The sequence below is a fragment of the Scomber scombrus genome, chromosome 6 (genome assembly GCF_963691925.1).
Source record: "Scomber scombrus chromosome 6, fScoSco1.1, whole genome shotgun sequence".
In the NCBI taxonomy this organism is placed as follows: domain Eukaryota; kingdom Metazoa; phylum Chordata; class Actinopteri; order Scombriformes; family Scombridae; genus Scomber; species Scomber scombrus.
Window position 1 is genome coordinate 23971098 of NC_084975.1, and position 60948 is coordinate 24032045.

The 60948-nt window shown below is 39.3% G+C and overlaps 4 protein-coding genes across 5 annotated transcripts in view; 2 read left to right on the plus strand and 2 right to left on the minus strand.

The window, feature by feature from the left end:
• ano3 (anoctamin 3) overlaps nucleotides 1-7109 on the minus strand; it is an 18072-nt gene extending 10963 nt beyond the window's left edge. Inside the window, exons 1-7 of the mRNA XM_062421549.1 lie at nucleotides 6905-7109; nucleotides 4937-5067; nucleotides 4622-4777; nucleotides 4371-4471; nucleotides 4202-4246; nucleotides 1425-1556; nucleotides 716-822 (exon numbers count right to left, since the gene is read on the minus strand). Coding sequence (XP_062277533.1) covers nucleotides 716-822; nucleotides 1425-1556; nucleotides 4202-4246; nucleotides 4371-4471; nucleotides 4622-4777; nucleotides 4937-5067; nucleotides 6905-7109 — 877 coding nt within the window. The remainder of the gene's footprint in view (nucleotides 1-715; nucleotides 823-1424; nucleotides 1557-4201; nucleotides 4247-4370; nucleotides 4472-4621; nucleotides 4778-4936; nucleotides 5068-6904) is intronic.
• Nucleotides 7110-28972: 21863 nt separating this feature from the next.
• On the plus strand, nucleotides 28973-32659 carry svip (small VCP interacting protein). Its single transcript, XM_062421216.1, has 4 exons — nucleotides 28973-29451; nucleotides 30362-30412; nucleotides 31397-31513; nucleotides 32083-32659. The coding sequence occupies exons 1-4, from the start codon at nucleotides 29389-29391 to the stop codon at nucleotides 32095-32097; spliced, it is 246 nt and encodes an 81-aa protein (XP_062277200.1). The 5' UTR covers nucleotides 28973-29388; the 3' UTR covers nucleotides 32098-32659.
• Nucleotides 32660-33534: 875 nt separating this feature from the next.
• On the minus strand, nucleotides 33535-51127 carry LOC133982241 (growth arrest-specific protein 2). Of its 2 annotated transcripts, none has more exons than XM_062421208.1 (8): nucleotides 50893-51127; nucleotides 46924-47084; nucleotides 44333-44463; nucleotides 41214-41355; nucleotides 39618-39681; nucleotides 39269-39479; nucleotides 39067-39174; nucleotides 33535-35095 (listed from the first exon to the last, which is right to left on the minus strand). In XM_062421208.1, exons 2-8 carry the CDS (start codon nucleotides 47066-47068, stop codon nucleotides 34886-34888), a joined length of 1011 nt encoding a protein of 336 aa, XP_062277192.1. In that variant the 5' UTR covers nucleotides 47069-47084; nucleotides 50893-51127; the 3' UTR covers nucleotides 33535-34885. The 2 variants fall into 2 exon arrangements, with proteins under 2 accessions (XP_062277192.1, XP_062277193.1); XM_062421209.1 differs by lacking the exon at nucleotides 50893-51127 and adding an exon at nucleotides 49652-50370.
• Nucleotides 51128-56760: 5633 nt separating this feature from the next.
• On the plus strand, nucleotides 56761-58167 carry fancf (FA complementation group F). The gene is made up of 2 exons (XM_062421550.1): nucleotides 56761-56810; nucleotides 57057-58167. The coding sequence occupies exon 2, from the start codon at nucleotides 57115-57117 to the stop codon at nucleotides 58165-58167; it is 1053 nt and encodes a 350-aa protein (XP_062277534.1). The 5' UTR covers nucleotides 56761-56810; nucleotides 57057-57114.
• Nucleotides 58168-60948: the final 2781 nt, after the last annotated feature.

Below are 60948 nucleotides of genomic sequence, written 5' to 3' on the forward strand. Positions count from 1 at the left end.
TTGGAAAGCAGAATGGTCAACAGTATTAAAATATTAATGCGAAATCCATCCAAGCCCTTCAAGACGAACCTTTAATCAGCAAAACATGTCAGCAGCAGACAGACAAGATAGCAGAGTGGGAGAGGACAGACATTTTTTTAGCTGCTGACACAAAAAAACCCCAAAAAGAAAACAGAACAGACAGAAGGAGACTAGAGGAGAGATCAGCCACAAGTTGGATAATACGGACAGCTCGGCAGCAGCCCACATTTTAATCATCCCACTGCAAAACAACAGACATAATACCCCCCTCTACCCTGCTATCAGATTCTGACGTCAAAATAACAGCTCTAAATCTAAAATGTCTCTTCACTACTGCCCCTAATGGTTCCAGTAGTGACATAATGAACACAACTAATAGGCAGAAAAATACAAAGACAGAATTACTATGTTTTATTGAAATGACTGCATGTCCTTTGGTCATCTGCTACTAATCGGTATTTATTATTTAGGGCTGACTCTGTAAAGTTTAATACTAAAATTGCAGCTATTTATGCCAATATCTAAAATATGTAGATTATGTCGTCTCTATGAATAAATTGTCCTAAAGTGGTTATTATAGTGTACTGTATATATCTACATTATTAGATATAAATGAACGTGGGATTCCCCTGCTAGACACATTGTTTAGTATGTGAGGAGCACAGAGGGGAAGAAGGGAATTATGGTGCCTTACCCATCTTTGATTTTCCGTCCTCATACTTAGTGCGCTGCAGGACATGATGGACTATTCTGCTTCTGGTGGAATTGGAGAAGAAGCTCTCTCTGTTGTTGATAGTGAAGCTGAGAGGAAAATATTAGCACACTCCTTTAGTCATCTATCATGTAACAGTATATCAACATCATCCAGTCAAGACCCTTTAATGGAAGATGGGCCACTAACAATGTTAATTCATTCAAATTCAATTCATGCAGTGAAGTTTGTGTTCGCTCCAGGGTCATTATTTACAAAAATGAAACAAAAAAAAACAATCATAGCTGACAAGTGAGGGAAAAGTGGAAATGATTCACAGACAGTTGAGATTAGATGTTAGCGTTCATCACAGAGAAGCTTTGATAATGAAAACAGGAAGGAATTGGGAGGAAATCTAATCACTTCATGGACATCTGCTGCTGTGTTTCGATATCTTATTCATGATAAACTTATCCTTGCTGTTCTGAGTTCTGGCTCAAAGTTATAAAATATACAAGACTTCATAGTGCAAATTTCATCACCAGGTTTCTAAATTCAACATCCAGAGTTCAGAACATGAGTGGATGTGCGGGATGAGATGGAAACTGGGGATACACAATGGGGTAAAACACGGCCGATACAGATACTGCCATTATGTGACGCTTGTGAGTGTATGTGGTGGCCTGCATGTTTGTATGGTTGTCCCCCTTACTGATGCATGCGTGCTCTGCTGAAGGGGGCCGTGTAGCAGTCGGTTTCCTCAAGGTCAGGCAAGGCCTCTTTGTCCAGCTTCATGGGATTTCTGGGCAGCCAGCTTTTTATCTGACGACATCTCAGATGAAACCTGCTGCGCGAACACACAGTGAAACAGGATTAACGACACAGATTAACATGCAGATTGTTTTCTTTGGTAGACTACAGTGTAACCTCCCCCCCCTAAAGCAACACTGCACCAACCCAGCTCACGTTTACACACACATGCTCAGGTACACAGCCATGGATTTTAGGCTTCACCCTGCTGACTATCATTTTTCATTTTTACTTTCACTGTTTATGACTCAGGAGCCTGGGAGTCACTGATCCAGGACAACATAAAAACAACTCGCTAAATCCAACTTGAAGGTTGTTTTTTTTTTTCAAATTACAGTCATGATTTAAGGACCAAGTCTGGTACTGTCCTTCCTATTCAGAGCTTTGCAAATAAGCTAAATTATATACTTGTTATATAGAAAAAAGATTAAGAGTCTGTACAGCTATGCTTACAGTCCTGTGATGCTGTATATGGGCACAGCAGGTGCTTTGAGATAAATGCTAATGTCTGCATGCTAACATGCTCACAGTGATAATGCTAACATGTTGATGTTGAGCATGTAATGTTCACTTTACTCACCATCTTAGTTTAGCATGTTAACATGCAGGCTAAAGGGAATATTATCAGTTGGCATATATTTGGTCATAAACCAAAGAGTATTGAACAAATTAAATCTTTAACCTGCACCTGACGGCACTAAACAAAATGTTCACCAAAGAGTCACCAAAGTAATCACAAATCATCCTGAGGAGATGATAATCCATCCAATAGTTTTTGAGATATTTCACAAAAAAAAAAAAAGTGAACGTCATGGTGGCGGCATAGGAAAAGTCATGCTTTGGGAACCATGAACATCTCTACCAAATTTCATGGCAATCAATCTAACATTTGTTGAGATATTTCTGTCTGGACCAAAGCGGCGGACCGACGGACAGACAGATGGACAGACATCCCTTAAGCTGCCCCACAAGCATGGCTACAAATCAGCTGGCGTGGTTCAATTTGCACATTGGTCCAACAGATTTGCTGGAAGGGTCTTTGACTAATATGAGATGCTGCTGCTCTGATATGGATTGAATGAATATAAATGGGAACTCTGGGGCAAAATGCATTGTTGCCAGAGAACAGCTTATGAATGTTGTTGGGAACAGGCACTGACAGAAAGAAATTATATCAAACCAGCGTTCTGTCACCACAAGGCCCATTTGTTCAGTATTACAGGGAAGTGAGTCGGTGACAGACCATTAGTAAACATATAAATACTACTACTACTAAGGTAGATTCTTCTCTTAAGGACAGCAGCTTAGTGAAAGCCTGCAGGAGCTGTGAGGGACACATAATGGTCTATTCTTCACACTGACTAAGATCAGTTTCACTTGAAATCTAAAAGTGCTTTATTCTCAGTTAGTGATTCTCATTAGTGTGATTTTTGTCAGCTCTTTGTGTGTTTTTGAATATCTCCCATTAAAACAGACATGGTATGAAAATATGAAATAACAACATGAGCCTTTAATATATATAATATTTCCCATATTTTCAAATACTGCATGAATTGTAATATATTCTATTGACAACTTCAGTCCATGATGTACAGTATTTGTGATTAATGGATCACTGATACAGTTTATCAGTCTGCATACTTTATTGTATTATAACACATTAAAAAGGCACATTTACTGTGAATGGAGACACACTCTACATTCAAAGGCCACTGAGTGTGTGTGTTGATCAGTTTGTGAGGTTGTACCTATCCAGAATGACAACTATAATAAGGTCTCTTCAAGTCTGTTATCTTTCCATCGTTACCTCTCATCACTGCACTGGATGAAAAAAAGCTGAAAGTTATACATTTTAGTTTCATATTAATACAAATTTGCAGGCTTTTCAGAATGTTACACAAAAATGTTACTCTTCAAAACAAAAAAGCTCGTCTTTCAACAATTTCTTATAGACTGCTGCTATGTGTGAGTAACAGGAAATGTGAAGTCCTGCGCAGAGCTCAAACAACACTTGAACATCTCATCACAGCGCGAATGCATCTCTCTAAAAATAGTATGCACATAAGCCTCTGCAGCATGTATGTGACTGAAAGATTACAAGTATTTTATAGAAAAGCACTGTCAGTGTGGGTGAGTTACAGTATTATGGTCTTAACAATGTGTGCTAGACTTTGCAGTTTTTGAAAAGGTTGAAAAGTTAAATTTTTTGATTAAAGTAACATAATAATGCCTGTTTTTTTTAAATCCTGGAAAAACTTAAATAAAGCACTTGGTCTATTATTTTTTTATTTGACTTTCAAAAGTCTTCCATTTCAATTATTTCCGTTATTGCTGCTCATCCGTATTCCAAACAAGACATGATTTCTCCAATTTAAAAACTAATCCCAGACTTTGTAAATACAGAATGTAATTTACACACAGTCCTCACAGAGACTGAATTTATCCTGAGCTCATAAATACTCAGTAAACGCATTACAAAGGATAATGAAGGTTTGACTCAAACTTTCTCTGTCTGTGTTCTTCACTTTGGTGATTGATAACTTCAGTCCACAGCTCACATTACGGTTGAAGCCTGGCAGCTGTGCCTCTCATGAATTTCATTAAAGACGCTGAAGAATCCAGCTTCCCGCCCCCAGAGAGCAACAGAGAAAGATAATCTGTCACCTTAAATCTACTTACCTGCCCAAGGTTTTGCTTTTCCAGTCTGTGAAGTAGCATTTTTTCCTAAATGAAAAAGAAAAAAAAGGAGAAGTTAGAGAAACTGGGTGAAGTTGCCAGCAACTGAAAAACACTGAGGCTCCAGTTAAAGGTTCATTATTTTTCATTATTTTTTTGTAACAGCTGTTACCTGAAAGGCATTCGGATGTTCATCTGCTCTGCATATTTGCAAAGTGTATCCCAGGGAGCATGGACCTTCACAAACATGATGTCGTTGTTCGTCAAAGAGGGCTTTTAAAAAAAATTAAAAAAATACAGGATTATAATGCAGGGGTTTAATAAGTTGAGTAATTAAGTCTGCCTCAAAAAGGAAGCCAAAAGCTCAAAATACACAATGAGGTTTGTTTTTTCTCCACTGTCTGGTTTTTCCAGGATTATCACCTCCTTTTCCAGCATAAGTCCCTCAGCACGCAGATTCTTCTCAAAGGTGCACCTCTTCTCCACCTGTGGACTGGACTTCTTGTAAACCAGGATGTAGTCAATTCGCTTTTTCCCATCTCGGAAAAAGAGCCCAGATGAATAAGCTGGCGTCTTTCCCTGCAGCAGATATGTTTCACCTCTGAATAAGATGCTAAACACATGACTAGAAATGCTAAACGTTTCTCAGAGACTCAGTGTCAAAATTACTGCAGTGTAACATCAGTAGAGATTTGTACCATTTGTGACAGTGAATGTGGATTACTGGGAGTGTGGTACCTGAAGTGAATCTGTGCGGGCCGTTAATTTAGCCCGAGTGACAGGCTTCTGTAGCAGAAACGACTCATCTGCCCTCGTTTCACACGAAGTCGCTTCTGACTCCTCCACGTAATGATCCTTGCCATTCTCTGCTGCACACAGACAAAGCTTGATCAATGAGAAAGCTATTGAACCACACCGAGTATCTAATCTGCATTAAGTGTTTTTCTGTTTCTCAAGTCAATATTGTCCTGAATCCACCTACCTGTATTGAAATGAGATCTGAGCTAATCCAAGTTATTTAAATGTGAGCACCAGTTTGGGAGCAACACCTTAATGCAATTTAATAGATCCATGCACTGATGTTGAAAGAGTGCCTATAGTGTTTCCTTCCTTCCTTAATCTTTACGCATCCCAGTCATTACAGACCATTTAGTTTCAGGTATAAAAGTGTCAGATGTGCTGAAAAATGAGTTTGAGCGACACAAGATGCTAAAAAGGCTCCAAAAGCAGCCTGAAAAACACTTGATCATGCTGTGTTTTCACACAGACATACAGGCGCAAATTACAAAAGCATAGGAAAGAAAAAAATGTGTGAAATAAATAAATGTATCAATATAACCTAGTTAAAAATTGAGGTTTTAATACTTGGATTCTGAAAAGTTAACAAAAGCTTGCTATGTCATGTAAAGTCAAATATGGCTGTAAAACTGTGTGTTGAGTTACTTTTTGGGTTTAATCTCCAACCGCAGTGCTTCCAGCTTCATCCCATCATTGCACACACATGGCAGTGTTTGCAGGTGAGAAGTTGGCAAATCGTTCAGTCATGCCATGCTGATTGTTCTGTCTAGACTGTCTCCTTCCCTCTACACTTTTCACAGGCTGACAAAACACAGACTTGATCCTCAGAAGTCTATTCTCGGCATAACGTCAAAAAGCCGGCTCCAACAAGAATAGCATCACTTTGCCTTTTTTGCACCATGCACACTGCAGAAATATCAATGGGTCAGGCAAAGGAGCATCTCAAGATCAGAGTTATATTAACTAGTCTTTGCACTGGCACAGAAATAGAGCCCTCACTGTCAATGGCTTCTAAATATTGTTGAAGAGGTTAATACGACTGAATAACACTCTCTCTCCAACAGGCATTTCCATTTTTACCAGTCTATACAGCGAAATGCATTTTATCATACTATCTCACTCCATCTGAAAGTGAACTAGACATCTGTAACTTACACAATGTTTTCTAAAAAAAACACTGTCTGATCAGTAAGCATTATGCACATGCCAAACCTGTCATCACTATTATGAAAATATGTGAAGTAACCAACTCTGCTCCTGCTGAGTGTAAAATTCATTACAATCACCGCGTGGAGCTGAAACACAACCAACCGACCAAGATGGCTGTAACGAGTAACAATATACCAGATATACAATAAAAACTTTAATTTGAATAGAAAAGCCCTTTATCACAGACGTGATGTGGATTTGCTGCCGTAGGTTTCATTGTCTATGCAGAGCAGAAAAAAATACTTCAGGTTTGAAAGGACCACTTGACTGGTGCTTACAAAGCTGGGTCATTTCAAGTTCGAAACTATTTACTACAATTTTCCAGCTGTAGGACACCAAATAGGCCAATTTATCTGTGCCAAAATGGAAGTTGCATCAACAAAAACCCACACAAAATAATTTCACCTGTCAAGGACAAAAGTCTAAAAAAATCTGGATAAACTGTAGTATTTGCATCATCAAAGAGTAAGCAAACAGTATAGAGGTGATGGAAGTTCTGCAGACTTGCAACATAATATGACCAACCTCTTACACAGTATTTACTATGGTAAATTATTTCAAACATTTATTTTTCATTGACTGTTACTTTTGACTGTAGATAGCCACAACATAGCCTTTCAAATTCACACACATCAATGATCAAACTGTTGATGTAACTCATCTAATGGGTTTAGGAAGATTTGCTCTCAGCCGACTGACCTGTCTGCGGAGGGAGGAGGCTGCAGGAAGTGCTGATGCTCTGACTCAGACCCTCAACCTCTGGTTTGGGCTCCGGGCTCAGAGGCACAGACAGGAAGTGGTTGAGGTTGATTGGATGAGTCTGACTCTGGGCTAAGCAGGGCAGGCTGCGGCGAGACGGCTTCAGGCTTTTCTCCTTCAGGATCTCGCTGATGCTGGTGTGCATGCCTGAAGACGAGAGGAGCAGAAGAAGAGTGAGAAGGTCATTTCACTGGACACATTAAAAAAACAATATTAAAAAAGAACAACATATTCATATTACATATTCATAACATATGTGTTTAAATGTATGCATATTTGAACAGATAAATATCTGCAGCTCTTACAGATTTGAACACAGAGGATGCTGCATTAGATGGCTAATCCCCCTTAATTAACATACATGAACATTTAATCTTAGTTAAATCAAGATTATCGGAAAAGCAAAGCACATAAGGAGCACGATGGAGTGGTGACGTAAGCTGCAGAAGCAAATAACATTGAGGTATAAGTTGTTTGTAACTCCTGCTCCTATGGAGGTTGAGTGCCTCTATTTTAAGTAATTTTGGATGCAGAGGAAGTTAAATTGATGTGATTTACTGTGATGGTGTCAGTGAGAAGTGTTGTTAAGGTCAACTTTTCAAATATGATCAAATATGACGAATCAGCTGGTGGCCAAGCAGCCGATGAAAGAGTCATTGATGGTGATGCATGAATGAAACACAATAATTTATAGTTACACATACATTATACAGTACTTTGCATATTTTGTAATGCATTTTCAGGCAGGGAATAAGTTAAAGGGCAATTTTCTATATTTGTCTCAGTGTCAACATGTGCAGAGCTAAGACAAGTGTTGAGTGTGTGCAAAGCCTGATATATCCTATTCCCCTTGGCCGTAGAACAACTCCAAAGACTAAGAATAAAAGAATAACCTTTTGACTTTATACAGAAGTTCTTTGAGAAATTTATGAAGTAGAACAAAGTCAAGAGGTTTTGATATGTAGCACAACAGGCTAATAAAGCTCTGTAAACAGAAACGTGTTCCCACACGTGTACAGTGGTGTCTGCTGTACAAGGAGTTTCTTGCTGTTAATTACACTTTGGAGCCATTACTGGACTACCGTGACTAAACTCTTTGTGGTGAAGGAACATGTCACCAAGTCAACAAACGCTCCAAATTAAACAACCACATAGCTCGTTTGTAGAATGCATCCCAGAACGACCCACTGGAGCATAACGGGAGCGTAATATGAAGTTTTCCCAAACCATTAAAAACCACTGATGAAAAAACACTTGTACTTTATGGTGTGGCAACACTGTGGTTAAGTTCTGGCTAGGGTTTGGCACAAAAATCCACTTTCTTAAGGCTAGGGAAAGATCATGGTTTGGGTTAATATGATCACTTGAAATGTGGTCAGTACTTCCTTGTACGTGCGGTAACCATTGTCGTCATGGCAACAGTAAACACCAAGATCATCATTGTTACTGTTTTTGAAAAAATGTCTCACAACCTAGAGAGACCATTTTTCTTCTGAGGACATGCTCCAGTGCCGTGGCTAGTTTACGTGTTTTTAATAGTTTTTGGACAATAACAGATGACTGTTGCACAGAGGAATACGATATATCAGTCTTTGGATACACATGCAATACTTGTAAGAACAATTGATTGGTTGTTGGTTTGGCTCTGCACAGGAGATTTGTTGATCAATGATCAATGAGGTTACTACAAATCCAAGTGTAGAGTTTATATTTATTTTGATGTTTTCATACTGCTTTATTGGCTATTTTTCATCTTATCATTTCTTTTACATTTTCTCATCTTCAAAAATATTACAACAAACAAAAGTCCCTTTGAAAAACTGTCCAATAACCAAAGGAAATTTGAAAAGAAGAAAGAAGAATTTGAAGTAAGAAACCCTGTTGACAGTACTTAATGGTCCCAGTGCACTGAGTGAAATCAGGGGAATGGATGGAAAAAAGGAAGGGATGCAGAAATCACTTCAGTCATAAGTGGGTCCATCCTTTTATGGGCTACAGTAATGGTGATAATGTTTGTTCTTCATAGAGGAGTGCATTAAAACCATCAGCACTCCCCTTCCATCAAATCACACAGCTCAATACTTCAAGACAACACAGCATGATGGTGCACCACAAAACCAAACCCCAGTACATACTGCAACCAATTCAACAAACACACATGTAATTACATAATTAACTTGTGCTGTTACATAATTTGTCTTACTCATTAGCATCTCATGGTTTCATTAATATCAGTGGAGGTCATTTTCAAGGTTATTTCAGCGATGAAAGCGGAATATGCAATAGTGGAGCTGGCAAGATTGTTTAATAGGTGATTGTGTGGCAACAATAATGGGAGCACGTCATTGCAACCGACCTTCACGTTAGACGTAGCTCAGCGGTGCAGCACTTGACACATTTATTCATGAAATGAAGGCACTCTCTTTCGAATGAGAGCATGACGTTCTTTCACCTCGAGGGAGGAATTCTCTGAGTGACCTTTCTGCAAATGTTGCACCGCACTAATAATTCACTCTCTGCATCCTGAGGGTTCACACCGCAAGCTGCGCAATAACTCACTCTCATGATATTGAAGGGATTTCCCAGTGCTGTTGGGTGAGAATGGAGCCAGTTTAAAGACGTGAGCTTGTGGGCCCAGGGGAACCACTAATCACACTGTTTATTTCCTGTGCAGCCCTACAGATATGACATGAATGAAGTTTATGAACTTCAGCTAAGAGGTACATGATGAATAATTGAGAGAGCGAAAATTGTAGAAATGTTGATGAGCATTAAAACTCAAGAGACGGATTTAAAAAAACAAAAAAAACAATTTTCCATAAAAGTCTTTTAAGAATAACTGATTAGTCAGCACCCAATACCTTAGGGTAAACTTTGAACAAATCTATTTGTAAAGCACATGCCACATGTTAATAACAGCACTTGATTTCCCAGTGCTTTAATTATTTCTACAGTGAACACACACACTTAGGTCCCCTTCGTTGCAATTCATATTTCAGTAAATTTCATAAAATCTAATATTTAGAATCAATACTGCGCTGCAGGTTGTTAAGCTATTATTCTATAAAGAGTCACAGTGTACTGATCACATCAGCAATGACATTTTAGAAAGCAGAATTTTTATGCTTCAGTGAGCAAGGGAGATTGTTTCTCTCAGCAAAAAAACCAACAACAGCATGCTAACAAGCCTAAAGTGCTATAATTTCACTATATGTGGCTTTTTCTGAAGAGTGGAAGCATTCCTATTAAATAAATCTTTTTAGTTAGATTGATAATTAGTTCTACTTTCTCTCCATTATGCTGATCAGTACATAGAGAATGTCTCCTGTGTATAGTAGCCCCAAACGTATTACCAAAAAGGTACGTTAACAGGACTCTGCAAGGCTCAACATGTCTGAGATGATACATCGGAGAGGAGTGAGCTAATGGGCCTGTAAGGGTGAGGTCCCAAAGGATTCTCAAAGTTTAAAATAGACCCACAAATTGGACGGGGGTTGGGTAGGAGTGAAATTGTCTCCATGAAAATTTCAGAGCTTGTGTAGATGGTCAAATCTCTCAGATTCTGTGGGTGTTGGGGATATAATAATGATTATCCGACTATCACTGCCCAGTTCCAAAGCTACGGTTTCATTTTCTCATGCAGGCCAACTCTATGAACTCTACCTCACAGTCAGAGCACTGGAGCATTACATTCGAGTCCATATAAATATATAAAGGACTCATCTGATGTGAAATCCTGTGTTTAATCTCACTGTGCACTGGCTAAAACTGGTTTATCAGGAAAAAGTTAATCCTGTGTGTGTGCATGGACTGTGTTTGTGCATGTGTGTGTGTTCCAGTTGCTAAGGAAGTGATGGCTAACACTGACTGTTGGAGTCTGGCAGCAGGAGGGGGAATGAAGTGAAAACCGATCAAGAGGCTCAGAGAGTGGACGCTCACTGTGAGGTGATGTGTGAAAAAATAACACCACCAAAAAGTCTCTGCATCAGCATGACACACAGCGTTGCCGACAAAATTGTGCGCGCTCTTACAAACACCCACTCAGGCTCATCTGGGGAGTTGGCCGAGCTTCAGGGAAGGTCGTGATCCGGGATTTGGATCTCTCCTATCCAGCTTGTTCATGACGGTTTTGTGAAGTGAGATTAAAAGGATTTTTTTTGTCTGTGCGTGTGTGTCGGGTTTGATAATTTGATATATTTGACAATGCGATTGTATATTTATCAACAAATTCAGGTTTTTGTTGCATAAAATCAAGAAAAAAGGTTATATTTCCCAGTTTATTATGCTCCTCTTGTATATTTCTGTCATAAAAAGTGAGCATATTTCTGGCAGATTCATAGCACTATTCCTCTATGTGTATTTCTCTATATGCATCTCTATCGACTCTGAGCCAGCTGGATACTGGAAGCAGGAGGAACTAACGTTTAATTTGAAAAATGTCAAGGATCTTATGATCAATTACAAGGTGCCCGTCAGCAGAAGAAGCAACACGATGCTGTGAAAATGTGGCACAACTGCCCGAGATGTGTAAAAGAATCATCGCTTTAGCATTGAGTCACGTTTGTCCACGATCACTGTGAGAGACCTGAGCAGAATCTGAAGCACCAAGACATTATCTGCTAGGATAAAGTAGCAAACAGAGAATTCAGGTCAGTGGGCTGTTTCTCATCATGCCTCTATGTTTTCTCATTCTATACCTTCAATTATTCATGCGTGTTCAGCCCATAGCACTTTGAGCGCTGCTTTCAACTGGGGAACATTCTTTATCTTTTTAAGCACAACACACATCATAACTGCCTTTTCTCTTAAAGAGTCCATTTCAGGGGGTCCGTGCTATAAAAGTGTGGGAAAAGATGTATAAATAACACAGACAGAGGAGCAGGTCCAAAACCCCACTGCAGTGTGTTAATAAAAATTATATCTTGGAGGCAGGACTGAGGCGAGGCCGACAGCCTCTCCTCCTGAAACGTTCTCTGAGCAATTAGACTGTGTTTTATCCTCCGCCTGGAACCATATCAGAGAATACATAGACGGAGCCGAGTTCACAGGGAGTATTTAGAACAGTATCATTAGGGAGTCTCTGAATATTCAGCTCATATCTATAGTCACGTGGTTGGTAAGCGAGGCAAGTCGGTAATTATTGCTGATTAGGTACAAAAGTGTAAATAGTAAATGATTAGTTTAGTTGAAAGTTCTGGTGTGGATTGCATGGGAGCTTCACTAGATACAGAAATTTTAATCCATGCAAGAAATGTGAAAATAAATCACAAAATTAATAATACATTTAAAGACTTGGGTTTAATTATTTTTATTATTATTTTATAAGCAAATAAATTGTAAAACTAGAACTGCAGCACTAATACTATGCATGTAATAATACTGCATGTTTGTGGCTTCAAATTTGAATACAGTGGGATTTCATAGAGAATATGAGATATGATCATATTTTCTGTTTAAGAGAAAGAAAAATCAACATGGCATTTCCTGAGATGCCCCATGACATGGTGTCACCAACACATTCATTTTTAAAGCCGCTATATATAGATTTTGAAATGTTTTGGTGTTGGTGGCCTCAGTGGTAATATCATAAAAGATACTGTGTCAGACACTGAGAATAAACCACCTCTCACCTGAATTGTCTATTTCTTTCTACATATATAGATCTATAGTGGCCTTAACATATCCATTTTCTCTGTCAACATTTGAGGATGTGTTGGAAAATAAACAGGAGTTCCTCCATGATTTGTAATTTCCAACAACACTGATGGATCAACTCAAATGCAAGTGAAATGTCTGCATGTTCATTCATACACTTAATAATGACAAACTGGTGAGCTACTCTAATCTAGTGTATTGTATGGATTATTGAATTAGCTAAACAAGATTAACTTTCAGTATGTGATTATAATGAGTATATTGTAGTTAGTGGGTGCACAGACGTTGGCCTTTTGACTTGACCTCAAATTAAATCATGGGTTATTAAAACGTGTGTATGTAATTACAGCGTAGAAGCTGATCATTTTTAACCACCAGTGGAAAGCAACATAGCGTCAGAATGTGCAGTGACTTTAAAAAGCACTTATGTTTCTAGTATTTGTTATATTTTAACAACATTGAATCACTGCAGATTATAATTTCTAGATTACAATCAACAGAAACAAAAAACTTGCAAAAACCATTTAGGGGCATATTATCACTGTCTAAGTTGATAAGGTGAACCTGTTATCAAATTATTTACATGTCCAGCAGTTACAGAGCAATAAAATCATTCATTTGGAGTTGTATGTCTGTCCACTGGTGAATATCAATCTCAGATAAGGGAAAATCAAATCTGGCTGATGACGATCGGTCTGGCAGCTGTGGCTCAAGAGGTAGAGCTGGTCGTCCATTACTCGGAAGATCTATGGTTTGATTCCTGGCTCTTCCAGTCTGTATGTCAATGTGTCCTTGGGCAAGATACTGAACCCCAAATTGCTCCTAAAGTCTGTGCCATAACTGTGTGTGTTAACGTCAGTGTGATTGATTAGATCCTCTTGATGAGCAGATTGGCACCTTCATCAGTGTGTGAATGTGACTTGTGGTGTAAAAGTGGTTGGAAGACTAAAATGGCGACACACAAATGCAGTCCATTTACCCGGTTACGATTTAGCCACTGGAGGAAATGGCCAATATTTCAGGGGTTCCACTGTAACAAGCTGATAACAGATACTCTATGCGCCAGTCGCTGTTTACAGGCTGATTAGCAACTTGAGAAGGTCCAGACCACATTGCGGCTAATCTCTATATACAGATATGCATAGGAAGGGAGATCAATTTAATTAAAAAAAATTTGTTTGAAGATTTAATCCACACAAACTGTTGAAAACAACCAAAAGCCCAGTCAAACGTGACTGGTCAACACTATTCGGACTATAAACAGACTACAAATGGAAACCAGTACGCTTCTGGTACCAAAATCTTGTCCCATTGCCTACAGATTCTGCATTCAAATGAAGATATCTGTTTACAGAGATTATGTGAATATTCACTCTCTTTTAGCTCTGTTTTTGGTCTCTACCCACTCCTTAGCGAAATATCTGGGTCTTTAGCTGCTAAATAATATACTATGTTTGACAGATTGCCCCTAACTGTGTCTATTTGCTGTTTGGTGCTGAGCAGGTAGTGTATGGTGGGTAACTGGAGATTTTTCACTGAGAACAGCTTCCTGCTGCGGTAGAAAACAACACTATGAGAGAAGTGAGAATGAACTAAAACAGTAAGGTTGAGAGCTCCCTATACATGGCCGTAAAGCTGAGGGGAGTTGCAGGGTTTGGGGAATAATTCAGTAGGTTCATCACTCACTTAGAGTGATGCATTTGACATTAAACTCTGTCATTTGATACATTATTAGTGTAAAAAATATTGAATAGCCGCTTTCATGTCAAAGTGAAAAACAATATGAAGTCTCCTATAATCTGCTTCACAGCCACCACCGGCTGATGTTGTCTGTCTGTCACGTTAAGCCTGACCGTGAACACACCTCTGAGCAAACGGGGCAGAATCCTATTATACAATCCTGGCACAACCTCTGGGTTGCATCATTTGAGCAGATTACACATCTTCCTTCTCTCTCAATCTCTACATTCACTCGTTCCTTTATCGTCACACTATCTTCTTATGCCCCCTGATTACTTGTGATTTTTTAATCAGACAGAGGATTTTCTCCAAAGCCTCAGCTGTGTCTACAAATACACACCTGCCTCTGCTCTACACTGTCCTCAGTAAATAATATAAAGTTCACAGGATAAGCGTTTTGTTTCATAATAACACCAAATCACTAAAATCTGTCAGTTTTGTAGATGTCATTAAACTGTGGAATAACTTTGGGCTCCAGCAGAACTTCTTCCTGTATTGTTCTTATAACCTAGCAACAAAACAAGCACCGACTATTTAAAGACTGAGAAAGTGTCAAAGCAGCCAGACTACACACACGCATAGAAGAACACCGCCTCTTTGTTTTGTCCTTTTGTAAAGTGTTTGTCTACCTGGCACACTGCAATTGGATAAAAGGAACATTTCAGACAATGTGGATCGACTTATCTTACATAAACATGACGTCCGCCTAATATTCAGTAGCTCAATTAGATCACAGATGAAAGTGTATGTGTGCTCACCCCAAATCTGTCCTCAAACTGATGTCTGTATATATAAAACCATCTGCCTGCTTGCATAAGAGGACAGGTGGCCTGGTTAGTACTGTGCAAAGTTTACACACAGTTACACACACACACACACACACACACACACACACACACACACACACACACACACACACACACACACACACACACAATACTATTACTACAAATGCACACCCACAAAATCAAAAATTGCACTGAACCAACCCACTGATAAATAGAAAGTTACTTTTTTTTTAGAGCAATACACACACATATATATTCAAGTCAAGCTCTAATACACTATTTTTAAAAATCTTTTAGAGAAAAGAAATGGTTTCTTTCATGCAATTATTTCCATGAGGACGAGCAGGATAATTGCTTAATATAATATTGACTCTCAGGACACTACAACAGAAGTTGGTTGTTAGTACTCGTAAACACCACAGTACTTACGAAAGTGCAGAATAATGCATGAAGCAAACACAAAGCTTTTAAGACTTTGATTGTAGAACAGATTAGTGGATTGCATCTAAGCCATGGTGCACTTCAAGTAAATATTGTCTAGCAGATATTTAGTGCTCTGATTGTCAGTTGTAACAGTGTTTGCTGATAATAAATGAGTTTATAATTAGTCACTCACATTCTAAATATATGGAAAGTATGATCAGATGGCTGTGATTTTTGTTTTAAAGTCCAAATATAGATAGATTCAAACAACTGAAAGATTCAAAAGCTAGGTCAGAAAGGCAGACATGTGTACAGTATACCGTCATCATATATTTAATCTTATTATAATCATCACTTTTGTAATCCTTATCTACAGCTCAGCAGGAACCTTTTAAGGGTAAACTGGAAAGATGATTTAACTCCCTTTAAACCACTTTATATCAGCTTCCAGATGATTTTAGAATCAATTTTTATGTTTGAATGATAATCTATAATGCAATAAGAGCTTGGCTCTAGTGACTTTAAGAAAGCCTTTCATCTCCTGTGTGTAGCAACACAAAGCACCATTGAGTTTGCAAAAAAAGTGAGCAAGCATTTTTAGCTCCAAGCCTTTTAAAGCTGTCATATGGTGTTGTTAATTGCGGTTAAGGAAGTGCAATATGCTTTCTGAATTTTGCTTAGCAGGAATTTGCGAGCCAAACTTCACCTCTTTCGCCATTGAAAGAGGTGCACTTAGCAGTCAAGAGCCAGATTTTTAATTTTTTACTTTTTACATAAACTGATCATCTTGTGCTACGGGGTTCCTGTAGGCTGGATTGAAGCCAGGAAGCGGTCCATTCTGTGACATATAATGTATGTGTGTGATGTGGGAGAGGTCGAAAATGAAATGCACTTTTTGTTCTATGGTCGAATATATCACAATTTTAAATATAAGCTTTTCCATAAATTGTCTGCACCATGTCCTGATTTGATTTCTCTGTCTGATGAATGCAGACCTTAGTGCCTGTTTACAAAGTGTCTCACCTCGCTCAATTTGTGATGAACGCTTACCAGCAGCATATAGGGTACAGTCTGTGCCTCAGATGCGCCTACGTTATGTCTTAAAGCTGTGTTATCTAAGGAGCAGGAGTGTATTCATATTTTGGTTTGACTTTGATTGACATGTATGGAGGTGTATTATATTTGTTCTATTACTCTCATCATGTTGCTTGTACTGTTTGTAGTGTCTTGTAATCCCAAGTGGGGCTGGGCAACTTTTGGTGCATCATACTACCTTTCATTGTTATTATATCACAGTTAGGATTTTACTCTGCAATAGAAATGTTAGAATAAATATTTCCTACATAGAACAAACACATGATAAACATAATTTAAAACATTATAATAATAATAAAAGTAATAAAAATCGCAAAAATTGCAAACAATCCCTGAACCCAAATTCATGTGGTACAGTCCATATTATGCATGTAGGACATGGTGGAAAATTCAGTGTGGAGAAGTTGAAAGTCGATCCTGCTTTTATGCTCACTTCTAGCTGTTTGTTTTCAGAGTAGCAGAGAAGCTAACCCACCCTTCAGCAGGGGCATCCCTCAGTCGTGAGATGTCTACTTGCTCTCATCTCTCACAGCTCAGCTCAGCAAAAAACAGGGTCACAGCTCCCTGATTATGAGCCTGTGTCAGCACGATAGCGGCAAGTTTCTTCACCGCATTTCTAAATTCATACAACCAGCACATGAATAATTAACATGTCGTGTTAAAAGCACTAATGTCCCCTAAAGAGCTGAAATCAATGACAGCCCAGAGATCCAGCTGGTCGAGAACACACTTGATAGAGATTTACACATTTGATTAAATTTGCTCCATATTGTGATGATGTATATATATGGAATAATTATTTTTCTCTTTCACAGCACAGTAAGTATGGTTCACGCCAGTCCATCAAGTCGTATGTCTCATAGTGCTTTTTCAATAACTTGCTGAGTGAAAATGTATTTTCCATTTGACAGCATGGCAGAAACTTTTACCAGCCTCTCCTCAAAAAACATTTTTTTTTATTACTGTCAAAAACCAAAAAAGCCTGAATACAGCAGCTACTCCTGACAAATACTACTTCACCTTCAGCACAAACTATTTTGCATGATGGTTGAGCAAGCAATTCAACAGTTTGACAGTGTGCACTTTTCCTCAAATAAAATACTGTTATCACTGCTTATTCTCACCTACTTTGCACTGCTCTGAATGTTTAAGCAGGTCAGTCAAAGCTGGACACGTCTATGAAATCACTGCTAGTTCAAACACAACTCAAACACAAATAACCTTTCCTGGATCTGCATTGCTTGAATTATGAAGAAAGGTCACGTCTTTTCTCTGGGTGCTCCAACCTTCAAGTGCATCACCAAAAAAAAAAAGGTGATTTTATGACAATTTTATGACTTAAGATGTCACTTAGAAATAACTGCAGTAATTGGATCTCTGTGCAGCTGTACAATTATACACAATAAATCAATATAGTCAGTGTAACATAAAGTAGAAAGACCTCCAACTCTGCGTCACACTTACAGCAAGTGGAGAGTCCGACACCTCTGCACACCACAAACTATTTAACAAGAGAAGAAAAAGTCACGGCACATCACACCCAGCTCAAACATTAAAAAAACAAACATTGTAACTGCACGCGAAAAATGGTCACATCTGCGACCAACCTTTCTGCTGCTTGAAGGACTGGATGGAGCCCGAGTGGTGCACCATTGCGACGTTCACTTGCTTCCCGGCGTTAATTAAATTCCGTATGTCGAAAAGCAAAATTGCTGAATACATGTGAAACTATGGTGGGGTTGCGTGGGTGTTCTCACAGCTCCCATCCTGCTGAGCGATCTCACGGCCGATGCGCAAACCCCCAGCAACACCTGTGTAAAGCTCCGCATGCTCCCTCCCTCCAACACACCTCCTCCTCCTCCACTCCTCCTCCTCTCCTCCATCCACCACCATCCATGGCTGTTGTCATGGTGACGGGCGGCAGGGGAGGTCCTGGGATGGACACGTCCCCCCTCCGTCCTGATTTACTGACACCAAATAAACTGCGGGAAATTACCAGGGGCAGCAGATCTCAAATGGACCGACAAGGACATGTATTGATTCGCACATCAGTCTTTCCCTTTTACCCACGCTGAAAGCTGCCTGTCCCCTATGGCATTGTAGTCTGATGAACTATTAGCTAAGAAACATACAGACTATTGAACAATTAGCCCACTGTGTCACGAAAATAATGGAACCTGTGCTGGTTAAAAGAAAAGAAAATTCAGAACATGATGTAATAGCTCAATAAGGATAATTTTATTTTTAATTTAACAGTCAAAATAACTTTTAGGCAACTATAAGCTTCTTTGGAATATTTCCCATCAGGCTATGATGAAGGATGGACTGAAACCTTTTATATGATTGAAATGTCAATCTTAAAAATTTGTAATTTTAGTCTGCAGTATTCCAGAAAATGTCCATCAGATCAAACCTCACTGGATACCGTGTATTTCTAACATAAAGCATGTCTAGAGTTGTTGACAGATGCCATCAGTTTGTTGGCTGAAAGTCAGTCAGGGTTAATTGTTAAAATACAGACCTAAACATTAATAAAGGGAATATGGACCATTTGACTCCCAACATTTTCTAGGCTGGACAATTTGATTTGGCGGGGGGATTACAGACTGAGGCTGTGAGAAAAACCTCAAAACAATCAATACTATAGCTTACTACTACAGGGCTCACAGCTCAGCTGTGCTGACACACTGCTGGCAGGAGGATCTCTGAGAGCAAATGTTATGAAAAGTCAGTCATGAAAACGAAAAGCAAGACCCCTCAGAGTAGGGTGTTTAAAAGGCTGCAGTAATGTTTAATAGCGTAATATTAAAATGGATGGCATATATGTCGTTCTGGCTTTAATTACACAAATGAGACTCGGCTAAAATGGCCAAAAAAATTGCATTTGATGTTATGATAAATATGGAGTTGTGGTAAGAATGCAGAAAATAGTATATTACATTTTATTAGATATTTCTCTACGATGCCTCTCTGCTTTGTCCCCTCGTTGCCATTTCTCTTTATAAATTCGTGATTTATTTCTTATTTTATTGATGTTGTTAACTTCAGTGCCTTACTACGCCTCTGTTATCACCATTTTACTGTTTTGACAACATTTAACATTCATATGTACTGTGGAAAAACTGGAATATGAGGCATATTTTTAATCATACAGTCAGTTTACATTATGTGATAGATAAACCCGCACCTTAGTAAGAATGCATAGACACATACAGACACATATGTAGAAACACATACTTATCCCTTTGCCTTAGGTCTTCAGTTGCACTGTATTAACTTAACAGATCTTATCCTGGTTAGTGTGCAAGGTCACACCAGTCAGGCTCTGAAACCAATGGGAGGGAAAGCTCTATGTTGCTCATGTTGTCTCAATGTAAGCGATACTGAAGTGGATGCTGTGATGTGGGCAGTTGTCGCTCGGTCACAATAACACCGTTTGCAGTGTGGTCTGTGGTCCTACTTTTGTGTATCAGTCTCTGTCTGTGCTGGTATTCTGGGGAGTAGTCTGGCATCTGCCGTGGATGCAAATACCATCTGCTTTCTTGCAGCTCAGCATGCCTCTCCTCCTCCCACTGTTATGATGTTTACTGAGGGCTTGTGGCAGGGCCGTGACTGCCAACTCTTACAATATAACCTGTCATTGAACTAGAAATGCATTTCTTCCTCTGGGCTGATGAATAAATAAGCAGGCCTTATAGGGTTAGCTCCATTAAAATTTGTATCTTGTCCATTCCTGCCTGTTAGAGGGATGTAGGTCAGATGACAGCGCTGCAGAGGGAGCTAGGTTTTAGAAAAATAGAAATACTGCCACCTTGTGGTTTTTATGGTGACTACCCGAGCTGTTAGAGTTATTCTACAAATAAGAACTACAAAAGCTTTATGCATTGATCACCTCAGACTATGTGTGTGAGTGTACAGTCAATAGCCTTGCAGTTTACAAACTAAACAGCTGTCACTTGTTATCTTTGCAGAAGAGGCAACACAATAAGTTTTACAGTAAAAATTATAAACTTCAAGAAGCATAACCCCCTAACCCTTTCTTTTAGCTGAGGGTGAAGCAGACAACATTATATTCCCTAAATCATATTTATCAGGTAAAGCTGCAATTAGATTAGATTAAAATAACACTAAAATTATCGATCAAATATTTCAGGGAAAGAAAAAGGAGACATTTTTAAGCACATATGGAAACAAACAAAGCCCTAAGCCTGCACAAAAAAGCCTCTGTGTTTGCACCTTGTTCCAAAAAAATCAAAGAACTCTTCACTTGCTCAAGAGACACCCAAATGACAAAGACATCTAATGTCAACACACACACACACGTCAACTAAATGACTACTGATGTGTTCCTCTAAGGCTTAGCAGCCATGGGATCTGCTGATGAAGTTTATTTCCAAAGTTTAAACAGTTCAACAGAAGGTCTAGAGTTTTCTTCCTCATACCGAGGTCAAATCATCTAATCATCAACTCTGCTGTTGAGTATATCTGATGCCCAGTGGCCGCAGCACAAACACTTGGCCAACACTACTGTTCTCAGCAGCCTCATAAACACTCACAATGGCTGAATCAGCAGGCATGTTGATTTAAGAGGCAACTTCAACTCTTAGTATTAACTTTGTATTTTATTACGTGACTCCTCACTAGAGCCTGACCGATATATCAGTGAGTAGATATTATCAGCCAATATCGGCATATCACAGATACAGTGGGGGAAATAAGTATTGAATGCATCAACATTTTGTTCAGTAAATATATGAAATTTTCACCAGACTTTGGTATTCACTCAAGAAATCCACACATATAAAGAGATGAAAACATTAAAGTCCATACATAAAGTTATGTGTAATAAAGTGGAATGACAGGAAAAAATTATTGAACACACTAAGAAAAAGTCATATAACGAGCCAAGGAAAGGCAAGGAACCAGCTGAAATCTATCAGTAGTTAGAAAGCAATTCTACCTCCTATCTGTGCAAGTTAATGTCAGCTGGATTAGTACATATTGATGGGCTATAAAAAGGTGTTGTTACCAAGGTGTCAGACAAAAGACATCTCATGATGGGTAAAAGCAAAGACTTTCTCAAGACCTTCGCAATCTGATTGTTGCAAAACATATAAATGGAACTGTTTACAGATGTATTTCATAATTTCTGAATCTTCCAGTAAGGACTGTTGGGGCCATTATCTGGAAGTGGGAGGAACATCACTCCACACTCAATCGGCCACGCACAAGATTTCTGACCAGGGAGTCAAAAGGACAGTCAGAAGAGTAGTTTACAGAGAGCCAAGAACCACTCGGAAAGAGCTCCAGAAAGACTTAGTGGCAGCAGGTACAACTGTTACAGAAGACAATGGGCAATGCACTCCAACGCCATGGCCTCTATGTAAGCTTACCCAGTGAGACTCCTTTACTGAAGAAAAGGCATGTTGAAGCTTATTTAAAGTAACATTTGGACAGGCCTATGAAATACTGGGAGAACGTAGTCTGGTCAGACAAGACCAAAATTTAACTTTTTGGCTGTCATACTACATACCATGCTTGGAGGAGAAATGGCACTCCACATCACTTCACAGCATCTTGAAGATGTCATTACAAACAAAGGATTCTGCACTAAATATTAAATAAATTTCAGTTAGTGTGTTCAATACTTTTTTCCTGTGTCATTCGACTTTATTATAAATAAATTTATATATGGACTTTAATGTTTTGATTTCTTTATATGTGTGGATTTCTTTAGTTAATAACAAAGTCTGGTGAAAATTTACTGAAAAAAATATTGACACATTAAATAATGATTTCCCCCACTGTATATGGGCATCGGTGTATATGTTATCCGATATGTGCCAATAAAGACTTTAAAAAAGTTATATAGGCAGCATTGATCATTTTTCTTAATACATATTTTTGTTCAGTTTTTTTAGATTTATTGTGATTTATAATTATTAAATTCCCAGTGAAGTTTACTGTTTCAGTCTGAGGTCATTTTATACAATAAAGTTTATTGTTAAGCTGTAAAATATCATGCCTCCATTACATATCTTTGTCACAAGTGTTTGATAACCATATCTGAGCTATCATTGCAAAAACAAAAGTGTGCTTACTGTATGTATATATATCTGTATATATGAGATTATCCGCTGCTATATCAATATCAGCGTTGGCATCAGCCCCAAAATTCCAATATTGGTCAAGCTCTACTCCTAACATTACCTGTTTAAGGGGGTGAAGTTTAAATGAACACTATGCATAAACAGATGGTGCTGCTGTAGTAAACTCACCTGAGTGTGGGTCGCTCTCGGTCTCTGTGGCTCCCGAGTGGAAACTGTTGGCAAGCGAGGAGCTCCAGGACACCGATTGGCTGAGGGTGGGATTGATAGAGACATGCCCGTCGGCTCCATAGGAACTGGAGGCCTGACTCTCCAGCAGGGGCAGGAACATACAGTTGTCCTGATGACATGATCCTGCAACACACAAACATCCAATATCAGACAAAGTTATACTGAGAAGTGTGAGGTCATATTCAAACCTTAACACTGGTTATGGAAGTTATCAGTGGGAGAATTCAGTAACTTGTACATTCAGATCAGTAAAATATGTAGGTGATCACAGCAGCCCGGCTCTCTACTTATCCCCTATCTCGTGTTACTGCACTCATTAATTTTTAACAACTCTTTAAAATTCCTTTTACCCTCTGATATCTGACACTAATGGGGAAGTATAAGGACTCTTCACTCTCTATAACTAACTATTTAACGCATCTGATCACGTTGAATTCAAACCATGAAAACCAGTTAAACAGAAATGTCAAATAATGTCAGAGTGAAGACGAGCAAAATGCATGATTGTAGTGAATTTGATTGTTTAGGAATACATTTTTTATGATTTGAGAAGATTCATTGAAAAAAAAAAAACAGTGAATGAAAACCAGCTCTTTGGCCAAGCAGTTTGGTTTTTCAGGTTAATAAATCTAAATGTTAATGATTAATAATAATAAAAATGGGCAAACAAAGCTCATCGACTGAACATGCATTTTTTGATTATGACAGCCTTAATGATTATGTAATGTTAGCTTTTAAAAGGTAATAAAAAGTTAAGAGTTCATTTCAATATATGACAGACTCTAAACCACACAGTATTGTATCCTTGTATATGTTTAAGTATCTCTGATAATGTGGCTGTTTGGATGGGGCATAAATAGCACAATAGGGAGAAAAATGTATTGCTAAACCCCCCCCCCCCTTTTTTTGTTTTGTTTTGTGTGTATAGCGCCATTGAACCATTATTTCATAGAAATTGCTTTATTACATAATGCAGAGACTGCCATTCTGGACCCTAAACAGGTCACTCCAGAGGTTAACCAAGTTAGCATACAATAAAGCATTTTAATTTGTTTACAATGAAAAAACCAACATCCACAGTCAGAGTTTTTCATTCAGTGTGTGCTGATGTGTGCCTCCCTCCCTCATGTATGCATTCGGCTTCATTAAGCCCGACAAGAGGAGCCGCGGGGCTGAACTCAGAGTCCAAACAACGTGACTCACCAATGTTCAGAGGTACTTTACATCTCAGAAATAATTCTTTACAGCACAGGCTCAACAGCGACATCCCCCATTCACCAACTCTTTTTGAACACATGGCTGCCAGACATGCTGGTGCGTACAGTATGTTATTTGACATGCTGAATTTTAAATGTGCACACTTTAGTTTATGATGACACAAATGCAATTACTCCCAGAGGGCTGTTAACCTGAGCCTGCAGGGATGAGAGTGGTGTAGCAAAGCTAAAAATACAGCAGTATGTTGGAGTGATTACAACCAATTCAGTGTATTTTCACAGAATATTTTTGAGAGCACAGATATAACACTGACTGCCACACTGCAGCTTGGTGACCTCTTGACAACCGATCAGAAGAAAATGCTTCGTCTAATATGTGCTTTTTCCATTACAGCTGTGCCGTCTAAGTGCAGTGATGGACTGTACTAAAGAGTTAAAAAGTATAGAGACATTAGATAGATCGATTGATGAGCAGGTAGGATACTTCCTGTGTGAACTTCCTGGCACATTGATTATTTATTTAAACAAATACATTTCAGAGCGCTGGGTCACTGTATTCCTCTCTTAAAGTAACCCTGAATCTATGATGAGATAATGAGGGAAGTGTAACTCCATTAACCAATTAAAAGTATGATTTATCCCTCAGCCACATTGTCTGACCAATACTATCACCATCACTATCTTTGAAACAAATGTAACAAACACATCTTGGGCTTTTTGATAATTGCATAATAAAATAATGTACCGGCACAGACACTTAACAACAAGGAAATGTCAGCAGCTTATAAAGAAAATATAATTCAGTTGGAGTGCAGTGGGCAGGTGGACATCTTTACCAGCAACTTGTTAATTGAATAAAAAGGGCATCAGTGTTTATCGCCTTAATACAAAAGGGGTATATATCCAGACTGAAGGGCATTTATAGTGCAGTGTTTCCATTACATGATGGCTACTTAGACCCAGTGTGTTTGTGTGTATAGCTTACGTCTCTTAAACACCTACATTAGTCATCCAAATAAACATGTACAGCACTCCTGCCTCCTCCTATGGATTAAATGTTGGGCTCCTTCTGATAAAAAGAAAGATAAGTTAGTGAGTGATGCCAAACTACATTAGGAAACAATGATTAACATCATTTTAGACAATTCCCCTGGTTGTAAAACAGCACGCAAACTGTGAAAATATTACGACTCTATAAGAGGAGTTTGACTTCCAGCAGATGCAGTTTCACTTGGAATTCCTAAAACCCCAAGAAAGACAGCTTTGACTTATTCAATACTCAAAAGTAGAAGAATAAAATACAGTTTCTCTCATCAAAAAACCCATTGTGCTCACAAGTTTCCTCCCAGCGGGCATCCTGCAGGCACACAGCTCCTGTCATTCCTGCAGGCTTGCACCTCTAAAAACAACAACTTTTGTAAAGCGTTCACACTGACCAAAAATATAGGGTGAGGGAGCACACGCCGCATAATCCTAACCAGCTTTAAAGGCTTGATGATTTATACTGTGGTAAACACTTCACCCAGCTTACAGCACATCAGCCACCGCCTCGGTGCAGAATTTGCCCCCATGTCCTTCTCAGAGTCTCTGCACACCACTAAACATTGTCCACATGGCTCAACATAGATAAAAACAATGTCCTATTAGCTATCAAGACATAACCACAGTTTTGCCATGTTCATCTTTGCCTCGGGGCAGTGATGATTTAGAAGAGCTAATAAAAGCCACAGCATTCATGCATTAGATAGCTCATTAAACTGAATGCTATGTTTGCTAGATTTCCCTAAAGAGTCACACTGTCCTTTCTCCAGTCTGTGGCTGACCACTGATATTTCAGCACAAGACACAAATGAGCTTTGCTGAGTGCTGTGCAGACGTGACAGTGATGTAACCAGAAAGACAAGTGCCCTACGCGATATTTATTCTGTTTCATGTACAGGTGTGACTGCTTAATTCTTCATATACAGGAAATAACATTACCAGTTATATGTGTTCTTAGAAAACTATAATTGGCTAATGTCGCTTTATTAACTTGTCAGTTCATTCATTCATTCAATATCTCTCTTCATGAATAAATCAATACTAAAGGATTAGTTTCCATCAAGTGGCTAACGACAGGGCTCTATGGCAACATCTCTGGGCCGATCAGTCCATCAATTATCGGATGGATTGGTATGAAATTTTGTACATTCATGGTTCACAGAGGATGAATCATGTTGCTGACACTGACTTTTTCCTTTTGCACCACAATGAGGTTTACATTTCTGGTTCAGAGTGAAATATCTTGACAACTATGGATGGACTGACATGATATATACTACATTTATATATAATCCACAGAGGATATATCCTAATGACTTTTGGGATCTTTTGTTAATAAATAAATCACTTCCTCTAGCACCACCAGCAAGTTGACGTTCTTATTAGTGATCAAAATAGCTCAACTATTAGATGGACTGTCAAGAAATTTGGTACAAACATTCACAGTCCCCAGACGATGAATTGTTATAACTTTGATCCCCTGATTTTTCAAGTGTCATCAGGTCAGATAAACAGCAGTAATTACTAAATATTTGCAAGAAAATATGCTTAACTAAGGCAATAAATTATACATAAACATTATAACTATCAGCATATTAACCTTGTCATTGGGAGCATGTAAGCAAGCATTTAGCTCAAAGCATTGCCTCGCTATAGTGCAGCCCCACAGAGCTCTTAATATGAACAACTCTGTAATGTGTTTACAGTGTTTCAGAGCACTTTAATAATATTAATAATATTAACGATAACAGATTAACCATTATAATGGGAAACTGCTCTAATCACAATGTACTTTTATTGTCAGAATAACTGTAGATGAGTACATGGATTTGCTTAAATTACCTTAATCCTCAAATAATCTAAAGTGAAAAAAGAAACAACATATAGAGCACTTGAATATTCCTCTGTGCTACAAGATGCAAACATGATTCACCGAACAGCTTGTTGTGGGTCAGTTAAATCCTTTGCACACAACCAGGTAAATAACATAAATAAAGTATTTAAAATGAACACAGCAGCTCAGTGTGCATCCTTTGAGAGTAGGTGATCCTACCTGAGGAGCTCCCAAGAGCCTGAGACACTTTGACTTCCATTGCTTGCAGGTTACTTGCACCGTCAGTACAAATCCCCCATCAATAAGTTTCTGAACGACAACTTGTACAGCCACAAAAGCTGTGCAGTCTCAGGAGCCTGCCATTCCCACAGTGCAGCACTTTGAGTTGTGAAACAGCTGTGAGCGCTGCGAAGATGGATGGGTGGAGTTTACAGTGTTGTCCGGTGAAGCGGGGTACAACATTAGATTCTCGGGCTATTGATTGAAGAATATTGATTGGACGGGATTCCTGTATGGAGCATCACTCACCTCACTTGCGACTTTCTCATTAGGCTGCATGACTGACAGCAAATCACAAAAGGGAAAATATCCAGTGTCTTAAAGGTAGGCATGACTTGAATTTGATGACTTATGTAGAGTAATTACATGGTGACATTTACACTATGAAATCAGTTATTTCATTTCATGTCTTGTAATGCTATTGTCCCAATAGTTTTTATTTGCATTTCAGAGTGTGATTTTCTGAACTTTGGGTGATGGAGTCATAACAGATTATAAAAGATCACACTGCATTTATTGTGCTGGCTAGGGTGAGTAATTGCAAAACAACAATCATCATGTAGTAGTCATGGATGCATTGCATTATGTTATTGTCATTATCGTGGTCGTGTCTACATGATAACCCTAGATTTATGAAACTCTCGCGAGATTTGTAAGAAAGTAGTAGTTACCCACTTTTAACCTCTACCACATTTCAAGTAATAATTTTATCTTTCCCTAAGTGTAACCAACCCTAACCAGACCTTAACCACAGCGTTGTCACATCATAAAACAGCAAGACAAAAATTATATTTTCGAGAGAGTTTCACAAATCTAGGGTTACCCTCTAGGTACTGCCCGTTACCATGGTGATTAGTACTAGTGTCAATTCTCGCCGCAGGGCGGAGCTGTTGGTCCAACTGTCAGAGGATGAGCTGCGTTCAAAAAACATTTTACAATTACTGTTCTGTACTGTATAAAAACACTGACGCTAACGTAGATTTCTTCTGAATAAGAAAACTAATCCGTTTTTTAAAACTATGACAAATAGTAATCGTCATGTTTTTATTTTTTGACAAGATATGGTTAGTTTAAGTGGAACATGCTTGCAGACACCGTAATAGATGTTAATTTACTAACTAAATAAGGCAGGTTTATTTATAGCACATTTCATACCTAGGGGCAATTCAATTTGCTTTACATAAAAACAAACATTTAACAGTAAGAATTGGAAACAAAAAACATAAAAACCAATAATAGCAAAAACAGGGAAACATTAAAACATACAATTAAAAACAAAACGCCCCACCACACACACACACACACACACACACACACACTTATAATAATAAAATTAAAACAAAGTACAGACAAATAGAAAGAGAGAAAAATAAAATAAAACCTAGACTAGAATAGAGCATATAAATATGTTTGCAGCATAAAATAATGACTTGCTTTAAAATCATCAAAGGGACATACAGTGCAAATGAAAGATTAAAATTTAAAGTGCTTATGAGAGCTCAATCATAAGCACATGAGAAGAAAAGTGTTTTTTAACCTGGATTTAAAGATGTTCAGTAACGCTGAATGTGTGATGCTATTGAACGCACCACGGCAGATTACGCAGCCAGTTGAACTCTGACCAAAACAAACTCACAAGGACAAAATATTTAGCTTTGACGTCTGACTTTAAAAACACCTACTTCCTCCCAAATGCCGAGGCGACTAAACAAGAGGTGTGAGGAGAATTAATTCATCTTTTGTCGGCTTGCTCGCAGCATTAACTGAACTCTAGTAGTAGTGGCTATTAGCTAGAAAATGCTAGCGTTACTTTAGCGAGCGACGCCACTTTAGTCACCGTGATGCCAAAAACGCCCCGACAGCAGCAGCCGCGGGGAGTAGAAGCTGCTGCTGCTTCTATCGCCTTAACTATCAGCTAGTTAGACTAATCTGAGACGCTGATAAACTCTATATTTTTTCTTCTACGTTGCCTTTTTTTTTTTTTTTACTGCCCTGGAAAAAAACCCACTTCAGTATGGGGATGTGCTTATCGTGCCTTGGTGGAGCAGGGGAGGACGGGGTTGTCACTCCAGATCCAGTACGTAGCTTTAAATCACCTTTAAAATCAACACCCTCTCTTTGTGTATAAGTCAGGATGTATTGCTTATAATTGCAGTATAAAATGTTAAAAGTTAATTTCACGTAGTTGACTCGAATTTGCCTTAATAATCACAGGGTCACGATGAGGCCCTACTAGGTAATGTTTAGGAGGCGTACAGTGTGTTTAGCTTTAGTAAATACTGGCATGTGAAGTATGTCAACCTACCAGGCCCCTGGTCTGTTAACTTAACGCCGTTCTACTTAATTTACTGTCTAAAAAAACTGCACTTTTTTTCAATCCGGGTTCCCACGGTCCTGGAAAAGGTATGAAATTAGAAAAACTGTTGAAATGGTTTGGAATTAGGTGAATGTTTTGGAAAAGTTTTGAATTAGGGCTGATCTGCTCTGATATCAAAGATAACGGATATATCCCCCCACCCTTTTTGTATATATTATTTGTTGTTATTATTTATGTATTTGTGTTTTGTGTTTATGTATGAGCTATTGGATACATGAATTCCCCCTATTGGGATGAATAAAGTATCTATCTATCTATCTATCTATCTATCTATCTATCTATCTATCTATCTATCTATCTATCTATCTATCTATCTATCTATTTTAGTTCAACTGTGCAATGTAAACCCCTAACCCTAACCTTCACTTTAAAACACTGCACTAACAATATTAGACTCAGGTATATTATCATTTCGACACTTTTATTACTATTGTACATAATGTTACTATTTTTTTTACTATATTTTTTTTTACTACTGTTTGTTTAACTTGTGTACTTACTTATTATTTATTGTTCTTTATACTTTCTATTGATGCTCTTTTATTTTTATGTTATCTTATCTTATCTTATCTTATCTTATTTTAACCAAACTTTTCTGTACTCTGATCAGGAGACAAGGAGACGACAATTAGCTGAGGCCGCTGAGAAAAGACAAAAAGAGGTAAGTTATGGGTTAATTTGGCAGTAAAACACTGGCAAGACATCTAAAACTAAATGCTAGTCCAGTACAACAGCCCTGCAATAAATCCTACCTTTAATGAGGGGTTATGATGTTAAGTTTATTTAAAACTGGTGTAGTTATGTGTCAACTGAGAGGTGAATTTAATATTTAGTCTGTTCTTATTAGTGTTACATTTCAGTATAAGATCATATAATTTAACAACAACAAACTACAGACTTAAAAGCTGAATTAACACCTTTCCAGTTCAAACAACCCTTATAACCTTTGGGAAGATAGAGTTTATTGCAGGGCTGTTTTATGAGACGGCATTTGTTTAAGGTAAGTGTAGCTGATAGAGTAGTAATTGAGCGTAGTTTACTATTATAGCCCTCTATTAAATATATAAAGTTAAAGGTTGACTTCACAATGTAGTGAGTAAGTTTTTTAATTGTACAGAAAAGCCACTTGCATACCCGTAAGAGCCATGCAAAAGTTGTATCAAGGTAAGTAAACAAGGATGAGAAAAAAAATCTTTCTGGCCAGGTGAATCTTTGGATTTGGCTCTTCATCTCAACTTACCACATCTTTCTGCTCTTCAGTCACCATTTTTTAAACTCATGACTGTAACACTGTATGTATGGAATGAAAATCGTTTCTCCTCAGCCTGACAATTCACACTTTTTTTACTGCCACAGATGAAACACACACTGGGCCCCTAACCCACAGTCACGTTTCAGCAAACAGCACAACACTATTGAAAGTAGCTACTCCATCCTTTAGCTGAATCGCTTTTTTTCAGTAGTTGTACGCCTTTTTTCGCTAGTTGTGAATGCATATAAACGATTTTCTTATTGAAAATATTTTATTGAAACACGCATGTTGTTAAGACTGATTTTGTATATACTTTTAATACGTGTACAATACAGAAACATGTTTTAAAATGAAATTGCTACCTGTTTTTTCATGTCCCACTTACTCTTTCAGACAGCATATAGGGGTGTCAAAAATCCCGAAGGCGTTGAGAGGAAAAGGAAAAAACAGGAGGAGATTGAGAAAACGGAGATGACCACCTCTGGGTCTGGTGGCGGTGGCGGATTGAAAGTTAGTTTTGTGTTTTATTCTCAAGTTTTGTGATCGTAAATGTCTCTCCTTTTAAGTCCAGTGCCAATAAATTAAGACTTTTCTCTATTGAGATGTCAGCCAGCCAGCATAACATTTTGAAGTACTGAACCATCTTTGTTGAGTCAGTCTCATGAATGCAGGCACAGGTTTGATATCTGATTTGATATTAGAAGTTTGAGTCTGTGTTGTCTGGTTTTAATGTTGCGACTGAGATTTGTATCATTTTAAAAGTGTCTTGACCAAAAAAATTAGTCATATTGCACACTTTAACTACAAATTACATCAATAGTTTCAAGCAAATAGCTTTTTTTATTGATATGACAGTATTTTACTGGTGTCTTCAGACGATGTTTACACATAAAAGATATAAGAGACTGTGACGTCCCTCTCTGGCTTTGTGGTGGAGTATTTTACTTTCTGAAAAATGTGTCATAATATAGCAAAAGATCAAATTATACATACATTAACAAAAACATTTTATTCTGTTGATGATATATGAAAGATTGAAGATTGTTCTGATATGTCTCACGTCTTTATTTGTTGTCCAGTGGCAGGTGGGCTGAAAATCCTGAAGGTAAACACCTGAAATCGTGACTCTGAAGTGCAAACCAACGAAAGTGAAGTACAAGATGACTTGAAAGGCGTTTGAACTGCTGTCCATTTATTAAATTGATGTTTTTTTTGCCTATTTTATGATGTTTTGAGACAAACGCCTGCATTATGCAAAACAATTTAACATGGTTACGGACAGAATAGCAGGACCTGCCCGCTTGTTGCCAAGTTCTACAAGCCAGTCGGACGAGTCAGGGATGACACACGAGGATGATAAAAAGTTCAGTAGTGTCTCTGATGACGTTTTTTGATATTAAGACACATTTCATCACTACGCTGTTGTCGCTTTTTCATATTCAAGGATCCATATTCACTGTATATCCGTTAATGGTCACATAACTTTTTGTGCGACTTTTTCCAGAAACCTTTTATTCAAATGAGACATTTCAAATATAACACAGTTTATGTTTACAAAGACGTTTGAGTGTGCTTAGAATTAGTTTAAAAATCACCCAGTTAGCATCATTTCACCTTGTTTGTGGCTCTAATTTCTTTTTTTGCAACGCAGAGACTAGTGCAACAAGAAGGCATTTTCCATTTTTTTTGTGCATCCCTGCAGCAGATAAAGAATACTGCTGAATAACAGGAAAAACGCACACACATTTGAACCATTTTAACCAGTAAAAATTTAAATAACAAGTGCACACGGATATTTTTTGCACTAGTCTTTGACACTGTCACTTGGAAATAGAGCCCTGAGTGTTATTTTATTATTTTCTGCACAATTTAAGTTTGTTAAATTGACTTCTAATGTAAAACTCTAATGTATTGCCTGCTTAATTTAAATAAGATATGAGATGTGTTTATGAATTGCCATATGACAAACACAAGTTTCTGTTTGACACATGAATTGGACATGAATTCTCATACTCGATGTCGGTAAGATATTCAAGTCAACCACAATGGAAACAGCAAGAGTGGAGACGAATACGAAGTGTGTAAATAATTGAGTATTTACTTTCACTTGCTTAACTGCGTGCATTTTCTTACAGCCTGATCCTTAAATGCTTCCGGTGCTCTCCACATTTTGTAGCACAGGAAATCTAGCCAATGTTATTTGCTACAATAAATCACATTTCTGCCACTCTTGTGTAGATTTTATGTGCCGTATTACATTTTAACAGGAAAATGATTCAAGTGCAGATACAATTTAGATTTGATTAAAGTGATTAATGATGATATTTTTAACATACTGTAGTTGAGATACATACTTGCTAATACATTTTACACTTGACTATAGCATTTGTATGTTGAACATGTCGAGTGTTTTTCAGTTTGAAGTGTATAAAAATGGTTTAAAACTCTAAAGCAGACTCCTCTTTAAGATTTGGTTATGAAACTTGCAAAGACATTATTTAAAGAAAAGTTCCGTATTTTGAGTTGGGAAGTTTTAAGTTTTTGAGAATTTATTGAAATTGTACATCTATAAACAGAAACTGGACGTATTAACTGCACATACAAGCCTGAGCTTTGCATAGCCACTGATCTCACACCAAACCCACATATGAATTATCCAGGGGAAAGGTTTTACAAATTAACACATTGAACGTTTTAAACATTTGCACTACCTCTAGAGGTCAGCAACATACAACAATTGGAGGGCCTCAAATGAGTAAATCCACTACCATCAATATTAAATCATTAAGATTCAATTTATATACATACTGCATCTTGTACAGGTGATTGTCTATGTCGTTAGAATGGAAAGCATGTAAAACAGAGTATAGTCTAATAATTAACAATTGATTAAAAATGATAATAGTACAAAAAGGCATTGCATAGAATAGTTATTTAACATGTAAACAATCTAAGCATTGCTCCTTTTTTGTTAACCTAATAAGAAATACAGTACAGAAAGCAAAGACCAAGAAGACATTTGGGAGATGATCATGTCAGGCTTTGGTTTAACACATTTCTTTTGGTAAATAGTTTTTCAGTTAATCTTCTACTGTAATGTCAGAGTTAAAAGTTCATAGTCCAATTGGCAGTCTTAATATGGCCATAGTTATGATCAACACAATCAAGCAAATGAAAAGAGGGAAAAACAATAAATTGTAAAAAAAAAAAAAAAAAAAGTTAATGTGATTTCCAATAACAGGCAAAATCATCTGAATCGCTGCTCACATCTCAGATATTCACATAAATGACGAATGAAGCGTAATAAAATGGCAAATCAGGCTTGATGACAAATGTTTTCATTTTCAGTAACATCATTTACTAAACTAATTTTGCTTTTTCTAATTAAAGATATCAAGGGATAGAAAGAAGCATGGTGCCTAAACCTTGAAAGCTGTAATTTTTTCCTAGATGAAGGCATGTGTGCTAAAAAAAACAACAACCATTTCACATATTTGCACGTGATATATCGGTTAAAATACAGTAAGTAATTGAAAAAAGAAACTCAAAGAAAATGTACAACTTCAACCAGTTAATTCATTATATTGTAATGAACACATGAACACAAAGCTGTTTACAGTCATGTAAAACCAAAACACAATATTCAGGGCCCACCTGTTTGAATCGAAGTTTAATATGATCACCAACACCCACTGACTAAAAAAAAGTATACCCTCTCACTTTCACATCACTTTCACACACGTCTGCTTTCATGGATGCTGTGGTGTTTGTAACTTTAATGTTTTATGAACAGGAATATGTCAAACAGCTGCGTCCACTGGCCTGCAAGTAAACAACATCCTCCTTATCCTTTCATTGATGACACTTTTAAGTCTCACGTCTTCACTTTTTGCTGCGGTAGTGGGCTGCCACCACCAGGTAGCTGTCGGGCGTCAGGTCCTTGATGTTGGGGGACTTGCTGCTGATGGGTGACATCTTGCCCTCCACCCGGGAGATTTGGAGCATGCGGCACGGGTCATGTTTCAGCAGGTAGCTCTCAAAGGTCTCCCAGCCTCCACCGACGCGTACCATCACGTGCTTGTTGTGCAGCATCTGCAGAGTGGAATAGGATTATAGTGTCACTTCTGATGTCGGCTTGTCAAAGAAGAGCTTTAAGTGGTTGTTGCTGAGCCCGTCTGTCTAGAGGACTAATGTCATTTCCCTGATTGAGGCTTTGGGTTGAAGCTGAATGAAAAGTTAAGCATGGCTTTGATGTCAGAGTTTGTGGATTGATGTGGACTGGTTTATGTCCCTGGAGGGAAGCCTTCTCCCTCTCCAACTGGCCTAACGCCATGTAGAGCAAGCTACTGACAAACACAAGACAGATTTCTAGGACACATAATAAAAAATATTCCACCAGTGGCCATTTCATCACTAAAAGGCACTAAATCTAAAAATGACATGCTCTGCTTGGCCAAGAAATGATGTTGTTGAAATGAAGTGTTTTTTATTTCTCTTCATCATCCAATCTGACACATTTGCTTCAAAATCATGCCACCTGCCACATCAGGGCACATTCTCAAGGTTGGGTACCATGGCAACATCGCCCATTATAATAAAGAGAAGAAGAAATAAAAGTCTCTGGCTTATTGGATGCTCCGACACTTACATTCCCTAGAGGCGCTGCACATAAAACATGTCCGCCTCACTACGGCGGCTTCTCAGCCCCCCTACCTCATTAACACGTCATTACACGTCTACTAAAACAAGCTTGTTAACAAATGCGTTAGTGAGAAGAAATGGTAAATAACCAGGTTATTATGAAGAGTATTAAGGTTCTTTATTTCATTTCTTTAAAACACAAACAATACCTAAAGAAATACCTAATGATTTGATAAACTACCTCATGAGATTGTCACCTCAGTCTGGCCCGATATGAGGCTTCCTGCCCTGCAGCAGCATAACATGCAACATTTATAAGCCTCTTAAAAGAATCTATCTAGGGGGCATTGGCGGGGCAGTGATCCAATCACCAGCACCAGGCCTTCAGGCTTTGTGACTGTGGATTTAATGGACCTGTGTGATGCTGAGGGGTTTCAATCATGCTGCTTTGGGACAAGACCCTTGATAGAGCAGCTACCTCGTCAGCAGAGCAGAGAAGGACAGAGGCCCCGGGCTGAGCTGTGGACAGCACTTCTCACTAACGCTGCGATGTTACTCTGCCCTCTTGTTGAAGCTACAACCACCTCATTTATTCCAGGAGCTGAAAAGGTCAGTCTCTCGGGTTGTACACATTATTGTGGAGTAGACTCTTATCCTGTATGTGCTGCGAGCCGCTGCTGTCCTTGCTCCACGGCTGCCTACATACCAGCCTTACTGTATTCATACCTTCTTAGTGGAAGCAGCTGCTGGGGAGTTAAACCATCTGAGGAATTTTAATTAAAGCATCTTCACCGTGAAGAGTGCTGGCTAAGCGACAGGAAAGAGGGATTAATGCTTTCTTTGGCCTGATCAAATCATGTGTCTCACAGTACTGACTAAATGATAATACATGTGTAATTTTCGTGTAATGTTATTATTGTTAATTCTATCTACTCGGTTAAGATAACATCTATGCCATGCGCTGTATATATTCCGTCATGGAAGAAGAATGCCTCTTATTGCTTTCACTGAGGTCTTTTAAAGGCCCCCACTTCTAAAGGGTTTCTGAATTTACAGCCAAAGGATAGAAGTAGGCATACAGATTGTGAAGCCTTTTGAGGCAAATCTGTGATTTTGGGCTGTATAAATACTATTTACTTTACTGCCCATGTAAGCTAGTGCAGACATCATTAAGCCACAGTGAGCTTCTCACCATTTGTCCTTGGTTGCTCAGCAACTCTACGAAGACTGAAGTGTTCAGTCATTGAAAAGGCATTAAATAATGAGAAATACTCAGGTTTACACATCACCCCATGTTGTTCCATCTGTGAACACATTTATCTTATAAATTGTATTGGGTTCATTTTAAATTTCAAAACAGCTTTGTTGATTCCAACCTCACAACGGCTGAGGTATGATTTGGTTGAATTTGACATCAGTAGCTGCAATATAATGTGCTGACAGCAGAGGACATCCAAGAGTAGATCCTCTTTTTTATGTCTGCACATCCTGAAGAGTGCGAGCATGAATCACATTCTTAGAGGTGTGAATCCTGGTTGAGGGTTGCCAAGTAACCAGGATCCCGAGGGGACCAAAGCTACTTCTCTAATCTGTGCTAGCCGGAGAATTTATCTTTCTCCAATATCCTTTCCTCCTCCACTCAGAGGAAGTGGAGAAACATTTCCTGGGCTGATAGATTCAGATATAATTAATGCAACAGCCAGAATCAGGTGATATAGCTTAGTCAAATATTTTCCTAGTAATAACCTGGTCATCAGATCGTATGGAAATGTGAGGTTATTATTTTCCCTTTATAGCCTGTGAGTCACATTTTGGTTGGCTGAGGAAAGACATTGTCGGAATACCATTACCAGTAAATGAGACCTCACAGCAAAGGCGGGCTCTCTGCACACAATGGATGACTTTCATCCCAAAGCCAGCCCCAAGTATCAACACACTGCCATATGCTGTGTGAAGAGGCATTGAATGAAGACGGGTTTGCACAGCAATGTGAAACCTTATTGTTATCGCCACCAAACTGATGAGAAAATTGATAGATTGGATCAAACTCGGTTAGCAAAATCTGATCTCATATTGACGTTTCTGAGAGGTTTTCTGTTCCAGTGTGATGTTGTAAAATCTGTTAAAAAATTCTTCAATTTAGATATTCCGGGACATTCTCTTATGGGCTTGATACTTTCACTCCACTATATTTTGGAGGGATATATTTATACATTTTCCTCAACTGCAATTATCCAGCATTTGCAGCCAATAATTACTTTCTTTTTTTATCATAATTTGGTTATGTGATGCATTGAGGGACTATAAACTAACAGTTAACCCTGATGGGTTTTGCAAAATTTTACTTCAGTAAACTCCATTTACTACTTAATTTTAAAATCTGGTCAAAGTGGAGCAAATGTTATCTGTTTTGATACTGTTGACTGCTTCATTTTGTTACAGAGCAACTGCCCCAGCACCCCAGACCTCCAGGGACACCAAAATCCCAGATACAGGTATTTAAAGATCCAAAAAATTAACTATGATATGTCCACCATCCTTCATTTGTTGTAAAGTTGTTATATAATCAAATTGCACACAGAAACCCAAAGCAAAAAGGACAGTAAAGGAGCACAGTGAGACTGCAACCAACAATTATTTTCATCACCAATAGGTCTGACATTCATATTCTTTGATAATAAATGCACTGTTCAGTGTATAAAATGTCAAACAAATTGTGAGAAATACATCGTCATTCCCTTAAGTTAAAATATTCAGATGACTTATGTAACCAACAGTCACAACAAACTCAAAGATCACGAAAAAGTGGATAAACTAGCAAATATTCATGTTTGAGGAGCTTGTGCCAGTGAAATCCTGGCTTTTTTTTTTTTTTGCTTTAAAAAATAGTCAAAACGTTATCAAGATGATTGCAGGGCTTGATTACTACCACACATATAGGTGTCAAAAAACAAACCTTTGCTCCGGGGACCAATAATAGGTAAATCTGTTCATAAATTCATATTTAACATCATCATATTTATTACGCTGTTGTGGTTTGTATATAAAATATTAACCTGTAAAGCTGTTAGTAACTGTGACTGCCAAATGAATGCAGTGGAGTAGAAAGTACAATATTTGCATATGAAAAGCAGTGAGGTAGAATAAAATGGAAGTACTGAGTAGTGAAGTAGAAGTACCTCAAAAATACATTGTAGAACATTGTGGACCTCCTTCAATGATAAAATTACCCATTAATCAACAATATCACACTGAGATACTGAGACAATTCTCTGAAACTTAACTTTAAAACCAATACTTTTACTTTAAATTGGAAAATCTAAGTTTCAATAAGTATTTTAAAACGTTTCCAACACTGTTGATAAACAAAAGTGTTTCTCATTTGTATATTTTAATATATAATAATGTTATAATATACTCACTCGTATGAAGAGCATTTTCTCCCCAACACGGTATCGACCCTGCGACTGCCTCTCCACACAGAATTTATTGGGGCACCTGCAGGGGGGATCGTCAGCGATATGTCTTACCTGTAACGCACACAGGTAAAAATATAAATGTTACAACTGTTTCCCCTATGAGATCAAAATTAGAAGCTAAATCATACATGAAATGATGACTTACAGCATCATCCAACAGATTCCCTGTACTTTTCTTGCTGGAAGTGACTTTGGGAGGAGTCGGGGAAGGGGACAGAGACGGGGAAGGAGATGATGAGGGAGATGGAGGGAGAGGCTGAGCTGGGGATACAGATGATGGAGGAGGTAGAGGTGCTTTCTCTTCTTGTTCAATCTCTTTCTCCAGTTTTATAAGTCCAGGAGGCTCCACATTGTACCTAGACAAGGAAAAGACAAAGTAGTAACAGTTCAACAGTAGTAACAGTAAAACTAAGAAAAGATTCACAAGATTTCAGATAAATATACGCAGAAAGATAAAAATGAAAGAAAATAATATATAGAGAGCAAGACTGTACCGGGATGCAATCCGTCCCAACTCTAACAGACAGAGGCAAACTTCTCGTGGCTCCTTGTGAAGAACTACAGAGAGAGAGAAAGTTTTAGAATTGAGTAATCACTGCATATAGATATGATATGGTGTCTGTAATAAGGAAATGAGTGAGAATGAGAGGCTGTTTGATGAAAAAGACACTGGAATGAGTGTATAGCCATGCTTGCGGCTGTGTGACGCACAGTGTAAACACAAGGTGCAGCTGAGGCTTGATTGGACAAATTCAATTATTGATCAGATGATGAAAGATCAGCAGATGAGCCTTTTCACAATTCATCCTCAGGGGACTATAAATGTCTGTACAGATTTTCATGAACATCCATCCAGTGGTTGTTGCGATATTTCAGTCTGGATCAAAGTAGTGGATCATCCGACTGACCGTTTGTAGAGCTACGCAGCTAGCATGGCTAAAAATGAGTTCATGAACTTCATGCACACAGATGCTCCTGTACTTTGCAATCTTATTTGATCCCAAATCAAATGAGTAGTTTTTAGAGTTGGGATGAATACAAAGACTTGAGGTATTCAGTTTAACCTATCCAGATATCAGACCAGATAGTGAGAGTGGACACAGGATGTAGACAATACATGTGACACACCACACCATGCATTACAGAGAGTGTATCCACTGCATGATAGCAAACCTGGTGTTGTTACATCTATGGCTGAACTGATAAATCCATCCAGAAACAGAGAAATGAAGGAAAGAGAAATAAAAGAAGAAAGAAAGACAGTTGTCAGCTGCTGTTTTCTTGTGTTTTTTCACACCATATAAAATCTTAATTACAGATTCATGCATTTGAAGGTCCTTGTATCTCAATGTGGGTAGCTTACTTTGTGTGAAATATGGCCTTCAGAAATGATTTGCATAGCTTAAATTGCTTAGGGACAGTCGACCAGCTATTAGTTAGAAATTACAGGAATGCATAAATATGCTCAGTGTTCCTGTTACTTGCAGGGTCACATACTGTACATCTGACTGTACGGACAATACTTCAGCCCAGAAATATCTCAACTGCAAACATATTTCATTGACACCAGAAATTCTTGATTAGAGAAAAATAGATAACAATCTGAGTATGTGAATGAGGAAGAGAGCCAAATTTACCTATTCTAGTGCTGAGGAAGACATTTGCATAACGCTGGCCTACTTTCCAACTAACTCACACCCTACTGAAAGGCGCTCTCTTTGTTTTTCCCCCAGACATTTTGAGCACATGAGAAGAGTATTCGAGATGCATGTGTTGTTATCGGCAGGTAGAGCTGCCCAGTCACAGCGCTCCCAACAGACTGCTGCCCTTGTGAGCTTCATGTAAATGTCAAAGGAGTTGAAGCAGAGTCTGGAGACCGGAGCCACAGAGGGGAGGAGAGTGAACCTGTGTGATGCTCTACCTGTACAATCAGGCCATTCACAACAGATAGAAATCTGAGTCCTTTGCCCTGGTAGTGCCAGTGATATCCAAAGTGTTGTATCTCTGTGTAGAAACTGAAGCCTGGTTGTTGAATATTCTGATTTTTTAGCCTTCTGATGTTTTTTTTTTTACAGAAAAAGTACACTCACCTAAACCCTCTGACTCAAACAAACACGTTTCTCCAACGCCAACCTCACGACACCAGGCAAGGAAGTTGGCTGTGTTGTCCCGCGCAAAGAAAGAGCCAGAGGGAGCGCTCCGTCGACATGGTATCCTCCGATTTGGAATAGTCTGTTAGAGATATGCACAGGTCAGTCGTTGTCTTCATGTATGCTACCAAAAATTAACAGAAAATAAAGAATAGCATCTAACTTTCATTGATGAATCACATGTAGACACTGAACTGAACATGAGTGTGTTTTACAAAGAGAAAACAAACGTCCAGCAGGGTGATCAGCCCAACCTGCAGAGTTTCCATCAGAACACAGAACCATACTCTCTTTATCTACACCGATTTCTTCTCCATCTGCTGAGGCTCTGGTTTCAGCCCAGGATCAAGGACCGTTTCCACACAGATCAATACGGGAGATGGCGGATTAGAAAACTGGGGCTACTTTACCAGGCCCTCTATGATTCGGGATCAAATGACATGCTTATGGGTTTCAGCCCCCACACGGTCTGTTCTGGGAGATTTATGCGCCTTGCTGTGGTTTTATACAGGATATGTGCGTCTGTGCTATGAGAAAGGTGCAATGAGCTCATGCTGGAAATATGCAGGCTTTTGTGGGTATTTTTCTTTTCTTTCCAGGCTCTCCTTTTGACTTTTTCTGGGATCCTTTCTGTTGTTGAATTACTCTGCATTCCTGGAGAAATACTGTTGGCCACATTTCCATTAGTCGTTTGATCTAACAATCACAGCGACGTGTTATACTTCTGCTGTGGCTCGCAAAATTATCTGCACCTTCACATGTCTAATAATTGTAAAATTGAAAGCATAAGGAAGTATTTTGCTTGACATGGTACCATGACAATCACAATTACATCAATCTTTTTCACTCATAAAGATGATTAACATTATGAAACATGTAGACTTGCCAGCATATTCTCATCACCTCCGCCTTCACAGATGCACTTGTACACTCTGAATTTGAGTAGCTTCCTTGTGGCGTTATATTTCAACAGTTGGATGGTTGCACTGAATTTAGCATGTGGCAGTTGTATGACAAAAAAGAAATACCATCCTCATTCATCTGCTGTAAACACATGGGAAGATGCGCAGGAGACAGCATCCACAGAGCACAATTTATCGCTTCTTTCTGCTGGAATCATTTAGTCCCACTTCACACACCACACCATCTTATAATGTGGTTTGAACGCAGATGAACGTTAACTTTAAAGTGGTAAAATATAATGGTAAACGACTACAGCTTTGAGACGCTCTGATGAGTTGATGAAACAACAATTATTTGTCATAAATTATAAACCTTAAGTGTCATAAAATGAGGTACAGTTTAGGCGTGGAGAACATGATTCATTTATGATGGCCCAGTGCTCTGAAAAGCATTTAACATGAGCTGTAAGAAGCTATAACATGGACAACAGTGATAAATCATAATGCAACTTTGTTTGATTTTAAAGCCTCAGCTGCAGGCCAGACAGTTTTGGCTCCTGGTCATCTCAGGATTCCTCTGCTCTCTCACACACTCTCTCTTTCTCCCTCTCTGTATGGTGTGTGTTTGATCAATAGGCTCCTCTATTTCAGTCGATCCTCTGCTGTCCCACGGTCATTGACCTCAAGTATTTCCTCACATCTGTGCTGCTACACTCACACTGAGATCAGGAGATCCACTGTCATCAGTCCAGCAATGCCTCAGTGCAAACATAAACAACTCTCACTAAAGAGCCAACAAAGGAGACTTTTGCTTCCTTTTTTTTCTCCTTCTGACGAGAAACATGACCTAATCAGTGTTTCCCTCTGTCGGAATCACAGTGAGCTCCAGACGTCAGCTCGATGTGTAAGAACAGATATTATAATAACTACAGATATTGATGCTTCTGTCATATCCAACACTAGAAAGTAAGGCCATTTAGTTTTTTTTATTTTTAAACTCTTATAAAGCCAAAGTTTTAGCTTTAAAGGTTGCAAATCAACTTTTACTTTCATAGCAAATTTACTCAATAGGATGTTTCTATGGACTTCTATAGAGTGAATGTATATGAAAACTCTTTTTTTTTTTTGGCTTGTCGGTAGGACATCAAACTTGGCTTGCAGTAGCCCTGAAGCTGATACAATCAGCACCCAAATCAGTTTGTTTTCTTGAGCACTGACCAACTAAAATAAACATTTGCACTGATTGCTTGGGATAAATTATCGATAGCCATTTCCAGCATTACCCTTTAATCTTATAAAAAATTCATTAAATCCTCACTCAAAAGCTCCAAAGAAATGAACATTTAACGTAGTTCTGCCAATTCTCACAGGGGATGTGGGGCCCCATCAGTTAATGTGTCCTTGCCAGACTTCTTTTTTCCTCTTGCCCCGCTGCAGGCTGCAAGCCCCCATCCCCCATCCCCAATTCCCAATCCCACCCTTTGTGCACTGCTTTCTGAAACTGTGGAGCCCCTCGCAAAGTATGGATTCATGATCGCTGCTAGGCTGACAAAACCAATCAACAAGTCAAATCTACGGACAGAGCAGAGAGAAAATATAAACATGTAGACAGGAATGATCAGCCTTGAAGAAAGTCAGCTCCAAATTTGCAAGTTTTTAGAGTGTCTGCCTGTCAAGTATTACCATCCAGGGGTTATGATTTAGACTTTTCTTGTGATGGGTGGAATTCAACAAAAATAGCTTTTATTGATCTTATTGAGGGAAACCTTATATCAGGATAGCTGTTTCCTGTCTAAGTAAGAGTCAATAAAACTTCAATACTATTGTCTTCAAGCAGTCTGGTCCCAATAAATAATGCAGAAAAGACTAACCACTTTCTCTGTTTTTTCGTGGGATGATTTATATGTTAAAAAATAAACACCAAACATGTTTTAGATAAAATGCCTGGATTTCTTTTTTAATTAGGTAGAGAGTAAAGTGATTATCAGTCAATCTGCTCTAATCTCATGTTATTAAATGATATTTCGTCTCTGTCAAATCTTTCAGATTGAAAGTAAGTCTCAGAGCACTTTCAGCCAAGATTTGGCTTCACATGTTTGTATTTTCACTATAACCGTTATCATGCCAGACTACTGTAATCCTCAGGTTTCTCAGTACCTTGCTATTGCCAAAAGCAGGCAGGTCTCCATTACTTTGCCTGAACTTCTCCTGTAGTGTCTCAGCCAGCTGGCACAACAGGAAGCCATTGTCTAAGCGATCCATGAAGCTCTCGGCGGTGATTTCCAGGCCTGACCAGGGGACACATAAAAAAGCAGAAAATCCATCCCAGTAAATTCATCATAAAAATGCTAATTTGAAAATATATACAGTGAAATTATATAAAATTTTACCTCCATTCCATTCCCAGTTGAAGCTGAGCCTGCTGCAACGTTATTGGCTCTCACCTGATTGAGATCGGCTTGTACTGCAGCCAAGTGTTCAAATATTACAACACGTGATTTGGGGAAATGTGGGGGGATTTTCTAGTAGCACATGATGGGGGTGCCAAAGAGAAGGTCACATGAAAAGGTGGGCATCTGACTGTGCGCAGTAATGCGTCATAATCCTGCACACTTGCAGAGATAGATTGGCGATCAACATGTGGTGTCCAGTTGACTGACTTCCAGAGGACCATTCTTTCTTAGTTAGATCATTGTGAAATAGGAGGTGGTGGCAGGGGGGTGTCTGTGGAAAGAAACTGGAGAGATTTTTTTTTATCCCTTTTCTGTTTCTTATAGGAGGAGGGGTCTGGGTTTTTTTTCTTTGACGTTTAATGAGTTCCAAATGTTGTAATTGAGCCCAGAAAAGAGAGATTGAAATCTTGAGAAATACTCAGTGAGCTCCCGTTTTATATGCTCTCCCTCGCCTCTCGCTGTATGTGGAAAAAATATTTCAGAGAGCTCTCAGAGAAACATTTCAACTCGAACACTCAGTCCTATAAATTGCCTCAACCTCCCATCACAACAACAATATGACTCATCAGTATAACCAAGCGTCCTCCTCCCACTCAATCAGCAGACTCATCCTTATTCCACACTGCTCCTCCCACCGGAAATTGTAAACGCCTAAGCATATCAGCGCCTTTTCCCTTAAAATTTAAAGGCACTGAGTGCACAGAACACGACTTAAACCAACAAAGTAGTTCAACACTGTGTATTTACTGGTAACACATGGATGTTATTGATTATTTCACCACAGAAGTTTCTAGCTCAGCTGGTTCCAGTACAAACACACAGACCTCCAGAGATAACATGGAAGATAGGGAAGCTGTTTTAAGTTGTTCACACACACACACACACACACACACACACAGACACACACACACACACACACACACACACACACACACACACACACACACACACAAACACACACACACACACACACACACACACACACACACACACACACACACACACACACACACACACACACACACACAGGAGTCAGTTACAGGAACTAAATTGGCTTCCAGTTGGTTTGAGAATGTACTTTTGGACTGCAGGATGTCCCGTGGAATAGCTCTCAGTCATTAGGTGAACAGTTTTAACCATATTAAATGCAGCTGTAGCTCTAGAGTCAGTTTAGAAAGTGTAGAAATTAAATATTGAGGTACATCTGTAGCCTGATGCCCATATAGTCCTAAACAAACTTAAAATAATGATAAAATACTGTTTACACACTGTTTGCCTCTTGGACATTCAGCAAACAAATCACCTATTCTGTCGAAGGAATTCAAAGAATTTGTGTTTCGCTTATGACTACATTTTTGTCTCGACACTCGTTGCTCATTGGTGCCTCAGTTAAACCTGCTAATCAGCATCTTTTAGAGAACCGTGTGGAAACAGGTCTTTAACTTTGTCTCTTTACAATAGATAACAGTTTGTAGTGCTCTTGTAAATGAAATAAACCACACTGAGTCTATCATGTTAACCTAAACTTTCTTCATATACATCCAAGAGTTGACTTTATATTAAACTGGAGTTGCTGAATTCAAAACAGATCCACAAAGTGATTGATGGTTTTTCTTTGTGAATAAAATCCACTATACAAAGTGATATATTATACAATAGCAACCTTGCACAAAGCTCGGGCTGCTGCTCCCTTCACTGCTTACTCTTCACTACTGGCTGTGCATTATTCGAGAACTGTTAATGACACCCATTATTCAATTAAGGTAAATCAGTGTGAACATGGAAAGAGGTTCACACATTCAAGTAACTTTAAAATAGTTTGTAATGAGGTTCATATTGATTCCACCTCCCTGCGAAGGTGTTCGCCTCAGCAATACTGGTTCAATTAATGTTGAAGGTCATGAAATTTTCATGGTTTTCTCAAAGCCAACCTATTTATAGAGCAGTGTTTCGAATAAATCAGTGATAGCACCTTACTTTTTTTAAAAGAATACTACATTTTTGTGGGAAATTAACCATTTTTTCTATAATGCAGGAATATGAAATGTTAACTCTTTGAAAACATCTATCTATCTATCTATCTATCTATCTATCTATCTATCTATCTATCTATCTATCTATCTATCTATCTATCTATCCATCCATCCATCCATCCATCCATCCATCCATCCATCCATCCATCCATCCATCCATCCATCCATCCATCCATCCATCTATCTATCTATGCTGTATTCTGTTGACATAAATAGTCAGATAAGTTTATTTAAATGTCTTGTGCATTTATGTCGTGCTTACCGAGCATATTAGTGAGCCACAGGGCGAGATCTTCCTTCATGGGCAGCAGGCTGGCTTCATGTCGACTGGCCAGCCACTGGTGGTACTGTTGCATGTCGGTCAGGCCGGGCCCGCTGGGCTGTTTGGGGCTCAGGGAGCTACACATGGTTCCCTATTGACGGCTTGAGGAATGCAGGGAGGAAGACAAGACGCACAAGAACTGCTAAAAGATCATTTCAGTTTATCTACAATTGATTAATTTGCATTAATATGTAAGTGGACACAATATTAATAACACCAGTATAATACAGCCAAACAGATCTGCAAAAAATGCTAATTTCATCTCTACCAAAGCTTTTGAGGCCACAATTTACTTTAATTGGTTTGAATTGCTTTATACTGGTTTTCAAGTCATTGTGTAATGAGGTATGTACAATTTGTATGTTAATACATTATTTCCATGTCTATATATTGCTTATACTGTTGCTCTTATAAATGTTGTGTTATATTTAGAAAAACTGAAAGAATCAGCATGGCAAATGAAGACTTTCTGAACATTTTGCAACATTTTAATCATGACCTAAATTAAATTATTCAGACCCGATCAAATGAATAAAGAGAAAAGAAGAAGAATCTGGGTGCTTTTGTCCTCTTGGCCAAATCCTGGTGTGGTTTACAGTCCACCTGGCAACATGAGACACCAACATGGACTCTGACAGTCCAGTTCTTATTCACCTTTTCGTCAGACAACAGACACTTTTGTACCAGCCAGATTCAAAGAGTGGGAAGTCTATTTAACACCAGACATAAACAAAGAGCTCCTTTAGATTAATCATACATAATCATGCCATCTAAATCAATTCAACCCACTCAACACTGCAGCAGACTTTATTATTTTAGCCTGATGAGAGACAGTATTTCACATCAATATTCGCAACACTATTTAACAGCTGCTTATTGCCCGTTAAGTGATGTCATTGAGTAAATGCGACATTTCTCACAGTCTTTTCCAATAACTCACTACGCCAAGCGTTCACTGTATGAGCTGTAATGTAAAAATCTTTCACATTTCACTCAAGTGTCACTTCATTAATGGGTTTGCTACTGAGAAGGGTGAGTAATTGACAAAATGACTGGGCACTAGATGTAAGACGTGAGCGGACTAACAACACACAGCAACAGATCGGCAGTTAATATTCACAGATTCAAAGCACAAGTGCTGGGATTACAGTGAAAAGACTGTATGTGATGTGGACAGGGAGTGAATAAATACAGAGTTATCTCAAGGACACAAAACTTACATCACTCCCAAGGCTGTCATAGTCATGTAATCGTGAAATTTCATTTGAAGAATTAAGTAGAAGAAGAAACAATAAAATGGGAAAAACTCTCATAACTTTTTGACAAGTTGATTTAAAAAGTGGTGTATGGTGCATCAGATAGCAGAACATGAGCTGAGCCTGATATTCCCCTATTGAAAGTGTTATTGATCACTGTAATTGTTCCTCCTTCCATCCTACAGTGATTTTGATCAAGTGATAAGGGACTCAATGCACAATCCACTATAGATGAAGAGATTTGATGATATGATACAAGGTTTCCTTCTACTTTTGTTCCTTTGTCATTACTAAATTCTTTGTTCAAGGTTCAAGTGGATGAATACAATACAAGGCCTTGCAGAGAAATCTAGTTGTTGCATTTAAACATTGTTACCTCCTGCCTGCCAAATCTTACCTTTCCCATGTTAGGCAAATGGCTGCAGGATATTTGATGAAAATTGCAAGAAAACCTCATTCAAACAAGGAAGCAAAGCTGCCAACTATGAACAATCAGTTCACAGTGGCTGAAAATGTCCTCTGAATACCAGGGGTGTGTAACACAATGTGAAGAATCTGACCTTTAGAGCTATGTAACATTTCAAGGTCCCTCCGGAGATGGCTGTAACCAAATCACACCGCGGTGCAACACTGGACATCAGGACCTTGATGTCCAACCAAGGTCATCTGATCTTCCTGAAGACAAGCGCTGCTCGCTGCCTACGCACACTAAACTCTGGAGTCTGACACACAGGTGCTACATTCCCAAGTCCAGTGTGGTGCAGGCTGACCGACAGAACAAGGGCACTGGGACAACTTCTCATGTCTCACAGTACAAGCCCCATTCATACGAAGACATGCACTGCTGTTATCCTTAATTTAAAAATGAGTGTTTGACACATCTGTCAGTGTGCAACATAGCAAATCACGTTTTCTTTCAAGCACAATACAATTTTGTTTTTAATATGTATTTCACACATGCTACATTCTATTCTGCTGCACTGACTCAGTTGGCCTTTTAAGAAACTAATAGTTTGTGTAAATCTTTGTTCAAAAGCTGCATTCTTCCTAATGAGACCATGAATAAACATCCTCCTGGGTTTCCCCCACTTTTCCCCAGGAAAGACTCCTAAAGAAACAACCAACTGTTGTTACACATACCTGCTTCCTCTCACCACACTGCAGCCTGACCTCTTCAAGTGCAGGCCAAAACACAGCTAACACCATCACTCTGCCAGGCTTTAACCAAAACATACATCATCTAAACCTGCTGTTTTATCTACTGATGCTATCAGATTCAGGATCTGATTATAGAATAGGGATTAGAAAGAGAAATAGATAACCTTTAAAATGCAAACTGCATTCAAATGTACAAATATACATTCTCTCAATCTGAGAGGCCTCATGACTTCAGCAAAGTCGTCATAACATACCATGGTTGGCTGCATATTGCTCCAGGAAAGGCATATGGATGGGATCACTGCTGGATCACATCAATTAGAAAAAAACAAGAGTGGCTCTGTCCTCCTAACCCTCGCCACCCTTCATGCATTTCGCCTCCACAACAGAAAACTGATCTGGAGGCAGATTTGTCCATTTGAGCAGGGGTAGAAACTCAGCATGTTTATACTGCACAGTTTCATGCGTGTGTTTTTTGTGTATGTCGTAATCAGGTATCAGATTGTATCAGCAGCAGCGGTCAGTGGCCTGTGAGGAACAAAGTCTCCAGAAGAATAATGTCACCTGGAGGATTTGAATATTTGTATCTGGAATTGTAATAATCAGCAAGAGTAGACTGTTTTTCTCTATCATCTCACAAAAAAGCATCAGACTCACAATAAGCCTGAAGCACTACTTTTATTTATATATCCACAACACCGTTCTTGTGTTTATTAGTGCTTCACCTGGCATGTCCTAAATCTTCAGCTGTGATCCAGTGCTGATTTATTATAGATGAAATCTTTTTTTAAATCTTCCTCAGGCCCTAAATAATAGACCTCTGTGTTATAAACATTTGCACCATCAATAAATCCAATTTCAGGCAGTCAGTCTGTGCAATATACAGACAGATCCATACAGATATACCTGAATACACACAATCTTTTGGTGCTATGTCTGAATTTAACTCAGTAAATATGTTTTCGGATTGTGTTGTTGCTGCAACTGAAAAACTAGGCAGCACATTTACAACTGCAATAAGATTTGAAAGCTGTCTCCAAATAAAAAAAAGCCACACCAGACATTTCACCACTCTGGAAATGAGATCAAGGGAGGACTTCTGATGAGTGATGACTGAAATCCAGCTGAGCACCCACTAATTATAAAAAACAATGAGATGACTGAGCTCCCAACTGAAACAATGCTGCTGGATTTAGTTTAATTTAAAAAATGAATTTAATTACTTTTATGTTTTATTTAAAGCAAGTTTTAAAGGTGTTTTAACTGTCTTGAAGTAAGGCTTAATTGGGCTCCAACTTTTAAATAAGCAACAGAGGCGGAAATCATCTGCAGAACAAGGGGCTATAAAACCCTGCAGAATGCAATAAGTAATGCAAACTTACTAAAACTGAGCATGCATAAAGCCATTCTCAGGTCTGACATTCATTTGGTAAAAAAAGCAGAGCAGCGAAAATTTCTTGCATGTGTGAGTCCACAAAAAGCTATCTGTGCTCACCCTGAGGCTTCAGCTCGCTGGTGCGCACCTTCCTCTCACGCGTCCTCTGAGCTGCTGGATCCCAGTTTTCATGCCTTTTACAGCGGTGCACCGACCCACAGGTTAGGCTCCAAAACACTGAACCAATGTGGACCGGGGAGGTCTTTCTCACTGCGCACAAGGATCTGGACTGCACACACACACAAATACACTCACAGCACGCTGCTGCTGCTGCTGATGGGAGGGAAGTTTGATCCTGCTGGCAGTGCCTCCCCCTCCTCTCTTCTCTTTGTGTTGCCTCAAAATGACATTTCTGAACTGAATTCAGCAGGTCAGGTCGAGAAATTCAATCCATCAATACAGTTTTATTTAATGGATTTTTTTTCTCTCTGTGTGCCCATAATCTGACAGACCCTGTATGCCAAATCTGGTAGGCTGCAGTTTACTTTGAGTTGGTGACTAAATCTTAATGACACAGTTGTCATTACTAGACGAACTATGTAAGAAAAAGGGGGAAATAAAGAGGTTCAACACGTTTTTGTGCCAGTAAATCTAAAACCTAAAGTGTGGCCATAGATGTGTAACTTTAAGGGTGGGTTTGTCAAAAGTGTCGATACTTTTTCCATACAGGTGTTTAAAACGATGCGATCTCCGTTAATTATTCAGCCGAAAACCAGACCAAGCTGTCCAATCAGATTTTCAACCCAGGGCTGTACAGACGAAACCACTGGAAAGAAGATCAGCTGGTCTTCAACCTGTGACTGTTTATTCTCTCCAGCGATGAACGCACCACGTGACTGATGGGTCACGTGGTGCTAGTCTTGGCTAATTTAATAAAGAAAGAAAGAAAGAAAAAAAAATGTGTGCCTAGAACTTTTTTTCCCCTTTTTGCTGTGGTATAAAAACAGATATTGAGTTTTGTTTTTTCATACTAGTCTTATATCAAAGTTAAAAATTCTGGTATCATGACAACTTCAAATTAGGATATAAGTAGGAATAAACGCTTCATTATTATTAGGGCCCCAGCACTTCACAGTGCAAGGGCCCTAATAATAAAAAAAAAATTGATATCTTATGGGTCCCAGAAATGCGCGACAAAATGGCTCTCTGGCACCCCCTAGGACATCTTAAAATGTGAATTTCTTCCGTCCAGATTGACATAGGAGAACAAAATTTAGTATGCAAATGTATCATTTCCAGATGCACACAAAATTTGGGGGGACCAGGACCACACTGTCCGTCCAATAGGACATCGGCCGTTTTGATTCCAAGTTGCAATTTTGGTGCTATTTTTGCCATTTCCAGCCCTCGTACTTTAACGAACTCCACCTAGGTATTTGACCCCACCAATGTCATATTCGGTCTGTATCATCTAAAGACCTTGGAGATGAAAAGGTGGGCGTGACAGTGCGGCAAATTTCCATGTTTCGCCATAAAACAGGAAATCCTTAAACTCCTACATACATTGTACAATCTGCCACAAATTCCTCACGCATGATGAGGTTCCAGCACTGAACACGTCCATGTGTCAATATTGACTCATATTCATAGCACCACCTACAGCCTCATATGACAAACATCATTTGATTTACATGAAAATCACATGGTGTGTTCTCAACATCATACACTACAACATGACATATAATTGGTTGGTGATCTGTAGCACCACATGGTGGACTCAGGAAGTGTTATTTAACCCCATCACGCAATGTTCAATGAAAGCCCAGGTGCACAGACCTCTACATGCCCGCTGTGCGAGCCCTCGAACTGCGTCACAGCCCACCATGTGAGGAGTGTGAAGGTCTGTTCATCGCTGCATGCTTGCAGCTTTAATTAATTTTCCTGGTACACTATCATGTATTTTGCACCCCTGGTAACCCCTCTGGAAGTCTGAGATGTTGAAAACAGGGTTTCTGAAATCATACGGATGGTAGCTTGGAGTTTCCTCCTAAAGTGAGACAAAAATACTTCACAACCTTCTCTGCACCTCCACTCCATCAACCTCTCCCTCCAACCAAACCTGCAGATCCCAGGACCTTTTTCTTTTCTTTTTTTAATCAGATTTATTTTTGGGCACTTTTTGCCATTATTTGAAAGTCCAATAGGAAACAAGGAGAGAGAGAGGGGGGAATGACGTGTACTGAAGGTCCCTTACTGGAATCGAACCAGGGACATCGCCATAATGTGGGGTGTGCAGTAACCACTCAACTACCAAGGCACCCTGTTTAATGATATACTGTTGTTTCTTTTACTTTTGTATCTATGACTACTTTTTGTGCAAAGATGTAATAAAGTTTATTTAAAAACTCAAGGTACAGCATACTTTTTCATGCCCTTGGTACTCCATACCTCTTGAATCCACCGAAGGTTGGATAAAACAGCAGTGTCATTTCAGCACAAGTCCCCAGCAGATAGCATAGGATAAATGATCCACATATCAATCTCATAGTTTCAAATTCAAAAGAAGAGTATTTATTGTCCAATTCCACGTTCATTATTAGTAGTGAGAGTCAAAATCAAGTACGTTTTTGTTTTCAGATCCACAGGAAGTTTGTGTCCTTCCTGAATTCTCCATAAGTCTTGCTTGCATAAGCATTTGACAAGTGTATCGCCCCAGTAACCCACCCGCCAAGGCCTCGGAGCATGGCGAGGGGCTCCCCATATATGTTATCGATCTGATTACTATAGTCCTGCAAATTTTGCTACTCTCAGGAATCAATCAGGTAGCCCTCAGTCACCAATTGGCACAGGAAAGCCCGCCCAACCTGTGCCTTGGGAGAGAAGACCCCTGCTGCAGCCACCGGGCCTTGGGGTGGGCGGGTGCCTGGCCGAAACCCCACCAATCCACCCTATTCCAGCACCGCGTGGCTTTGACGCATCAGGGGAGTTTCGGAAAGGACCCCTGCTGCAGCCACCAGAGTCGTGGGGTGAGCGGGTGGCCGGCTGCAACCACGCCAACCCACCCCATCCCAGCACCCAGTGGTTTTGACGCCTCAGAGACCAACAGACGACAGAGAGAGGGTTTGAGAAACTCAACATGCCCCCCCCCGCGTGGATGTCCCGGGCCATAGAGGCGAACCCACAGGCCAGAGGAACTGCCCGCCTAAACACCAGCGTGAGGGAGCCAGTGGGGCCCCCTATGGTAGGTCACGGATGCCAATTGATCAGTGGGACAAAAGTAGAAGAAAACCACTGTTGAAGAGGCCAAAATCCTGTTTAGGTAGCCCAAAGTTCACCCCACAGAAGTGGGCTACAAGTCTGGTGTGTTGTCGGGGCCGCTCTCTAGAGCTCTACATTTCCGAAAACTGGATTACTGATATCATGACGATGGTAGCTTGGACTTTACCCCCAAAGTGAGACCAAAATTGCTTTCGACCCAGACGGTCTGCCATATGCCACTGCATAGTTAAAACACTTAGAAATGTTTCTGCTTGTGCTTCGTGCATCTGGTAGGCCTACACTAACTTCTTGGTCCTGGGATCCTATAATGTATTTTCGCAAAGTCTTTTGCCTCCATTATACCTGACAGACGTTGCATTATGGCGATGTTTGGTGTTTCGGGTGGGGCGGGGTAGCGAGGGCCCGGTCATCGCTGCTTGCAGCTTTAATTAGGGCCCGAGCGGCGACTGCAAGTCGCCTGGCGAAAGCCCTATTGAAATTGTAATGTTTATTATTATTAGGGCCCGAGCGGCGACTGCAAGTCGCCTGGCGAAAGCCCTATTGAAATTGTAATGTTTATTATTATTAGGGCCCGAGCGGCGACTGCAAGTCGCCTGGCGAAAGCCCTATTGAAATTGTAATGTTTATTATTATTAGGGCCCGAGCGGCGACTGCAAGTCGCCTGGCGAAAGCCCTATTGAAATTGTAATGTTTATTATTATTAGGGCCCGAGCGGCGACTGCAAGTCGCCTGGCTAAAGCCCTATTGAAATTGTAATGTTTATTATTATTATTATTATTATTATTATTATTATTATTATTATTATTATTATTATTATTATTATTCTTCCGACATTTCGTGCCCCAATTTCGCCCCTTTCCCAAATGCGAAAATGCTTATACTTTTGCACGGACGTCCGGCCTCATCCGAAATTCGATATTTTTGGGTGGTCGCACATGGTCGACGCAGAATGGCGGAATAGCGCCCCCTACAAAGTCCAAAAATGCCCATAGGGAATTTTGCTAACTTTGTCCTATGCTCACAAAATTCGGTACACATATGTATTGTACCCACATATGCAAAAAAGCCTCTTGACCTCATGACCTCAACCCAACAGAAAGTCGGCCATTTTGGTTTTGATTTTTCCCCCCTAAAATGAACTCCTCCCACAGCGTTCGCCCGATCAAGTTCAAATTAGGTACGCAACATCTCCAGACCTAGCTGAGCTTAAGTTGTGCTCTGCGCATCCGTAGGTCAAAGGGCGTGTCTGCCAGGGCTCAACTAACTTTGGCGTGCTCGCCATGTACATACGAGTGGCTCTCACGCCCACATACTTCATCCAATCAGCTTCAAACTTGCTGGACATGATGATGGCTCCGCCCTGAACGTCCCGATATATTAACTTCCCACGTAACTCATAGCGCCCCCCGGTGGTAACAGGAAGTGAACTTAAATTCATGAAAAATACATAGTTGACCCCATCAACTTCATTCCACTTCTAAAACATGCAGAACCAGTTGGTGAAGCTACATTATGAACACTGTGAAGCTACGAGTAATAGCGTCCTGTGGGGGCGTGGCTACCATCAATTCCTCGCCATGAAAATACGTTTGGCTTTTTGATGGCTTTATTGAACACGTATCATCATGAAAATTGATACAAAGGTCCAGGGTGGAGACCTCTTCCATCTGATAGGGGTGTCACTCATGTCGCACCCTAGTGGAAACAGGAAGTGCCATTTTTTGCATCAACATTGTCCGATTTCCACGAAACTTCACATGTGTGATGAGGGACTGACCCTGAACACACCTGCATGCATCCCATTACTGCCCCCTGGTGGATGAACCATCAACTGCTCATAACTCCCTCATGCTTTGTCCCATTTCCACGAAACTTCACATGTGTGATGAGGGACTGACCCTGAACACACCTGCACACATCCCATTACTGCCCCCTGGTGGATGAACCATCAAATGCTCATAACTCCCTCTTGCTTTGTCCGATTCACTTCAAACTTCACATGACTGATGAGTGGCCGCCCTGAACACACCAGACCACACCAGACCATATGTGTTACTACCTGTGACTGCCCCTTACTGGATGAACGAAACATTGCATTTTTGGCCTCCTTCCAGTTTTTTTCTCACTTTCTGCTTCACGCCACAGCCCCGCCATGCCTCAGGCCCCGCGGTGGCATGGGTGAGCGAGGGCCCGCCATCGCCGCTTGCGGCTTTAATTATCATTATTATTGGAGCTAATTGTTATATTATTGTTAAATTTAATAATTAAACATGAATTTATGTATTTTTGTTGCTAAATAACATAGCTTAATTAATTTGATTATACTATTGGTATTATTTTTAGTTAATTTGAGTACTGGTCAATGCTTTTGTTTTGAGGGTCATGGGCTGCTTAAGGCACAGGGGTGAATTGTTTTCTATAGGACCAGGACCATTGTTCTTTGTCTATTTGCTTGTAAAAAAAAAAAAAAAAAAAAAAATTAATTCCTGTTTTATATTTTAATTTATTTTTTTCAATATTATTATTATTATTATTATTATTATTATTATTATTATTATTGTTGTTGTTGTTGTTGTTGTTGTTGTTGGCTCATGTTATTTAATGATCCAGTCTGTTCCAAATTAAAACATTTTTAAAAATAATGTGAGGCTTTTATTTTGAAACACAAACTTGGTTAACTCTCAGGACTCATTGCGCATGTGCAAAAGTACCGGCAGCACAAACAAGCATCAAAGCAGCAGGATAAGGACAACAATAAAGTGAGTTTAAGTGTATCTGTGTATCTATAACTGTGTGTTTAAACACGGAAGGCTCTGCTGTATGATTACATGTGTAAAGCTCGCTTCTGTATGTTGTTAAAATCGAGTCTTTTAACTTTGCTGTGAAACGTGTCACCGGAAGTCCTGTTTAAGTTAACTAGCTATCCTGCTACTTTATGACAGTGGAAGTTTTAGGGCGGCGGAGGAGTCTTATGTTAATTTTTTTGGTCTGTCTGTCCTCCTCAGTGGGTGTCATACCACCGGAGCCCAGAGGCTGAGCTCCTGTGGCCGCAGAGAGCGCCACATGGAGGCGGTGCTGAGAAACCTGTCGAGCAGCGTGGAGCTGCTGGCCGTGGCGGCGCACAGCGGTGAGGTGCAGCAGTGGGATAAACAGACCATGTCCAGAGCTTTTCACTGGGCCAGGTACTGCGAACACGTTTTCTCCAGGTTTCACAATAATCCCGCTATTTGCAGGATCTTGGAGAAGCAGCTGCAGATCACAAATAACAGTGTGCGAGCTGTCTTCCCCGGTTACAGAGAGGTCTGTTTCTTGGAGCTCTCCCGGTGCCAACACGTGTTGCTCGTTGGGCTGTTGAACAACCCCGAGGTGCCCATCTCCATCATGAAGATGCTCTTTGACAACACAAGTCCTGTGAACATCCAGCAGGGAGAAGATGAGGATCTTACCGGCCTGTGCAGCCACATCATTCAGTACAAATCTGCCTGTAAAGTCCTGACTCCTTTCACAGACTCGTCAGTTGCTGGTGCTGATGCTGAGGTGCAGGCGGGGATGCTGATGGAGAGGCTGGATGCTCTGCTGAGCCAAGCCAGCAAAACCTGCCAGGCAGAGCGTTTTCTGGACACTGTTCTCAAGGGATGTGAAGGAGCGTCAGAGCATTTCTGTCGGGTCATCGCTGCGGCTCTGCTGACAAGGACGAACTCTGCTGCTCAAACTGCTTCAGTGAACTTTCTCTTGGACTGGCTGCAGCAAAAACACACCCTGCTGCAGCTTGTGTGTTCTGCACTGTCTTCAGCACTGCTTATAGACTTGGCCAAAGAACGTCTGAAATTCAGACACGCTTATTTTGATGTACTGAAAAAGTGGGCCTCAGACATGGAGTACAGTATCAGTGATGATGAATGGGTTAAAACGAGCCCAAATCCCACGGTGTCCTTCCAGAAACTGACTGAGCACTTTGTGGGCTTGTTTGAAGCCTGTCCCTCTCTATGGAACGATGTAGAAAAAGAGCTAAATAATTTGAAGATTTCTGATGGAGACTTTGACGTCAGAGGTCTGAGTGTGTGGGGAGACCTCTTGTCAGAAATAAACAAGGGACTGTCAATTAGGGTTACTTGAGGAATGGATACAGTGTCCAGAATATAGCTGTATATTTATTTATTTTTCTGTTTGTATCTTGATGTGTGGACGGGGTTGGTTATCAAATGCTTTGTCTTTTTTACTTAATCTTTGATCAGATAGTGTCTGATTTAAATCATAATTTGCCAGTTTTAGACAGTATTTCATTCAGAGAAAGTTTTTGAACATCTGCTTTCTTTAGACAGAAAAACATGTTCATATTGCTCATTGTAAGGTATAGAAAGAAAAGTGTGGTTATGGTTATCAACACTCAGCCCTTAATGTTGACAGCTTTAAGTTTTCATTGCAAAATACACACTACAGATTGTTAAACGTCATCCCGTTGGTTCACAGAAGTTTCTGTTCCATTTCAGTTCTTTATGTTGCATCTTTTTGTTTTTCAGTTTGTGAAAGATAATTTTGTGCAGACTTACTTACACAGAAACAGAAACACATTGGATGTGGTTGGTTATCAAAAATAAATATAAAAGTACTTGATAACAGTGCTCTTAAAATGCTCACATTTCTTGATCTCGTAACATCTGCCTCGTGATACTGAGAGTTATTGATTAATTTTCCCTCATTTCATATATTGGGACATTTGTTTAATTGCACAGCTTACTGGGTTTGGACAGATGGTAGCATCACGTGCTGCCTTGTAATCAGTGGCAGGGGGAGACCTGACTGTTAAATTGAAAGTAATTGTCATGCAGTGAATGGTTTAGGCTTTATAAATTAGTCTCTGGAGATTTAAGGCTTCATTCAGCATCTTAATTCCACTTTACAACCAAATTATTAAAGAGGTGCTGTTTCTATATCATTCTGTGGCTGATGATTTATAAAGAGAAGGAAATAAACAAAGGAGGCAAAAGCATTAAAACATACACTTTCTCTAACTGTATACACCTGAAGCCATTTTCAGCTTGTCACACACCATCTGCCAGTATTGCCTCTTCACCATAAAGCTGCACAGCGTCTGAATCTAACATTTTGATTGGCTCTGTGCCAGTCATGTGACTCGACTGCCAATTCACACATTTCGACCCTCGTCCATGTGTCAGAGCAACTCTGCGGCGAGGGATCAATTAGTCAGATCAGGCGTCTTCAATCAAACGGTCCACAATAGCTGGTGTGTGACATAACTGTGGCAGACAGCGGGTTAGAGCCGCGGCCGGCGCGTGGAGGGAAACACTAACACGGCCACGGCTCGTTTAACACGCCATGAAAGCAATCCACGTAGATGCAGACAAGGGTCACTGAGTAAAGGGCAGCATGTACACGACCAATTTATTTCCAACCAATGGGGAACATATGCATCAGACTGGACGGAAACCAACAGTAATTGAGAAAGATCTCACCCGCTCCTGTTTTATAAATGCATGCAAATTCATTTAATTTGGATTTTTCATCATGTTAATGTGGATTAGATTTGATCTTTTGGGATATTCAAGAGTGTCGGGATGTAAACATTTTTTTAAATGCTGTTTTATGTTAGACAAAAACATTTTTCTAGAGTTTTATTCAGCAACACATTTTCAACATCATATCTTCAACACTTTCATTCGTTTTTGTGGTCACACTCTTCTTCACAGCCTTACATTCAACTTGCAGAGCAGACGAGCAGCCTTGGTGAAAATTAAGACGTGTTACTGTGAGCCTTCAAATGAGGAGCTGAAAAGAAAAAGCAGGATCAGTATCAATGAAAACATGTTCTAGTCATTAATTATGAACAATATCTACCCACACATGTGACAACTGATAGTTAAGAAAAGCATTATTGTAGGGCTCCTACTAATAATTGTTTTCATTATCGATTAATCTGTTGATTATTTCCTCCACTAATCGAAGTTATTTGGTCTATAAAATGTAAAAAAACAAAAGCAAAACAGTGAAAAATGTAGATCACTTTTTCTTAAAGCCCAAGATGCAACCTAAAATGTCTTTTTTTTCTGGGTCCACAACCCAAAGATATTCAGTTTACTAAAAACACCAATATCCTCATTAAAAAGCTGATATTAGAGAATTTTCAGGGTTTTTTCCTTTTAAAATGCCTGAAACGATAAATCAATTATCAAAATAGTTGGTGTTAGTTGGTTTCTGTCGATTTAAAGAACTAATCTTTGTAACTCTACATTATCATCCATTTCATCATGCCAATAAGTGTTAGTTTCCTTTGGCAGGGGAGTGACGTTAATTAGCTATAAATATAAATAACCCATTTTTATTTAGAGGGTTCAAACCGCCGTCTGAGTTAAAGCAATTACATGGACTCGTAAATGTGAACAAATTGCTTCTTGCTCTTAACCTGCACAGCGAAATTACAGGGTTGTGTTATTGTACCACTTCAAACAACAGGAGGTCCTTTACAGCCAGCCCATTTTAAATCTGTGCTGTCTGTTTGGAGGAATCCTTCATATATGTTTTTAATACTGCCAGCTACTTTACAAAGCCCTGACAACATCAGAATCTCTCTCACATAGAATTTGTGTGATGTTTGTAGTCTCTTTTTTAAAAATTATAAAACAGCACATTTGAGATGAAACGTACTGTATTTCCTCCTCTCATATCTTCCCCCTGTCCACTGTAACATTGTTCTCTGCCAGCGTGGGGTAACAAACTGCAGTGAGACGTGCTGAGAGCGGCTGTTGTTCTGCGGCTTTTTTAAAAAGGGGCCATGAAAGATAGCATTCATTAAAACTCAGAGCCAGCCCCCATCTGGTGGTGTGAATAGGGAGTCCTCTGAGAGGCGGGGTGGTGCGGGTAGAGCCCTCCCTCGGCACG

Bases quoted from the DNA above. Each gene is read 5' to 3' on its own strand.
- svip (XM_062421216.1), top strand. From the start codon at position 29,389: ATGGGGATGTGCTTATCGTGCCTTGGTGGAGCAGGGGAGGACGGGGTT. The intron at 29,452-30,361 runs GTACGTAGCTTT...TACTCTGATCAG, and splicing joins GGGTTGTCACTCCAGATCCA to GAGACAAGGAGACGACAATT. The intron at 30,413-31,396 runs GTAAGTTATGGG...TTACTCTTTCAG, and splicing joins CTGAGAAAAGACAAAAAGAG to ACAGCATATAGGGGTGTCAA.
- LOC133982241 (XM_062421208.1), bottom strand. From the start codon at position 47,068: ATGTGTAGCTCCCTGAGCCCCAAACAGCCCAGCGGGCCCGGCCTGACC. The intron at 39,480-39,617 runs GTACAGTCTTGC...TTCCTTGTCTAG, and splicing joins TTGGGACGGATTGCATCCCG to GTACAATGTGGAGCCTCCTG. The intron at 39,175-39,268 runs GTAAGTCATCAT...TGTGCGTTACAG, and splicing joins GGAATCTGTTGGATGATGCT to GTAAGACATATCGCTGACGA.
- fancf (XM_062421550.1), top strand. From the start codon at position 57,115: ATGGAGGCGGTGCTGAGAAACCTGTCGAGCAGCGTGGAGCTGCTGGCC.